The 55,675-nt window shown below is 43.7% G+C and overlaps 1 protein-coding gene and 1 pseudogene across 1 annotated transcript; both read left to right on the top strand.

Annotated features, from left to right (window-relative positions):
- The first annotated feature begins 13,526 nt into the window (after window positions 1–13,526).
- Elavl1 (ELAV like RNA binding protein 1) lies at window positions 13,527–55,310 on the top strand. The gene is made up of 6 exons (XM_027415837.2): window positions 13,527–13,688; window positions 28,812–28,999; window positions 38,493–38,596; window positions 43,309–43,462; window positions 48,515–48,740; window positions 53,757–55,310. The coding sequence occupies exons 2-6, from the start codon at window positions 28,828–28,830 to the stop codon at window positions 54,079–54,081; spliced, it is 981 nt and encodes a 326-aa protein (XP_027271638.1). The 5' UTR covers window positions 13,527–13,688; window positions 28,812–28,827; the 3' UTR covers window positions 54,082–55,310.
- LOC113835681 lies at window positions 19,579–19,721 on the top strand (annotated as a pseudogene).
- Window positions 55,311–55,675: the final 365 nt, after the last annotated feature.

Genomic DNA, 55,675 nt, shown 5'->3' with positions numbered 1-55,675 from the left:
ACCTTTACCTCCCCAGAGTCAGGGAGTATGGACTTACACCATCATTTCTGGCTTGACAAAGATTTTTCAGTCACTGTTCATGGACACTGAAACTTTCATTTCATGTAATTTTCACGTGTTAAAACAAATTACAGCCATGGAGGATTTCAATAGGTCTTTAGTATCTTACAACAATAATAAACAAACATCAGAAATCTCAAATGATGTATTATCAGACTGTTCATAGCAGTTTCCTCTCGGATTAACTTTCCACTTTGGAGGGCAATAAGACATTGGACTTGTTTCCCTATGGGGAGGGGAAACATTCCATCCAGCAGGTAAGCTCCTTATGCTCAGGAAGTAAACAACTCAAGGGCTTCAGGAAGTCCTTGAAACTGACAAGATTTACTAAATCCTACCTTCCCCAAGCACATACTGTAAGGACTGTTGAGAGACACTCCAGACCAACCCATGCTGCTTGGAAGAAGGAAAGCTAGCTAGCTGCTTAGAAGAGGTGCAGTCTCCAGTCTGTTGAACTGCCTGCAGGTTGTATAGTCTGCTCCAGGTTTTCAGCGTGCGTGCGTGGTGGGGTGGGGTGGGGTGCGTGTGTGTGTGTGTGTGTGTGTGTGTGGCTTTTTAAGTGTGCTGTGTGTGTGTGTGTGTGTGTGTGTGTGTGTGTGTGTTGTGTGTGTTGTCACCCACCGGCTTTTTAAGTGATCCACAGTGCGTGTGTGTGTGTGTGTGTGTGTGTGTGTGTGTGTGTGTGTGTGTGTGTGTGTGTGTGTGTGTGTGTTGTCACCCACCGGCTTTTTAAGTGATCCAGCCAAGTCATTCCTGCTTCTGTAAGTAACCACAATAAAACTTACTGGTTTACCACGTTAGACTTTGGTGATATCTTCATTCCAGTCTGTTGTTGGTTCTATATTTAGGATAAGTAGAAAGTTGTTAACGGCTGACCCCCCAGGACTAGTGTCATACAACAGGCTAAAAGTAAGGTGCTTCCAGGGTGGATCCCTTCTGCAGGCTCTAGACAGTATTGGTGTCTGCCTTTTCTGCTTCTAGAAGCTCTCACCCTTGGTCCAAAGACTCAATCCACCTCTTCAGGACTGGCAGCAGAGTTTCTCCCAGTCTTTCTGGCCCCTGCTGTGTAGCCTCCCTTTTAGCAGAATGCTGTGGGAACTGTCATAGATGGGGACATGCCTCCTCCACATTCTCTCAGATCCCAAAACTGTGGCAGCAAAGTTCTAGTGTCCCTGAAGAACTCAGCTAGGCATGGGTAGGACAAGCCACATTTTCAAAGTTTAAAGAAGCAGATGCAGAGTTAAGGTGCTTATCACCAAATCTAATAATTCTAGTTTGACCCCAAGGACACACGTTAGGAGAAAACTGACCCCCGAGTTGTCCTCTGACTTCAACACATGCACTGTGGCACACATACACATGAATAAATTTAAATTTTTAAAAAGCAGGAACAAAATAATCTCCCCTGAATGGAGGGAAGACCAAGTCAAGCAATAGCAACAGAAGGCACCTAGCATCTGACTGACAGGTCTGGGTTGAGCATTCCTCCTCCCCTGGCCCACCACTGGGGCAGTCTAATGTCTTTCAGAACAGAAAGAGGGTTTTTAGAAGCTGCACATATTCACAATTCAGTCTGCAACAACCAGATGCACAAATATGCTGAAGCTGTAACTACTCACAGCCGCTGAGCTCACTAGGAGAAAGAACAGAGAGGTAGGTGCCTGTGTGTGCTCCTAGGGGTGCTGTGTCTATGGAAAGCAGCTGGAACTCAGCAAGCAAGACCGGCTTGTCTTTTCTAGAGCTTCCCTTCCTCTTTATGGCTGGCCATGTTATACCCAGCTGCAAACTTGCTTATTCCCCGGTATTCCAGCACCATGTATATGTGCACATGTATGTGCAAGGGTCAACACTGGGCATCTTCCTCAACCATTCTCAACCTTGTTTTTTTGTTTGTTTGAGAGAGTCTCATGTGTATCCCTGGCTGGCCTGTAACTCCCTATGTATAGCAAATAACACTGACTGAACTTAAGAGATGTTTGCTTCTTCCTTCCAAGTGTTTGTGTTAAAAGCATGAGTCATTATGCTCAGCCACTTGGTTTTTTGGAGAAAGGGTTTTTCAGTTTGGCTAACCTGCTTGGACATGGAGCCACAGGAACCTTCCTTTCTTCCCAGTATTGACTACAGATGCACAAAGCTGGCTGCTGTTCCTGTTGGTTTTGTTTTATTCTTTTTACCCTTTGAATATAGGGTCTCACTATGAACCCATGAATGGCAAGAACTCATGTAGCCCAGACTAGTCCTGAACTTTGAGCAATACTCATGCCTCTCTCTACCTTGTAAATGCTACAGTCATGGGCATAGGCCAGCATGCCCAGCTTGCACCTGACTTTTTTACTGTTTATTTTTTTAATGGACACTGGGGATCCAACTCTAATCCTCATGTCTGCATACTGAACACTTTCCAACTAAGCCATCTCCACAATCCTTTATGGTGTGGATACTAAATGCCCCCACAAAGTTCTATCTTCAGAGTTTGTCTCTATGACTACAGAGTGTTCAGAGGTGGGACTTGGAGGAACAAAATGGACCAGTGTCTACTGAAGACCAGCTGAAACATTCAGCCTCATGGACTGAGCAACTTCTGGATTCTTGAACTTTCCATTCATGGCCTGCCATTGTTGGATTAGTTGAACCATAGCTTGTAAGTGATTCCAATATATCTTTTGGGAGGTGTTGAGAAAGGGTTTTTCTGTAGCTTTGGTGACTCACTCTGTAGACCAGGCTGGCCTCAAACTCACAAAGATCTGCCTGCTTCTGCCTCCAAGTGCTGGGATTAAAGGCTTATACCACCAATGCCCAGCTCCTAATAAATCATTCTATAGTTCTGCTACTCCAGGCAACCCTGGATAATAATTTAGCATGCTGAAGGCTCAAGCAAAACCAACCAAATATTGATGGATGTACCTTGATATATGTGGGCACTGGGGAGATGGCTCAGTCAGTAAAATGTTTATAGTGTAAGCATGAGGACCTGAGTTTGGATCCCTAACACCTACATAAAAAATCTCCAACACATACACATTGGGCACAGGTGCACATCTATAATCTTGGCACTGAGGAGAAAGAGACAGGAGAATCCCTGGGACTCATTGGCCAGCCAGTTTATCCAATCAGTCAGTTTCTTATTGAACTGGTTCAATAAGAAACTATCTCAAAAAAATAAAGTGGAGAATGATTGAGGAAGACAACAGACGTCAACTTTTGTCCTCTACATTCATACACACTCAATATGATGGGTGAAAAACAGTAATTAGCTGTTTTGATCTTTCTGTCAATAGCCCATTATCATAATCTTATGACTACTCCTACAGAGAAACATCTTGCTATTAGAACTCACCAGCCAGGTATATACCTATAATTCCAACACCCAAGAGTATCTTGAGGTCGAAGCCAACCTGGTTTATTCTAGATAACAAGACTGCTCAGAGCTACAGAGATGCTGTCCCAAAGGACAAACCAAAACAAAATACCTGACCTATGATTCTTAAAAGTGTCAAGGTCATCACAAACACAGAAAGTGTGGTTCTGCCACACCAAGAAGTGGCTAGACAAGATAATCTTTGTAGGGCCATGGAAGAGTAAAGGGACATTAGGGAAAAAAAAAAAACTGTAAATAACCAAAAACAAGGCATTAATATTGGTCTATTAATTGTTTTTGTATGTGTTTGGTATATGTATGTATTCATGTGGATGTGTATACCCATGTATGTATGCATGGAAAGGAAGAGTGGATGGCAGTTACTCTCCTGCTAATTTTTAAAAACATTTATAACACACACACACACACACACACACACACACACACACACACACACACGTACTCGCACACATACACAGATCAAAGGGCAACTTGAAGAAGTCAGTTCTCGCTTTTTACTACCTAAGTTTGAAGGATTGATCTCAGGTTGTTAGGCTTGGAGGCAAGAACCTTTATCTACTAAGCTGTCTGGGTTCTAATTTTTTGATACAGGGTCTTGGAGCTTAGAACTCATCAATTTGGCTAGGGTGGCTGGCCAATGAGCTCCAGGAATCAGTCTGTCTCCGTCCCAACAGTGCTGAGGTTAAAAGATGTGGATACAGCAGGCCCAGCTTTTATGTGAATGCTAGGGCATCCAAAATCAGGTCCTTAACCCTGTGCAACCGACACTTTACTGAGCTGTTTCTCACCCCACCCCTCTTTTTCAGTGCTTGGGACTGAATCTCAGGCCTTACATATCCTAGGGAACCTCTCTTTTGATATCCCTTTTTTAAAGAAAAAAACAAAAACAATGTCTTACTATGTAGCCCTTTCTATCCTAGAACCTGGTATGTAGCCAAGCTAGTCGTAACACTTGTGACAATCCTCCTCAGTCCCCCAAATGATACTGCAGATAATATACTATTTCTCTAAGCATCAAGAGAATCAGGGATTACAAATCTCTACCACCAGGTCTAGAAACAGCTATATTATTAAGATGGATGTGGTGGCAAAGATCTTTAATCCAGCACTTGGGAAGCAAAAGCAGGCAGAAGGCGAGCCTGGTCTACAGAGTGAGTTCCAGATCAGCCAAGGCCATAGAGCAAGACCATCTCAAAACAAGAAAAAAAAAAAGCAAGTATTTTTAAAAATTTAACTAATTGGGGACCCAGATATGGGGGAATAATGCTCTATCATCTTTCTGATATTCCTAAAAATTTAAATAGTCTATGGCTGCTGTGGAATAATCCTTCTGTACACTGTAACTATGTAGTACTCTCACTGGTTAATAAAGGAGCTGATCGGCCTATAGCAAGGCAAGATAAAGTTAGGCAGGACAATCAAACTGAGGATACTGGGATGAAGAAGGGCAGAGTGAGGGAGTCACTGACAGGGAGAACAAGATAGGCACACTGTACTGAGAAAAGGTACCAAGCCACATGGCAAAGAACAGATAAGAAATGTGGGCTAATTTAAGTGTAAGAGTTAGTTAGTAATGAGCCTGAGCTATCGGCCAAGCATTTGCAATTAACATTGAGTCTTTGTGTTGGTTACTTGGGAAGTGGCCCTGGCACAGGAAAACTCCACCTACATATGGCGTTCCAATGTGGTGCAACTACATCCACATAAAACCTAAGAGAGCTTGGGAAAGGATTCTAAACACACAAAAACGGAGTCAAACATGCCTTCTTTTCTCTTGTGGGTTCTGTTTGCTGGAGGCAAGCAGAGACACTGTGCCTTTAAGAGACCGTTTCCTGGTTCAATGCTAATGGCAAAAACCTGGTGGCTCTTTTGAGAAGCCCTGCTGCCAGACACCTAAATGGTGTTTATGAACAGCAGGTAACACACTTCTCGGATGGCAAACCTTCCATGAGTTGGGGTGGTAAACATGGCTCCCAGAGCTGGTGGTAAATGTACCTCTGCCATGAGACTAGGCTCTCAGGGAACTGAGGAGAAGGAGCCAGCTGCCAGCACAGCATGACCTCATTTACACAGCAGTTTAACTTTTGCTCATGCAAACAGAAAAGGATTACAGATAGACAGTAAAGACAGATTCAGATGAAAAAAAAAAAAACAACCTGTAAACAGGTTACAATATATTTAAAATGTAAAATGGCTTAGAAGAGAGAAGAGAAAAAGGATATACAGTCTAAGATTAAAAGTTATAGTTTTAAGATAAAGTCCTTAAAAAGATATACATATATATATATGATAAGGCACATAGAGATGGGAAATACACAGAGAGTCTGGATACTATATGTTATTGTGTTGTCTTTGAATCTTTTAACTGCTGAGGAAGGAGCAACAGCTGCTAAAAGACGTATGATTATAAATGCTGCTGGATTAATCCAACCTATATATTTTAAAAATGTCTTGACTTCAAAATTTAAGTCAAAAGGTATGTTACTTTAGGGGAGAGCTTATACTTTTATTTCCACGTGAAATGAGAGGCTATGGGTTCATTCTGGGTTAAAGAAAATCAGGTTTTCATCGAGGAAGACCCCCCTGAAATCCTGACTACAGTCACAAAGAAATACACCTAACTACAAGACACATGATGTGTATTTATTTTACCTGCTCAGACATACAACAACAACAAAAAAATCATCTTTGGCTGACTTATGCACAGTCTATAGTTGGATTAATACAAATATGTTACCTTTAAAAGTTTATATATTTTCATCCGGGCGTTGGTGGCACACACCTTTAATCCCAGCACTCGGGAGGCAGAGGCAAGCAGATCTCTGTGAGTTCGAGGCCAGCCTGGTCTCCAGAGCGAGTGCCAGGATAGGCTCCAAAGCTACACAGAAAAACCCTGTGTGGAAAAAAAAAAAAATTATATATTTTCAGAGCAAGGGACCAGACACCCCCCCCCCCCCGCCAAAAAAAAAGCAAACAAACAAACAGATGGCCCAGGTGATCCAGCATCCAGAACAGCGTCAAGGATGCTGACTGAGGTGGTCCAGCCTCACAGAATACTCCAGTCAGGACTTCACCATAACTCTGAATTTTCTCAAAGTCCCCCCAAAGATTACCAGTGGCCCCAGTCAACAGGAAGTAGCTTAGAGAACTACATCCACATTCCCAAAACATGGGTTATGGGTTATGAATGTTTATTATCATTTAAGGAGGGATGGTTACAAATTGTTATTGGTTACAGTCAGGAAAAAAGCTAAACAAAGGAGTTAAATTCAAAGATCTCTTATTTATTTATTTATTTATTTATTTATTTATTTTTTATTTGGTTTTTTGAGACAGGGTTTCTCTGTGGCTTCGGAGGCTGTCCTGGAACCAGCTCTTGTAGACCAGGCTGGTCTCGAACTCACAGAGATCTGCCTGCCTCTGCCTCCCAAGTGCTGGAGAACAATGACTAAGACAGAAGTTGGTACCAGGATCTAGGGTATTGTTGACCATGCTTTTATTTGGAAGAATATGGAACACTAGGGGACTCTGGACTAGAAAAGTGATTGGACACTTTAAGCAGGTCTTAAGGGGCCATAATACTGGGAGCATGGAAGGCAGTACTGAGGGTAATTTGAACTATGCAGGCTCAACTCAAGAAGTTTCAGAGAAGAAGAATATTAGTTAATGAGGCCTAGAGAGCATGCTTGTGATATGTTGGCGAAGAATGTAGCTCCTTTTTGCCCTTTTCTAAAAAGTCTGAGGCTAAACTGAAGAGTTTAAGAGTTTTGGATTAATGACATTGGCGGAGGAGATTTCAAAATAGCCTACTATTGAGTGTACCATGTGATTATTAGTGGCCAATCTTATGTGGATCTATAATGAAAAGGAGTAAGCTTGTTGTAAAATATTACTTTAAGGTATGTCACTTTGGGCTGGAAAGATAGCTCAGAGATTAAGAGCACTGATCGCTCTTCCAACAGTCCAGAGTTCAATTCCCAGCAACTACATGGTGGCTTATAACCATCTATAATGACATCTGGTGCTCTCTTCTGGCCTGCAGACATATAGGCCAGAATACTGCATACATAATAAATAAATAAAACTTTTTTTAAAAAGGTGTGTTACTTTTGTTTAATGCTCTGGAACATTTGTTTAATTATGCAAAGATGTGTTTGATTAAATAAAATTTACCTGCGGTCAGGAGGCTGGGTCAGCAACTAGCTGACAGGAAGTTGTAGGGAGGAGCCAGGTAAAGAAGGGTTTATAAGGAGGGGCAAGAACAAGCACCAGATAAACACCAGATAAACAAGGCCTCCCTGGGAAGTGGGACTCTACCTCAAACTTGAATCTTCATTTCTTTAGTGGGACAGAGATTTAAGTTAAGTTTTCTTAGTAGCTTTGAAAGAGTTGGTGCCTGAGGGAACAGAATTCCCTCAGGCTTCGGCTCTTGTGGCCTAGCCACTGCTGGGAGTAGTATGTGGCAGTTGCTGAATAGACAGTCATAGCTTAAAAGGCAACAACAATTTAAAAAGACAAACAACACAAGCTGAACAAGGAAAAATACATAAAGTATACTTTGAGGAGAAAGGGGGTACCAGGAAGTATAATGGAGCTAAAGCCTGTGTTCAAAGAAATAAAGACATTAAAGAAAAGCTTTATGCTAAATGGAATAAAGGTGGCCTCAGGGCAAGAGCCCTTTCAGCAGAGCTTCCAATTTGTGAAAAGGAATTAAGAAAAGCTTATGCAAGAAAGGAAACCATGGAAAACAAAGCTGGTCAAGATATAATTGAATGAGGGGGCCAAGTTCCAACTCCAGCAAGCAGTAGAACTTGGCAGCTTTGGCCACACAGTTCTGATTTTAGAAGCAAGGATACAAGAAAGGTGTTATGGAATCTCCCTCCAAAACTAAGGAAAGCCACTTCTGCCAGGCCTGTGTCAGGGGTGTCACTGCATGGAGGCCTGCAGTGGATGATGCTGTGAAGGTGAAGCCTGGATTGCCCTGAGCACCATCCAAGATGTTGGAGATGCCAGAATTGTGGGATACCTGCTGAGGAAAGCTGCTAACGGGGAGTGGAAGCAGGCCATGAGAGACAAGTGTGTTGTAGCCAACAAAAGTGAAAGGAGTTGGAGATCTGAAGAGAGCTATGACATCTTTAACAAAGATGCAGAGTTTGGAGTTTATCCAACTCGTTTTTTTGGTCTTGCTTTGGTCCCATATTTCCTCACTATGCTTCTTTTCCTCCCTTTTGGAACAGTAATGTATATGTCATTGTATGTAACCAAGGACACAGAGAGACCCTGTCTCAAAAATAAATAAAATAATATATTAATTAATTAAATATAAAGAATGATACCAGAGGGTTCTCTGTCCTCTAATGCATGTGACCGTACATGTGCTTGTGAATACACACAAGCCCATCTGCATACACACATAAACATAATTAAAAATTCAGATCTCCAATGAACTAACCACTGTCAAGTGCCCAACATCAAGTTTCAATAGAGAAGTGTTGACAGGAGACACATTAATTTTTGTGTGCACACATGTAGAGGCCAGAGGAGGGCAATGGATAGCTTGCTCTCTATCATTAGCTGCCTTATTTATTCCTTTGAACCGGAGTCTCCCCTGCACCTTTAGATATATTGGCAGCCAGCAAGCTCCATCAATCTTCCCGTCTCTGCCTCCTACAACCTTGTGGTTTTTATGTGTACCAGGTTCTGAACTCAGGTCCTCATGCTTGCACAGCAAACCTCTTACCTAGTAAGCTATCTCCCAGGCCCCATTCCCATAATTTCTGCATGGTCTATAGGGCAATACTAAACAATAAAGAATGTAATCTTTCTTAACTCCTCTGATTCTTCTTCATAGCCCACCTCCCTGTATCCTCTTTGAACTGCAATCCCTACCTTCCCGTACCCTTTACCCAGTTTACTTTTCTTCTTACCCCTTTAAAAACTATTTCAGATTGAACCTACTTGATTTTTCTTCTGTCTCTTCCTGCAGAACAGGCTGGCCTCGAACTTACAGAGATCTGCCTGTCTCTGCCTCCTGAGTGCTAGGATTAAAGGTGTTCGCCACCACTGCCCAGCAAAAGATCTCATAACTTTTTTTTTTTTTGAGACAGGATTTCTCTGTGTAGCCCAGGCAGTCCTGGAACTCACTTTGTAGACCAGATTGGCCTCAAACTCTCAAGAGATCCACTTGCCTCTGCCTCCCAAGTGCTGGGATTAAAGATGTGTCCAGCAGATCTCATAAATTTTTATTTTTATTATAGGTTGAAATATTTTGGATACAGTTGTTTAAATAAAATACCTGTTTTTTACAATAAAAAAGATACTATGTGCTTATGTGTGGATATGAAAGTCAGAGGACAACTTGCAGAAGTCAGTTCTCTCCTTCTACCGTGGATTCTGGAGACTGAACTCAGGTAGTGCCTCATCTTGTTGAGCCATTTTGCAGACCCCAATTTTTACCTTTTTAATACAACTAATAACTTACTTTTTCTGAAATTGGGTCACATGTACCTGAGTCTGATCTTGAACTTGCTATTAGTCAAAAATGAACTTTTTAAGGAAATACTTTGTTTTTATTTTTAAGTTATATATGTATGAATCTGTGTGCAGATTTTTGCACATGAGTGCAGTGCCCCTGGAGGACAGAGAAAGTGTTGTATCCCTTGACAATGGAATTGCAGGGAGTTGTGAGTCAACAGATGTGGTTGCTGAGAATTGAACCCTTGTCCTCTGCAAGAGTAGCAGCATTCTTAGCGGCTTTGCCACCTTTCCATCCTGCCCTATGACCTCTTGATCTTTTTCCTTTCTCACCTGAATTCATGGATTATGGGATGCAGTGTCAGGTACTGAACCCTATTTGCTACTGGAGATCAAACATAGGACTTTGTGTCTGCTGGGCAAACACTCAACCACAGAGCTACATCCATGTCCTTTTTCTTTTTAGCTTTTCTTTTGTGAACCTCCTTGGATGTGATAGGAAAAAAACTTTACCACTAAGTTACATGGCCCATAATTTAGTGAACCTGTTACTCATACATAATATTACAATTTTAAGTTGTCATATAGCTGACCATTTTGTGGCTTCCTTAAATTTTTACTGTGCAGCAAGGACACTTACTCAACTATGTTCATAACTGCATTATTTGTAATAACCAGAACTTAGAAACAACCTAAATGCCCCTCAACTGAAGAATGGATAAAGAAAATGTGGCACATTTACACAGGGAGTATTACTCAGCTGTAAGAAACAATGACATCATGAAATTTGCAGGCAAATGGATGAACTAGAAAAAACCATCCTGAGTGAGGTAACCCAGACTGAGAAAGACAAACATGGTATGTAATCACTCATAAGTGGATATTAGCGGGGCTGGAGAGTTGCTCAGAGGTTAAGGGCACTGGCTGCTCTTCCAGAGGTCCTGCGTTCAATTCCCAGCAATCACATGGTGGCTCACAACCATCTGTAATGGGATCTGGTGCCCTCTTCTGGCCTGCAGGGGTACATGCAGGCAAAACACTGCAAAATAAATAAGTAAATAATGAATAAAAGTTTTTTAAAAAGTGGATATTAGATGTAAAGCAAAAGATAACCAGACTACAATCCACAGCTCCAGAGAAGCTAGGTAACAAGAAGGACCTAAGAGGGACACATGGATCCCTCTGGGAAGGGAAACTAAATGAGATCTCCAGGTAAACTGGGGGAGTGGAGAGGGGATGAGAACGTTATGGGAATGGGATGGTTAGGGAATTAAGGAAAGAGTGGAAGAGCAATGAAAGAGATATCTTAATAAAAAGAACCACTATGGAGTTACGGAGAAACCTAGTGCTAGGGTAACTCCTAAGAACCCAGCTAAGACTCCTAGCAATAGGAGAGGATGCCCGAACTGGCCTACCCCTGTAGTCAAATTGGTGAAAACCCATATATCATCATAGAGCCTTCATCCAGTAACTGATGGACCCAGATGCAGAGATCCACAACCAAGCAACAGGCCAAGCTCCTGGAATCCAGTCAAAGAGAGGGAGGAGGAAATATATGAGCAAAGGGTCAAGACTATGATGGAGAAATCTACAGAGACAGCTGAGTCAAGGTCGTGGAAACTCATCAACTCTAGAACGACAGCTGTGGAGACTCCATGGGCCCAAACTAGGCCCTCTGTATATGGGAGACAGTAATGAAGCTTGGACTATCTGAGGGGGCCCTGGCAGTAGTACCAGGATCTATCCCTGGTACATGAGCTAGCTTGTTGGAGCCCATTCCTTATGGTGGGATGCCTTGCTCAGCCTTAGTGCTGGGGGGAGGAGGGGCATGACAACACTGGGTCCTGCCCCAACTTAATGTCCAAGGCTTTATCAACTCCTCAGGGAAGCCAGTACTGGTAAGGAGTGGATGGGGAGGGGGATTGGGGGGAGACAAGGGAGAGTGGGAGGAAGGGTGGGAGGGAGAACTGAGGTTGGAATGTAAAATGAAACTTAAAAAATAAATAAATAAAAATGTTTGCTGTGCAAAGAATGTCACAGGGTTATAGAGATGGCTCAGTTGATAGACACTGACTACTGAGTGTGACAACCTGAATTCAAACCCAGACCTCACATGATGGAAGGCGAGAACTGACTCCTGCAAGCTATCCTTTGATTTCTACATATATGTTCATACAAAGACATACATACAGAATATATTAAAATATAATACAGTTTTCAAATTTCATAAAACTATCTTTAAAAGGTTACATGGCCAGCTGTGGTGTTGCAGGCCTGTAATCCTAGAATTTGAGAGACGGAAGCAGAAGGACCATTTCACCAACATCCTTAGCTACATATCGAGTTGAAGACCAACCTGGGTCACATGAGACCCTGTCTCAAAAACATACACATCACCTCTAAATCCAGCACTCAGGAAGCAGAGGCAGGCAGATCTCTGCGAGGCAAAATCAGTCTGGTTCACAGTTCCAAGCCAGGGCTATTTAGGAAGACCCTGACTAAAAGAAAACACGCAAAAAAAAAAAAAAAAAAAAAAAAAAGACACGAGAGACAGAGAGAACTTTTTTTTGGAGGGGAGGTTGTTTTCGAGACAGGGTTTCTCTATGTAGCTTTGGAGCCTATCCTGGCACTCGCTCTGGAGACCAAGCTGGCCTCGAACTGAGAGATCCACCTGCCTCTGCCTCCTGAGTGCTGGGATAAAAGGCGTGCGCCACCAACGCCCGGCTCAAAGAGAACTTTTTTAATCATGCAATTTGCATATACTTTTCTGATAGCACTAGCGCACAACAGCAGCCCCCAAAGGGACAGGCAGTTGTTTTCTAATCACTGCCTGACTGGCTGACACATAGTATATACTTAAAATTTCAAAGAACGGGGACTGGCAAGATAGCTCAGTAATTAAGAGCACTGACTGCTCTTCCAGAGGACCCTAGTTCAGTTCCCAACGCCCACATAGCAGCTAACAACAGTCCAGAGGAACCGGCATTCTCTTTGACCTCCGTAAGCACTGCGCGCATGTGGTGCACAGACATACATGCAGGCAGAAACCCACCCATACACTTGAAAAACAAAAAACTTAAAACCAATAAATTTCAACGTTAGAGCCTTAGGGAATGCCATGCTGACCACATCCCTTAATTCACTAGTAAGAAAACTGAGGCCAGGCGAAGTGACGTCAACCGGTGCTCAACCTCAGGCGGAACCGAAACGTCGGTAGGAACCGGGATTCGAACCAGGGATTCTACCCTCCTAGTCTGGGCTCCCGATGACCACACTGCTTACTGTGGGCGTAGGCGGCTGCACAGCCCGTCAGATGAGGACCACACGGCATGCGTTCCTCAAGGAGAGCCATTCCTCGGCCTCCGCTCCAGTCGGCGTCTGCTGCGCGCCTGGCCCCAGCTAGCCCCTTCCACGGCCATCGCTGGCCACTCCGAGTCTCCACCGGCCGCTTTAGCCCTTCGCAGGCGGCGCCGACAGGAAGTCCTGCCTCCGCCGCACGCACCAGAGTACCTCGACAGCCATACTAGCCAATGAGCGCAGGCTCTTCGAAGACGCCGACCAATAGACGAGCGCGCTGAGAAGGGGCGTGTCTGGCCGCGGGGCCGGGGAGCGGGTCGTGCGCGCTGAGGAGGAGCCGCCGCCGTCGCCGCCGCTGCCGCCGCCGTCGCCGTCGCCGCTCTGCCGCCTCCACCACCGCTACCGAGGCCGTGCGGAGCCGTTATCGCCGCGCCGCCCGCCCCGGAGCAGAGCCCCGGGCCTTCCCGCCCGTGTTCAGGTGAGGCCGGGTGGCTTCGGCGACTTCCGAAAGAGTAGGCCGCGCTAGGGCCTGAGCTCGCCTAGCCCCGCGGGCGCCCGCCGGGCCTGCACCGGCCGAAGGCCCCAGGCCGCGCCAGGCCTGGGTACGGAGACGCGCGTGTGGGCCGTGGCTAGGCGAAGGGAAACCGACTCGGTTTGATCCAGGTCGGCGACAAGCCTCCCCCGGGCCAGATTCCTCTCTGGGCTCCCGCGAGAGAGGCGGGAGAAGGACACGGCGTGGGCACGCGCTTTGGGGGGCCGGGCTCCGAGGCTTTGGGGGGCCCTGCATAGTCAGTCTCGGAAGCCCGGTGATCCGGGGGCGGAAGAGAGGAGCGAGGGCCTTGGGCGCCCAGAGGTCACGGCCCACGGACTCGCTCCCTCGGGAAATCCCACAGATTTCTTTTGTGGCCGATTTTCAGGATACACCGCGACGGATCGTGAGGTCCTTTTAGAAGTGTGCAAACCTTTCTTCTGTATGTGTGGAAGTCCTAGAAAATAAAAGGAAACAAATTTTGATCGACATCTCTAACAAAGCTGTTCTCGGGACGTTTGCGTTTGTAAAATAATGTATAAATATTGAAAATATAATTGCACGCAGTTGAACAATGGGAAGTGAAGGAGGGTCTTTTCTCTTGTCTTTCTGCTGCTAAAGCATGTCAAAATGGGTTTTGACACCTACTGTGTGCAGGGCAGGCGGAGAACTTTTTTGCGCTGGACAGAGCTTTCATTATCGAAAGTGTATCCTGTGGGATACCGATGGCCAAGTGCTCTAAAAGGGGCAAGATCCGATGATAGAGAAAGCTCTTCTAACCTCCTTGCTACAGACAGTTAAGGTCAGATAATGGTTGGTTGTGGGGGCCTGGCTGCCCTGTGCATTGTAGGAAGTTGGATGGCATGACTGGCTTCTGCCTACTAAGTATTAGCATCTCTGCCTCCCACTTCTCCCAGTTGTGAAGACCAAAAATAAATTCAAGCGTTGCTAGGGGTCTTTCTTGCTCTCCCCACCACCAAACAGATACACACACAGAGGTGAGAAATCCTTAAATAATCCTTCTAGAAAAGTTCTTCCAGCCCTATCTCTGATGTTCTGTGGGATGCTCCTAAGATTTTCGAGTAGGCTATATTGAACTGCTTGTAAAATAGCAGGATGAAAGTACTGGGCAACCGTAAAGATGTGAGGAAAATCCCAGGATTGTGCATGCCACACATGGAATACATGATATTACAAATAATCAATCACCATGTTTTAAAACTTCAATATCCACTTAAGAGAAGAAAGTAAAGTTTAGCTTAGGATAATCTTGTACGCTCAAGTGGCCAGTGCAGGATTTGAACGCAGGTCCGAGATTCCCCAATGTATTGACACTGAACGTGTGTGTACAAAACTGCTGAGGTCTGGTTTTTAAAATGTTGCGGGGCTGGAGAGATGGCAGACAAGAGCACTTGTTGCTCTTGCAGAGGACCTGTGTGTTCAGTTCCTGGCACCTGAATGATGGCTCACAACCATCAATAACTCCAGTTCTAAGGGATCCCATGCCTTCTTCTGACCTTGCAGGCACCAAGCACAAATACACTTCCCATACATTTGTATAGACAAAACACTCACATATAAATCTAAAGTTATTTTTTAGTGTTGTGACTTGGAGGTCTGTGAAGAAGCTGAGAGAAATAAGAAACATTTCTGTTAGCACTGGTTTGAGGGAAACAAATTTGGATGTGTTCAGGAATAGGTCACAGGGCAACATTAGAAAGGGAGAGATTGAAAAACATACTTTTTCCTGTGCTTGCTCAGTTGCTTCCCACACTTACTGCTTCTCTTCTCTCTGCCTTTGTACACCTGCAGAAGTTGACTTTTGAAGATACAGATCATGCTTCTCCTCATTAGAAGTCTTGGGGTGGGGTGGGGAGTTGTGTTGGGCTGTTCAAATGGCTCTAAAGATTTAAATGAGAAGCCCTTAGTTTGGGGTGACCCTCTACACCCTCTGACCCTGTCTTATCTTGGAAGAAGATCTCTTTCTCATGCTGTGTGGCCCCGTCTCAGAGCACAAATACCACTTGAAGCTGCCTCCAACTGCCAAGGCTCCTCCACCTTCTCCAGAATCAACTGTTCTTGGTTTGTGTTCCCATCCCATTCAGTGTGTTCAACCTAGTTACATGCTGAATGATGAAGTGAGATGTAGTTCTGCCCTTTGCCCCTAGGTGGCAGTAGTTCAACAGTGGTCCTGGTTCTAAGAGAAGACCTAAGGAAATTGGCCAAGAGGGAAGTGAGTCTTTGTGTCCTCCTCCCCCAAGCTGTTTTCTAGCTCAGAGGCTACCTTCTGCAGAGGCCATAGTGTATGTGACCTGTGTGTAGATGATTTCAGCCTAGCTGGTGAACAATAGTAATGTACCAACCAAGGTTGAAGCACAGGTAAAGGAACTCCTACTGAAGCCCAAGAGACCTCAGAATGTTCCCTGGAGTTGTTGAGGCAGGAAGACTGGTAGGAAATAGCTAGGTAAAAGGCCAATGGGAAAGGCTCTTGAAGAAATTGATGAGGGGTGGGGGTGGGGAGCTTCCATTTGTTTGGGAAACCATGCAGGGTATGGAACTTTTGGGAAAGTAGAATGAAGCGAGTAGCAGATCTCTTGGGAAGAGAGCTCAGATATTATGAGGGCCCTCTCCAGATCCATGCTAATTGACAGAGAGGGTCACATTTGCACAGGAGGAGTTAACTGGCAGTCAGAAAACCAATTAGGTCTCTACAGGGAGCTCCCTGTAGAGACAGGGAGCATTGAGACAGACATAATTAGAGAAATCCCATGACTTTGAATTTGGACATGAGAAAGAGCAATGGTAGCCAACCCTATCCAACACTTGAGTCACAAAAAATGAGTGGCCACAGAGAACTTGAGAAGGAAAAGAAAACAGTGTCATGAATAACTGAAAATAAGAGCAAGCACGTGGCTGACCTGAGTTCAGCAAATAGGATGGTGACAGAATATCCATGTCCACACGTGTCCAGTGCTCAGTGGGTTATCCCCACCTTTCTGTCCTCAAGAAAGTTGATGTGAATTGCCAGGGGGAAATGTGCTCTTCAGGGTTGAGGGTGTAGGTCAGTTAGTAGAGTGCTTGCCTTGCATGCATGAAACCCAGTTTTAATACCCAGCACCACATAAACCAGGAATAGTGTCTCATGCCTATAATTCTAGTGCTCAGGAGTTGGGGGCAGATATTAGCTACCTATGGGGGTTGAGACTAGCCTGGGCTACATTGAAACTCTCAAAGTCAACCTGATTTAAGAAGAGGGCCTCAATGTATGAGACATAATATAAAAAAGAAGGTTAGTCTTTACATACAGCATATTGAATGAAATTATTATTGGTTACTGAGAGTTTGTTTTTGTTCAAGCAGATTGTAATAAAAGAGGAGCAGGGAGGGCTATCCAGGATCGGCAGATGACCAACAACAAAAGAAAAGGAAGGCACCAAGAAGCTGCCAGGCCTGAGTGTACCAGTTAAACCAGACCAAGAGGGTCAGTCAGGAGGGTAAACATGGAGACGAAACTTTATGCTGAGGTCAAGTGGTACCGGGTTTCTGGTCCTTGTCAAAGGGATGCAAGAAGATTGCTTGACTGGGAAAAGAACATCCTGATCTGTTGAGGTTGGGATTGCCCCTGTTTTGTGTTCCCTATGCCTGACACATGGTTGGCATTCCACCCATGCCTGGGGAAGAAAGAGTTAGTGAAGATCTTGGAAGTGACTGGATCTAGTCACCCATCAAAGAAACCTTTATGTCAGAGGAAGGATTGACAGGAGAGAATAGTGTGCAGCAACTCAATGGCATGGCTGATGTCACCATGGACAGAGGCCTGGAGACATTGGAAGAGAAGTCTTTTAGAGGGAAAGGTTAAATTGGGTTTAGAGACACACGTTTAAGAGTTGGGCTAGACAAAAGGGAACAGGGAACAAATTGAGAAAGAAGACAGAGAGGAAGTAGTTAGAGATGTTGTCAGGTGTTACTGGGATAGTTACATTTGATAGAGGGACTAGAAGGAGGTGACTTGGAGGTGTTCTAGGTCTACTGTAGGAAGTGAGTCATGGTAGGGGAAAGGACTGACATAGGAGACAGGTGGGGAACTACACACCTTGGTTTTAGGAGTAAGGGTACCCACATTTAGCTGGCGGGTGTTATGTAGCAGTTGGTGACATCCACAGTGAGAAAATGAAGTGACTAACCCCCAGTGTCTTTTGGTTGTTGCTGACAGTGTGATTCATTTTGGAAGAGGGGTAGAGCCATGGGCTTTCATTCCTTACTGTGTTGCTGTGCATGTCTCTGTAAGAGCTTCACCAGCTCCAAGTCTCTGGCACTTGTAGCAGAACTCTGGAACTGGCCAAGTCCCTAGGGCCTGTAGAGCACTTGAACTGGGCAGCCTGCTCTACGCCTGACCTACTGTGAACTTACTTGGCTTGAGCTGCCCCAGCCAAGTGGCCTTATCCTTCTTGACTATGGACAGGGACCATTAAGAATCTGTATGTACCCTATCTACTGAGCCCTGGATGGTTAACAGTCATAATTGGGTCAAGTGGCACCTTCAGTTTTTGTCTGGCACCAGAGCATTTCCTGGGTGATTTGTTCACCCACCCACCCCCACCTCCCATCTTGAAGACTCAAGAATTTTGTATCTAGAAAGAACCTCAGGAATAATTGAGGGTCTAGTGAGATGGCTCAGCAGTTAAGAACACTTGCCACTCTTGGAAAGGACTTGGGTTCTGTTCCCAGCACCTACATGGTGACTCACAAACAACTGCAACTCTAGCTCCAGGGAATCTGACACCTTCTTAAGACCTCCATGGGCACCAATGCACAGACATATGCAGGCAAAACATTCATATACATAAAGTAAAATTTTTACAAAAGAAGTATTTGAGTCTAAGCCTCTTAAGAGGAAGTGGATAGTAATGCTGGTCAGGCCTGATAAAGAGTTTGACTGTTTGGCTTCAATCTAGCACTCATACTTAACAAAGGTAAAGTTTGGCTCTCATGTATGCCTCGTGGATACTAGTCTCACTGATAACACTGCCCATGTATGTTTTTTATGTCATATATAAAGACATCTACATTGCTCTCCTACACATGTACTGCCAATGGGAATACCAGGATGAATAGTTTGAAATGTGCAATAGGATCAAAAAACCCCAAGATCTCCTAAACAAGACTTCTCCTTGGTATATCCAGTTACTGGAAATGGTTCTGAATAACAGGAGAATCATTTTGTCACGCTTGAAGTTTCCAGTTTTTGCTCCTTGCAGTTGACCCTTGTCCTTTGGGGTGGTGCTTATTACTTATGATCTTGGGAAAGTAAGATACTGTGCTCTGTGTGGCTGAGTAATAGAATTGTTGCTTAGCATGTTCAAGACCCCAGGTTCTGTCCTTAACACCTCAGAGAAGAGGAAGGGAACATAGGAAAATGTCATAGTATTCCACATCAGACAACTTACAACCTCCAGTAACTCTAGTTTCAAGGGACAATACCTCTGGCCTCCTCAGGCATCTATACTCTCACATGTACATAACTACATGCAGACATATAAATTAATTAAAAATAAATCTTAAATTTTAAAAAGAAGAAACTGAATGGATTCAAAAAATGTCGGGACATCCGAGTGGTGGTGGCGCATGCCTTTAACCCTAGCACTCAGGAGGCAGAGGCAGACAGATCTCTGTGAGTTGGAGGCCAGCCTGGTCTACAGTGCTACACAGGGAAACCTGTCTCAAAGTCAGGACAATTTGTGACTGCTGTTATTTAACTTTAAAGAAATATTCCAGACATGGAGTATTCCGGGTGGAGTCTGGAACCTTGAATTTGAGGGCCCTTAGATAACAATGGTCTATCCTTACCTGATAGGGGAAATGCCATGATCACAGGCCATTTTCCCAGGATGTGTTAACTTTTATGAATTTCCCCAAATGTTAGAAACTTGACTGCATAATTTGTGGTAGTTGAGACTTTGGCCATGTATGTAAAGTTCTTGCTGTGTTTGTGTTATTTATTTTGGTATGGGGCACATGTGGAGTTCAGAGCACAACTTTGTGGAGTTTGTTCTTTCTACTTTTACATGCATTTGGGGCATCAAACTCAGATTATTCAGACTCCCACAGTAACCTCTTCACCCATTGAGCCATCTTCCCAGTCAATATCTCACTCGTGATACTGGTAGAAAGTAATTTTAAGTCAGCAATTGAGGAAGTAATAATGGCTTATGCCAGCAGTGGAAAGGATTTGAAAAATGAAGCAACCTGTTATACTGCATAGGCCAAAGCCAGGCCAGGGACACGGGCTAGAAAACTGAGTGGGTCGCCATCACAAAGGCATTAGAATTCATGCTGGAGCACCACTATGTAATGACAACTCAAGGCCAAACTCTGTCACTTATTAACAGCCTGACTGACCATGAGCAAAATAGGGTGACCTTAAGCTTTAGTAGATGATGACGGGGAAAACCTGGAAGTGAAGGGAGTTGACTTGAGGAAGCAGGAGGTGACAGTGGCTTGATAGTGGTTGTTGATAATTAGATAGTCACAAGACCTGTTATGGTTAGAGCTTGTGGGCACAGGACTAGTTGGACCCAGTTTGGGCCAGAAAGGATCAAGGACAGCATATTGAAAGATTGAGTAGAGTAGTCTCTGAAGTACCATGAGACTGTCTCCATTGTTGCTAGTCTGTGGCTACAGACTTGACCTGCAAGGAGTGTTCAGCCCTGACTGCCCATGACCATGCTGTGGAGCAGTGTGACAAGTTCTCTGTTTAAATCTTAATTTTAGTTTTTCATTTGCATTATAGAAAATTTTACTAGTCTTTGTGTGGGATTGTTCGAAGGGTTTTTTGTTTTGTTCTGAGAAAGGGTCTGAGTAGCCCAGGTTGGCTTTCATACTTGCTGTATATCTGAAGATGACTTTGGATTTCTGAACTTCTGCCTCCACCTCCCAAGTACTAGGATACAGTTGTCCACCACCACTCCCATGTGTTGCTGGGCGTGGGACCCCAGGCCTCATGAATGCTAGGCAATAATTGTACCAACTGAGCCCCATTATTTGAGGCTTGTTTTGGTTTAGTTTAAACTGTCACTGTGTAACCCTGGCTGGACTAGAACTATGGACCAGGCTGGTCTCAAGCTCACAAAGCTCTGCCCTCCTGTGCCTCTTTAGTGCTGGGGTTAAAGGCATGTGCTACCACATCCCTCAATGTGGCCATCAAGAGGACAACTTTGAAGAGTTGGCCCTTCCCTGCCCACTTTTATGTGGAGTTGAGAGGTCAAACTCAGGTCTCCAGGCTTACGTTAGTAAGCACCTTCTTTCATTGAGCCATCTTGCAGGCCCTGAACTTTATCATCTCCTTCATGGTAACAGGAATTTCTGTCGTCCAAAACCAAAAATATTCCCTCTTGTTGCCTTTAGGCAGTCACTTTCTGTACTTTGTCTGGCAACCACAGATCTGTTTGAGGAATATTCTTAGACTTGGAATAGGGTTACATTGTAATATGCTAACCTAAAGAACCCTGTAGCCCATTCGTAATTTACTGTAGAGTGTCAATGGCTTGCTACCTCATGTTTTCAGGGTGCCTGGGAGCTTTGTTGTTTAATATCCTAAGACTATCATACCACATTACTAGAAAAAGATCTAAATTTTGAAGCACAATTTCAATAGAATGGCATTGCTTCTGGATTCAACTTGGTGACATACACCTATAATCTTAGTAATGAGAGTTAGAAGCATGGGGCTGGAGAGAAAGATGGCCCAGTGCTTTAAGCTCTTACAGAGAAACTGAGATTTGATTCCCAGACCCACATGGTTACTCATAATCATCCTAACTTCAGTTCCAGGGTATCCTCTGACTTCTGAGGGCACCAGGCACACACATTGCACAAGCATGCATGCAAAATAATCATATGTAAATTTAAGTAAATCCTTTTAAAAATTGTTTAAGTTACAAGTTAGAGGGTCAGCCTGGGCTACACACTGGTCTTGTTGCGAACACCATGGGGAAATGCTTTAATATGAATCATCCATAGTTGGATTGAGGTTGTCTATAGTTTGAACGTTTCCAGAATGTCCTAAAATGGAATCACCCAAGAGGTGGCTTTTTTTAGCCCACCCCCAAATAAAATGTATTTGAAAGTCGTGTATTGTAGTATGAATTAGTAGTGCCTTTTCATTGTTGAGTAGTATTCCATTGTGTAACATACCGTAATTTCCCCATGAATGACTTATTTCAGTTGTTCAGACTTAAAGTGATTGTGAGTAAAGTATGCTATATGCATTTGTATATAGGTTTTTATGTGAACATTGTTCATTTCTCTTACATTGATGTGGCTTACACCTATAATCTCAGCATTTCAGAGACTGAGGAGGGGGTTGCCATAAATTTGAGGTTAGTTTGGGCTAGATGGTGAATTTCAGGGTTAGACTAACAGGTTCCTCTCAGAAAGAAAGGAGGGAATGAGAGAAAAGAAAACAGTAGTAGGAATGGCATTGCCAGATCACATACTAAGTGTGTGTGTGTTCAACTTAGAGACTGCCAGTTTGTTTATCAAAGTAACTATTAACATTTTTGTATTACTACCAATGATGCATGTAGAAAGCCACCTAACTTCTCCCCCATCCTCCCCAGCATTTGACATTGTCTTGTTATATTTTATTTTAGCCATTCTAGTAGGTAGACAAAGTCTTTTGGGTTTGTTTTGTTTTGTTTTTAAGTTTTGGGGGTCAGTGTATTTTATTTATTTATTTTGGGGGGTTGGTTATTTTAAAATTCAGTTATTATTTGTATTTTTGTGTTTGAATGGTCAAGCATGCAGCTGTACATGTGTGATGTCAAAGGCAATCCATGAAAATGAGAATGGATTGATCCTTGGCCTCCATGTCTAGGGGTCTTTCCACTCCTAAGACCTCTTTTGTTTTGCTACACAGTGGGGCATGACATCTAGCTTCATACTTGGGTTTTGGGGACCAAACTCAAGTTGTCAAGGTTGCATGAACAAATAGTTTTTCCCGCTGAGCCATCTCCCCAGTTCCTGTTTGTTTTTGAGACAATGTCATTTTGTTGAGGATGACTTTGAATTCCTGATCTACATGCCTCTACCTCTCAAATACTTGAATATCAGAAGTATACCACCATACCCAGATTTGCTTATTTATGTGTATATGTCTGTCCAAGTGCACATAACTTATGTTTTAAGTCAGTTGTGCTCTGTCACTTTCTGCCTTATTCTTTGAGAAAGGGTCTCACCAGACCTGAAGCTAATTTGGAAAACAGAAAGCCCCATCAATCTTCCTGTCTCCTTTACAGTACTGGGATTATACAGGCAACCCCAGCCATGTCCGTCTTTTTATGTATTTGCTTGGGATTTGAACTTAGGTTCTCATTAAGCCATTACTCCAGCCTCATGCCCCCTCCCCATTTTTTCTTTTAAGTGAAGATGTGTCTATATGTGTTTGTAATTGTACACATCAAACTGTAAACATATACTTACCAAAAATAAATGTATGCCACCAGTACATTTTCCATTAGTTAATTAGGAACATTGTTGTGGGAGCAGGGAGCTATGATGATAGACTGGCGTAGAAGAAGAACCTTTTATTTGATACACTGAAAGAGGAGCAGGCAAGTAAGTAATAGAACAGCTTTTTCTAGTCTTGAGAGCTTTTAAAAAAAGAATGTGTCTTTGGGGCTGGAGAGATGGCTTGGTGTGGTTAAGAGCACTGGCTGCTCTCCAAAGGACCTGGGTTTGATTCCCAGCGCCCACATGGAAGTTGTCTATAGCTCAAATTCCAAGGGATTTGACTCCCTCTTCTGGCTTCCACAGGCACCAGGTACACTACATGATGCACAGATATCCATGTAGGCAAAATACCCATAGACTTTTTTTTTTTAAGAATAATGAAAATATTTTTAAGTGTTTTCAGTTCTTTGTAAATACTTTCCTTAGTCTTTGGGTATTAATTTTTTCCAGCATTGTCTTGCAAAGCAGCAGTTTTACATTTTGGTGATATCTATTCATCTTTTAATGAAAATAGCTTTTGGTAGTATATCTAAGAAATTTTTGCTTAGTCCAATATTAGAAAATGTTTCTGTTCGTAAAAAGACTGGCATGGTAGCACGTGCCATAATCCTAGCACTTGGGAAGTTGGGACAGAAGGATCTCAGGTTTGAGTCCAGCCTGGGTTACATGGAGTTTGACTACTGCCCTTTGGAGACTTCGGAATTGATAGAGGGAGGGAGGGAGGAAGGAAATAATGGTAGCAGTTTTTTTCTGTAAAAAGCCAGATGGTTGAATCTTTTGGGCTCTCTGGGCCATGTGTTGTTACTCATTTGTTACTACTCAACTCTGTCATTGTAATTAAAAAAAAAAAAAAAAAACTTAGGCAGTAGATAGCATAAAGAAAATGATTTTATTCTAGTAAAGTTTTATAAAAGGTGATGGGCTAGGTTTGTAAGAGGGTAATCACTATCAGTTCATTAGCTATAAAAGAATGAATAGAGGAGAAGAGTAGGTGCACAGGTCTTAGAGAAGGGGGCGAAGAGAAGAAAGGCTCAGAATGTAACTCATTGGTAGAGCACTGGCCTAGTATATGCAAGACAGTAGATTCAATCCCCAGCACCATGAAAGGAAGGAGGGGTAGGGGAAGGAAGAGAAAGAAAAAAAGGCAAAAGGAAATAAAAGGGGAAGGAAAAGGAGATGTTTTCAGTCTCATCTTCAGCAAACTTGAGCATGCATGTTAATTTGTGTTTTGTTTTTCAAGATAGGGTATCTCTGTATAGCCCTGCCTGTCCTGGAACTAGCTCTGTAGACCAGGTTGGCCTCGAACTCAGAGATCCACCTGCCTCTGCCTCCCTGGGATTAAAGGCATGCGTCACCACTGGCCCAACACATACTAATTTTTAACGTTAACCTCTGTGCTCTCATCTTCAGAAGATGCTTATTGGGGGGGGTGGGGCTCACCTTTAAATTCAGTACTCTGGAGGCAGAAGCAGGTGGATCTCTGTGACTTCAAGGCCAGCCTGGTCTACAGAGCAAGTTCCAGGGCAGATTCCAAAGCTACAGAGAAACCCTGTCTCAGGGGTTAATGACCACAGACAATTTAACATATTGGCCACAGTTTTTCGTGATTAAATGCTAATACTTCCTACTTAAAATTGTTATTGAGCCATCTTCTATTAATACATATAAATGTCCACGTTTTGTACTTTTTACAAGCTGAGGGATAGTGTGTTTCTTCAGATTACTAACCCCCATCTGTGTGGTCGTTGTCATAGACAGATACCTATGGCCCAAGTCTTGGGGTTGGTAGAGGTTCCAAACTCCTCCAAAAAAGGTGTCTCTTTATGTCAGTTTCTTCTCCCTACATACAGAATTTTATCCGTCCTATATGACCAGTAAAAATAGCCTATCATATCATTTCCTCCTGCTTTGGGCGGGGGGGGGGGGTGTCCACTGAACAAAATGATACAGAACAGATGTTTTCTCCCAGTATCTTGCTGCTTGTCTTTGTTTCTGGTACTTTTTGCCATAAAGCTTTTTAATTTTATGATAGCTGGTTTGCTAGGATTCTCTCTTTTGATGTTGACATACTTTATAGAGAGGAAGGAACCTGCACAGCTTTAAATAAGTAACAGACACTGGGAAATTTTTACTGTTTACATGTTTGAGAGTTAGCAGAGTAGGAGCCTGAACACTTCTAGGAACCAGGCCTAATACTAAGAGTAAGAAAAAAATGTCAGTGTGAGAGCCTTGTTCAGTTTTATGTAGTCTCTGGCAAAGCCCCCCTGCTCCTCTTTAAGGTGCTAGACTTAGAACCTAGTGTCTCCTTCATACCTGGCAAGTGCTATGCTACTTAGCTCTCAAAAGCTTTTCTTTGTTTTTGGTTTTTTGTTTTGTTTTGTTTTTGTTTTGTTTTTTGAGACAGGGTTTCTCTGTGTAGCTTTGGAGCCTATCCTGGCACTCGCTCTGGAGACCAGGCTGACCTCGAACTCACAGAGATCCACCTGCTTCTGCCTCCCAAGCGCTGGGATTAAAGGCATGGGCCACCAACGCCCGGCCTGTTTTTGTTGTCTTTTGAAATAGAGTTAAATATAGCCCATTCTGGCCTTGAACTTGCTACATAGCTAAGAGTAGCCTTAAACTCCTGATCCTCCTACCTCCGCTGCTTGAGTACTGGAATTACAGGTGTGTGCCCACACTAAACCTCTGCAAAGCTGTTTTTAAAGATAATCAACGGCTTATTATACCTTCTAGGCTTTGGGTTTTCAAATTAATTTAGAGCTGCACATCTGGAGGAAGGGGTGGACTGCCCACCACTGAGACCTCCAGACAGGTAAGTACATGTAAAGTGATGGCTATGTACTTAGAAGCAGGGTTGAAGGGCCTCCTAGATTAGGATACTGCACCACAGTGTCTTTGAGCAAACCAGGTCTGGGCTGTGTTTTCAAAGGAGTGATCTTGGTGCTCTCAGCTGCATCTATACAGATGTTGCTCTCAAGCTGTCCTGGGCTGGTTATCTCTGAAAATAGATTTTCCAGACATTGCAACTGTGAACACATACACACACACATTCTCCCTCTCTGTCTCCCCTTCCCCCATCCCCACCCCCTCTCTCTCAGAAATCCTAATCTCTTTCTGGCTCCGTTGCTGTGTTGTTCGAGATAAAGGGGACATTTGTAACAGGCAGCTGTCAAAGTTGCATGTGGACTTACATGTCATAGGCTCCTTAGTATCCAGCTGTAGTCCACAATGGGAACAGAAAAAAGCAGTTAGGAGTGGAAAACTCTTGAGACACATGAACTTTTTTCTCTTGGGAGCTTGAGCTGTTGTACTGGGATGAGATGGGGGGTGGGGATGGGCGCAGACAGGGTTTCTCTGTGTGACAGCTCTAACTGTCCTGGAACTCCCTCTGTAGACCAGGCTAGCCTTGAACCCACAGAGATCCTCTTGGTAATATTTGGGTTTCTTTATAGGGTTCTTTAAAGCCATGTTTGTGGATAGGCATGGTCACCCACTGGGGATAGAACCCAAGGTTTTGTGCATATGCTGTTAATGAGCTGCATCCCCAGGCCTCCTCAAAGGTCCTCTTACTGAGCCAGACCAGGTGCTGTAATCATAGCACTTAGGAAAGAGGAGGGAAGATCAGAAGTTCAGTCTCCACTACATGAGTTGCAGGCCATCTTCAGCTATGTGAGACACCCCCCCCCCCAGTCCTTTTATTCAAATGTGACAGTTCACATCTGTAATCCAAGTACTTGGGAAGCTAAAGCAGGAGGATCATCATGTTTGAGGCCACCCTGAACTGCATAGTTCATTCATTCCAGGCCAGCCTGGCTTAAAAATGAGACTGCATTTAAAAAGAAAAGAAAAGGCACTGGTGGTGAACATGGTTGAACTTGGAATTGTTGTTTTGTGTTAATGGAATTATTTTATAGAGTAGTTTTGGTTTTACAAAAAGATTATAAAGCTAGTGAGGAGCTGGTTAAGATGGCACAGTGGGTAAAGGTGATTGTTGCTAAGTCTGATTAATGACTTGAGTTCAAAAGAAGGGGAAAACTGACTTCTACTGGTTGTCTTCTGACTTCCATGTTCTTGTACACATATGCATACATGCACACACAAAGTAAATGTAATTTTAAAAGAAGTGGGTGGCTAGAGAGATGGCTCAGCAGAACCAAGTTTTGGTTCCCAGCACCTGTGTGGTAGTTTACAACCATCAATAACTCCAGTTTCAGCTCTTCTGGCTTCCACAGACACCAGGAGCACCAAGTGCACTTTTATATAAGCAGGCAAAATACATGCATAATATAAAGGTACATTTTCAAAAAATAATTGGTGTATTCTTTTATATCCTTCCTCAGCAACCTTTTCCCTGTCATCCACATCTTGCAGTTGGATACATTTGTGGCAGTTAGTGTGTGTGTGTGTGTGTGTGTGAGAGAGAGAGAGAGAGAGAGAGAGAGAGAGAGAGAGAGAGAGAGAGAGAGAGAGAGAAAGAGAGAGAGAGTCTTCCTTCATGGAGGTACTTAGACGTATAGGGTTACAAATTTATGTGGGGGCTAGAGGTCAGTATTGAGTGACTCTTCTATCACATTGTATTAAAATGCCATGACCAGAGACAGCTTACAGAAGGAAATTTATTTGAGCTTACAGTTCCAGAGGGAGAGTCTGTACTGGTGAAGGAGATGAGAGAGCAGGCAGCTAGGGTAAGTAAGGTGTGAAATTATATCTCCAGCCACACTAAGGAAGCACAGAAAGCAGACTGGATGTGGGGCAAGACTAAACTCAAAGCCAACCTCCAGTGGCTTCCTCCAGCAAAGCTTCACCTCCTGAAGGTTCCACAACCTCCCCAAACAGTGCCATCATCAGGGAGTCACCATCTGGGAAACAGATATTCAAAATACTTGAGCCTATGAAAAACATTTCCTGTTCTCATTCTCTGAGACCTGGGCACTACTGAGTAGAGCTACTCTGTAAATGGCAATGCTATGAGTAAGACACAGAACAAGATCAGTGTGGGATATACTGGCTGTGGTGAGATGTATGGTGGTGTCCACCACATACTCTCCACCTTATCTTTTGAGACAGGGTCTTTCACTGAACCTGAAGCTCGTTGATTTTAGCTAGACTGGCCAGAGAGTTCCACAGATCCTCTGTCATGTCCCTAGCTCCCTGAAATAGGACTACAGGTGTGTGCCAATTCATCCAACTTTTTGTTTGTTTTGGTTTTGATTTTCAAGACAGGGTTTCTCTGTATTACTTTGGAGCCTGTCCTGGTTATTCGCTCTGTAGAACAGACTGGCCTCGAATTCAGAGATCCACCTGCCTCTGCCTTCCGAGTGCTGGGATTAAAGGCATGAGCCACCAATGCCCGGCCTCATCCAACTTTTATGTGGGTGCCGGGGATAGGAACTCAAGTCTCCATTTTTGTGCCAGTGGACTCTTTACAAACTGATCATCTCACCAGTAGTTGATCTTTTCATGTAGAAAAGAAAATCTCGTAAGTGCAAGTGTCATCTTTTATCTTTGCCTTCACATACTCAGATACACATTTAGAATTTACCTGTTTTTTTTTTTTTTCAGATTTTTAAATAATACAATGTCTAATGGTTATGAAGACCACATGGCCGAAGACTGCAGGGATGACATTGGGAGAACGAATTTAATTGTCAACTACCTCCCTCAGAATATGACCCAGGAGGAACTACGAAGTCTGTTCAGCAGCATCGGCGAGGTTGAATCTGCAAAACTTATTCGGGATAAAGTAGCAGGTAAAGAACCTGTGAGGTTTCTGGAAGGGGTCATGATTGCTGTCCTGTCCTCTTAAGCACTGACTGCCCTGCTGGTGGCTTCCTTAGTACAGAATAGCTGCAGGCTAGAAACCATAGCTGTTCATTTTTATTCAAACTGCTTTTCTACAGCCCCAGTGTAGGATTGGACAGGAGTGGAAAGGAGTGGGGGTATCCTAGAGAGATGGTTCAGCAGTTAAGAGCACTTGCCATTCTTGCAGAGAATCAGAGTCTGGTTCCCGCACCCCCATCAGGCGGTTGACTGTATAAGTAACTCACTCCAGCTCTAAGGGAGTTGATGCTCTCTGCTGACCTCCACAGGCACATACTCAAGTGCATATACTACCACCACCACTCACACACACAAATTCCATAATTTAAAATACATCAGTGCTGGAGAGATGGCTCAGCAATTAAGAGCACTGACTTTTCTTCCAGAGTTCCTGAGTTCAATTCCCAGCAACCACATGGTGGTTCACAACCACCTTGAATGAGATCTGGTGCCTTCTGCTGGCCTGCAGGCAGAAAACTGTATACATAATAAATAAAAATCTTTAAAAAACAAAAGACATGAAAGGAGAAAAATGTGGGAACATCAGAAATGGAGTGCTCTGAAAACTATATGGAGCCAAATAATTGTGCACAGGTTGATGAAGTTCCCTAATGAAGAAGGGACCCTGCTAGGCACAGCACTGACAAGTCTCTCTCTGTGGATGCAGACCTTCATGCACAAGTGAACTCTGGAGTCAGGAGCAAGATGCCTGAAAGCCTTGTGCTCTTTCACTATGTGACTCATGGCCTTTGGGTATCCATCTGGATACCTTTAAGTCCTCACTCTACCTACCTCATAGGTGTTTGTAAAAGACTGGGTTCCTGTTAAGGCCTCCTTAGGTTTGGCCTCTTAAGTTCTGAGAATGTGGCTTTAGGAGCTCAGTGCTGCAAAGCCCTGCTTCATTTCTTTCCCTTTTGGGTGCAGTGTTGTTCTCAGGAGTCACTGCTCTCTTCTTGCCCTCCCCTTCTCTATTTTGCCTGACTAGGAAACAAACACTACTTTGAGGCATTCCAGCTATCATCTAGTTTCTGGGTATCTGGGTTCATCCTGGAAACACTTTAAAAGTTTGTTTGTTTGTTTGTTTGTTTTTCACAGTCTTTTCGTATTATAGAAAACTTCAAGTATGTGTGAACAAAAAATATGTATTCAGTCTGGCACTTTCATTGTCTTTATCAACCTTCATCATTTTTCCAGTAACCCAAATACATTGATCCCTGTATAACCCTGTACAGCCTGTCTGATCGCTTTCCAGAGAAAGCATTTATCAGATGAGGTCCTTAAACTGAAAGACCTTTTCCCCAAGTCTATTTTAATGCCTTCTAAAGAGGAACTTTATGTAATACACAAATTGAATAATTTTAGATTATTCAGGACATTGTCCTGCATAGGAATCCTGCCCAAAGGGCTTTTGGACACCTTTCTCTGTTTATGTTTTGGTGGAAGGGTTTCTCAGCAGCATTTTCAGTCCTGAGCTTTGGAGTCTACTTCTTGGTTCTTATTCCCTGACTTCTTTCTGTGGGCTTCAGAGAAATATGAGCTGTATTTAGTAGGCACACCTAAAATAGGCAGGGTAGTCATGAAATAATTAGTCTGGGGGAATTGGAAACATTGAAGGCAGCAGAAGTGGGCTTAGAAAGTGAGTTGAGCTCTCACATATAAGGCTTCTCTCTGGCCTGTAGGCAGTGCTAGGAGTTGTAGAGAAGGTACCTATTCAGCTTATCAACTTCTTGCTAACAGTCTTTCATTCCAATTGAATTGGTGGCTTATTGGAGACACTCATTTCACCCTTACTTTACTCCTGCTGTCAAAACATTTTTGCTTACTGATTCTAGGGCTGTGGCCTTAAATTTCACGGTTCATCTGTTGTTCAGTGGCATCAGTCTGCTTAGTCCCATGTCTCCTTTTCCCCTAGCTGGAGCTCAGCCTGCCCACCCCAGCAAGAGAGTTCTTTATATCTCTCTAGCTAAGGGTCAGTTCAGACCTGCTCACTGGCATGATGGATAGTCCCATTCTTCATAGCCTTTATGTGTGCTTTCTCTCCTCTAGCTCTCAACTGGCCCTCACTTGGAGCTGATAACCACCTACTATTTTACAGTAGAACTAACAGCTGTCTCCTCTCTGCCCTGGATTCCTTCCTGGCTACTCATGACCCATGAGCTATCCAAGCACGCACTTTTCCTTGGGTCTCTTGCAGATCATCCATCCAGGTCTCCAAAGTCCTTCCTGGATTCCCTGAAGTCCTCTAGCACTCTGAAATTTAGAGCTAGATGCTACAGCCTGAAGCCTGGCTACACACTGAGGGTTATTGAGCATCATTCTTGGCCTCTCCCACTTGACACTGGTAGCACCTTCTGAGTTGTGAACAATATATGTCTCCAGACATTGTTCTGAGTTTTGTAGAAAGCAGAAAAGCTCTGGAGTGAGAATGTGAAAGTTCTATGAGTTATCCTCCCATGTACAGGCTATCGATGTCAGTACTTCCTTCTAGAAACATCCTCTTCCCCTGGTTGGCTGTCTGCCCTCAAGGCACATTCTTTGTCTTTTGCAGCTGCTCCTTTTTCCAATCTTGCACTACAGGTTATTCCGTGGCCCTCTTCCTTTTCCAGAGCTGATAATCAGAGTGAGTTTAGTTTGTTACCTCTCCTGACCAGGCAGTTCTCCTGAGCTCCAGGCCCTTCTACACCACAACTGATGTATCCTACACTGATAACTGTTCTGTCTTTGTCTTCACTGATTGTTTCACTGTCTACACAGTAGGACCACTCAGAAGTATCAGGTCTCAGAATTCATTCTCCTCAGTGTTTCTGTAGACTTTCCCTGTTCTGCCTCTCCCCCAAGAGTCATCCTAGCCCAAGACAACATTACCTGCTTTATTTCTGTGGCCTCTTAACTGGCTGCCCAAGCCTTTCCTCCTTCAACAGTACAGCAAAGGGACTTCTTTGGTTCCTATGTGGCCCAGTCAATCCCTTCCTCTAAAACCCTCCAGGTTCTAGGCTTTGTTGGCTTGAGAATGCCTCCCCTGGCTCTAGCTAGTCACCATGAGATGCTGGCTTGTGGGTTTCCATAGCAACCCATATTGCACTGAGGTGGGCACTTTCAAATCTGATACATTCATTTTGCAAATTTTTACTATGGGTCAAGTGGGTACTAGTGACAGCAGAAAAGGGGACAGGGTGACTAGGATGAAGAGAATGTTCACTTTGTTGACTGGGAAGTTTCCAGTGTTTCTGGCCAGCCAGGTGCAAGTACCCTTCTTGAAGACTTTTGTGTTTGCTGTTGGCACTTCCATCTATAAACACTAGGTACAGGGTGTCAGCACAGCATCTATCTGATATCATAGTTTACTGTGCAATCTGTAGCTGTCTTGTATGACCCTTGAAGGATTGAAGTCAGCCCTCAACCTTCATGGTTCCCTATTTTCTCTGTCATCTCGTTGCCATGTACCTCTGGTCAGAATCGAATTCATACCTTTTCTCATCATCTGCTTGTGCTCCACACCCACCCTCAGTCTGGACTGTTGCTTATTTCCACAGCATGCCGACTCTGGCTCTCAGGACTACTGAACAATGTTCCTTCTACACGAGTGCTTTTCCACACTTTGCATCTTAACTACTTTAAAAAACAACAACAAACAAACAAAAAACTGACTGGATATGAGGGCACATACCTTTAATCTCAGCACTTTAGAGGCAGAATCGGGCTACATAGTAAGATCCTGTCTCAACAAATAAATAGCAACAACAAAAAACAGCAGAAACAGTAAACATTACAAGCAGGAAATAAAGCCTAAATTACCCATAACTTGTCATTGAATACATTTCCTTTCAGACCCCATTTGTTGTATATCCACTAAATAATCATGGTACTATGATTCTATAGTACTAAGAAACTGTTCTTCCCATCTGAACATGTTCCCTCCCTACAGGACATCATATTCCATCATCACAGTGGTTGTATAATACTCTGTATCCCATATTTATAAGCTCCACACTCTGCTCACTCGATATTTCCATAGAATCTTCCTGGGAGTGGTAAATCAACAGACAAGAGTGCTCCTTCTAAGAACCCCTATGGTTCCAGTTGCCAACTGGCCCTCCCTTCCACCAAGGCTTGTCATCAATGCCCTGGGCCCTGCAGGGTTCCTCCTCTGCCAGCTGATACAGCCAGTGATGTTGGGTTGTGTGCTGGCCTGCATTTCTAGTGAAGCCTATCATCTCCATTTGCTTCCTGGCCACTTTTTTATTTTCTGTAAAACACCCTTCTTGTCCTGTGCCTCTTACCTTTCCTTTGGTTCCTTTACTATTTCTTACTGCCAGATTTCTTCCCTCCCACCCCCGCCCTGTGTCTCTCAGTGAAGTCTTCTCTGGAGTTCCTATGCACCTTTGGAGAAAGAGTACACAGTTCCCACCTTGTCACACTGCACAGAGTCCTCACCTCTCTGTGCATACCTTCAGCTCCCAGTTTCTAGAAGCACAAAGAACAAGGCATGACAGAAAGCTGAGACATCATCTTTTCAGCCATAACTCTTACTGAACAGGGAAATACGTTTGCAAATGCAAGATACTGGCCCAAGTGTACTGGGGAACACTTAACAAGGTGACATACATGGTGCTCCATGTGGAGGTTCCTCTGATGAAGCAGAACCCCAAGGTCTGTCCTTGGATACCAGTAGCATCTGGGAACTTGGAGAAATGCAAACCACCCAGATATACCAGATCACCTACTCTGAGAGTTGGACCATCTGTATTTTAACTTTTTGGAGAGTGATACTGATGCTGGTTCAGCCAGAAAACAAATGGCAGAATTGTGTTCCTGCGGTTAATGTGGGGAGGGGGAGTATAGCCAGCCTCTGGGGCATTCTCAGACCTTGGAGCCATGGTTTGTTTAGTTTTATTCTCCCTATCTATTAGCCCCTTCCTATTCTCTTCCCCTCTTGCCTATACTATTATTCCATCTGCAGAGCCTTGGCCACCTGACCTTGACTCTAGGCCAGTCCTCCTACCCAAGTTCCCAACAGCCTTTCCCCACTACTGTTCCCCAGCTCTCAGGCTGATCTCTCCTCTCTCCAAAGAAAGACAGAACCCTATAAGGCTCTTTGACCCTAGTCAACAGAAGCAGCAGGTATGAGACTTCCAGTATCTTGAGTCTGGGGCTGAAGAAAGATCTGAGAGTCTAGGATGTCCCACTGCTGTCTACACCAACAGTCATTTGGGGACCACTTCCTCACTCCATCTGGAAGCCTCCTATCAGCTGTCTACTCAGTGTTGTCCATACTAAGGTAGCTCTGCAATCTTACTACCCCTGTGCCACAGATACTATATCAGAAGAGATGATGATAGGTCCAACCTCATGAATAGAGAAGAAAGACAAGAAAGCCCAAAAGCAGTGGTGCCTACAAGAGAAAAATAAGTGTTTCATTCCTGGGGTCCAGATAATTCAGATGGGCTGTGTTGCTTGAGCACAGTGGGGAATTGGCAGAGAAGCATTAAACAGCAAGTGCATATAGGTACAATAGCCTAGCCACTCTGTAGAGATAGGTAGAGATGTGTAGGCCAGATATATTGCAGTTGGGACCTTTTATGGAAACACTCATATCCCCAACTTAGTCCTCTTGGTATTATTCTGCAGTGTGACTACTGGATTGTTCTAGCCCCACAGCCCTGCTGCTGTGGCTCCTCACTTTGTCAGGAGCTATAATGCCAAGTCTCTAGGAGTTCTTTATTAGAAAATAAATAGGAAAAGGGGGGGTAGGAATGGCTGTTTCAAAGTTCCTACTATGAAGGCTTAAGGACCTGAGTTGGGTTAAAGAAGTCAGAATCTCCACATTAAAAAGTCCCTGTAATTGAGCTGGAAAGATAGCTCAGAGGTTAAAAGTACTTGCTGCTCTTCCAAAGGTCCTGAGTTCAATTCCCAGCAATCACATGGTGGCTCACAACCATCTATAACGAGATCTGGTGCCCTTTTCTGGTGTGCAGGCAAAATACTACATACAGAATGAATGAATAAATGAATGAATGAATGATGAATCTTTGTTTGGGGGGGTTTTGTTTGTTTGGTTGGTTTATTATTTTATTTTATTTTATTGGTCTTAGTTTTCGAGATAGGGTTTCTCTATTGCTTTGGAGACTGTCATGGAACTCTCTCTGTAGACCAGGCTGGCTTCAATCTCAAGAGATCGGCCTGCCTCTGCCTCCTGAGTGCTGGGATTAAGGGTGAGCTCTACTAATGCCCGGCTGAATGAATGAATCTTTTTTGAAGTCCCTGTAATCTTGGTGCTGGAGTATGGGGTGGGAGGGTAGACTGGTAGATCCCCGAAGCTCATTGGCTATCCAGTCTGCCTATCTAAATCAGTAAACTCCAGGAATAGTGCAAGATCCTGTCTCAAGACTTCAGTCTCTTTATTCTGTTCATGTCATTCAGTTGTGGTTCTTTGCATTGATCATTGTCTACTGCAAAAAAAAAAAAAAAAAGAGCTGCTCTGATGAGGGTAGAGAGACACACTGATGTATGGGTATAAAGATAAGAACTTAGGAAACAGAGTTTGGGGAAATTGTTTAGTCTTTTTGTTTGTTTCTTTTTTTAATTTTGATGATACTTTTTCCCCTCCTCCAGCTCCTCTCAGATCCTACTCACCCACCCAACTCCATACCATTTCTTTTTCTCTCTCTTCCTTTTAAAAAACAAAGGGGGGAAAACAAACACAAAAGGCCCACAAAAAATGGAAACCCAGTATGACAAAAATGACCCAGCAAAGCAAAGAGGCAAAAAGTCTGCTAAAACACCATAGAGTTCATTTTGTGTTGACCAACTAATCCTGGGCATGGGACCTACCCATACCCAGTGAGACTCCATTAGAAAGACTAATTTTTCCTTTGCAAGCAAGTATCAGTTGCAAATAGCCTGTTGGTTAGGGATGGGATCCCATGTACACTTTGCACTCTCAGTGCTGAGACCCCCTACTCCCCATCTGGCTTGAATCTACACAGATCCTCCCCTGTTGGTTCTTAATTTTTCACCTCCTCTTCTGCACAGCTTCCTAAGATTCAAGGGGAAGAGTTTGATGGAGGTATCCCATCTAGGATCGAGTGCTCCAGAGTCTCTTACTCTATGCATTGTCTATTTGTTGGTTCCTGTGTTAATTCTTCATTGCTTTAGGAGGATGCTTCACTGTTGATGTCTGAGTGAAGCAGAATATCATTAGAAGTCATTGTATTTCTATGTTCCTTTAGCAGAATAATAGTATTTGGTTTTTCCCAGGCCCATATCCTGTCCAGTCTTAGGTTCTTGGCCACTCAAGCAATATCAAGTATGGGTTTTATATCATGGAGTAGTTCTTAAATCCAGTCAAAAAGCTGTTGATTACTCCCACATTTGGGCCACTATTGTACAGCATATCTTGCAGCAGGTCATCATTGTAGGTCACTGGGTTTACAGCTAGATTGATGATTACCTTCTCCTGTGGTACGAGTACCCTCCGGTAACATTAATGCTAAGTCAGTAAGGGTGAAGGTTCCAAGTAGGCACTAGTTCAACTTCTTCATGTTTGATGAGATATGTAAGGGTTGTCTTAAGCAATAGGGAACCTTTTTTTTGTTTTTTAGATCTCCTCTAAGGCCTAGGACATAGCCACAGGTTAATATTAGCAGGCATGAGTTCATAAGGATGTGTAAATCCAAACAGAAAGTGGTCTATTACTCATACTATGTTTGTGCTGCTGTAGTACAGTTAACTCAAAATGGCTGTGGCTGAGTGTAAGACATGTACAAGTTCAAAGCAGTCTGGATCCCAGCTTAGCTGGAGGGGCTCATGAAGTACTACTCCTAGCTAAGAAGTTAGTAGTGGTTGATTATTGCTGGGGGAAGGAGAGTAAATTTCCTTTGGGGATGCAACTCCTGATGAGGGGCTACCCTGTTCCAACAGATGGACCTTCACTCGTGTAACATAAAGTGAACTTAGCGGTTTTGTTTGTTTTAATTGAGCATATATAGATAGTAGGGGAAAGGGGTGCGGAGGAATTGGAGGGGTGGAGATGGAGATTTGTCAAAACACATTTATGTTTTTTTAAATATTTATTTATTATGTATACAGTATTTTGCCTGCATATATGTCTGCATGCTAGAAGAGGGCACCAGATCTCATTGTAGATGGTTGTGAGCCACCATGTGGTTGCTGGGAATTGAACTCAGGACCTCTGAAAAAGCAGTCAGTGCTCTTAACCTCTGAGCTATCCCTCCAGCCCCACATTTATGTTTATTTTGTATGCATTAGTGGTTTGGGTTTTTGTTTGTTTTTGTTTTGTTTGGGTTTGTTTGTTTGGGTTTTTTGTTATTGTTGTGTTTGTTTGTTTGTTTGTTTGTTGCCTACATCTATGTCTGTGTGAAGGTGTTAGATTCCCCTGGAACTGGAGTTACAGACTGTTGTGAGTTTCCATGTGGGTGCTGGGAATTGAACCCAGGTCTTCTAGATAACCAACCAGTGAGTCAAGTTCCAGTCTCCCTCAATAAGAGATCATGGCTAGACATCCGATTCTAAGCTCTTTCCTGACTAGCACTCCAGTTGCTTCATCTTCCTGGGCTTCTCCCTATATGCCATGTCCCTCCCTGGTAGACAGGTAGATAATCCTTCCTGACCTACATATTTCACAAAGAGGACATTAGGATCCTTTGCTGTTACTTTAGCTTTTATGCTTTTCACCTCTCATCTCTGAATTTGTGTTGATGGCATTGTTGTAGTGGATTCTTCTACCAGGTAAAGCTGGAGGAGTTTGGCCAGGGCTGTGAACCTGTGGCCAGGGCCCTTTGGCAGGCTTGGGATTCTCTCAGTTTAGTTTCTCCTAACTGAGTCCAGTTTCCCCAGACTCAGGAAAGAAAGAGAACCAGTATAGATGGTGCCCGAGCCTTATAGGCCTTCCAACTCGGGCAATTCAGGTTTCAGAGAATCAATAGGCTCTGGTCACTGGCCATCACCTGCTCATCTGTCAGGCCCCATAATGCAGCCAGTGTCTTTGGGTCTCCTGGCCAGCATTTCACAAGATACAGTCGGTAACCTTTTTTTTTTTTTTTTTTTTTTGGAGAAACAGTTTATCTGTTTTGTGTATATGATCATGTACTATAGTTCACATTTGGAGGTCAGAGAATATTTTAATTCAGTTCTTCTACCATGTAAGTTTCAGGGATTGAACCCAGGTCATCAGGCTTGGCAGCAAGCCCTTTACTAACTGAGCCTTCTCACTGGCCAGTTTTTTAAAGAAACTTTTAATTACAGGTTACCTTTGTTAGTTGCAAAGATGAAAAGGTTTGCCATCATCTCAAGTACCTACCTTGGAATTTTGCTGTGTTACATTGTCTTCTCTTTTTCTGCCCTTGTACCTCCCCTTCCCTGCTTATTGGCATCTAGCATACCAATGTCATGTTTTCTCTACAGGACACAGCTTGGGTTATGGCTTTGTGAACTATGTGACTGCAAAGGATGCAGAGAGAGCAATCAGCACACTGAATGGCTTGAGACTCCAATCCAAAACCATTAAGGTAAAGAGATGTGATCCCACCTCATCAATTCCTGTGCTAAACAGGAGTCATTCTGAAGTCTGGTGCTTCTAGAGCATCTTGGGGAGTTCATGTACACTTTAGTAACTATCCCAGAGTGGCTTGTAACCTTTTCAGCCTCACTATAAAAAGCTGTAGGAAGGGAGTGTATACGGAGGCAGTCCTCACCCCCAGCCCATGGGCATCCCTTGGTTCCCCTTGTGGACAGACATGACAGCCCTCAGCCTGTATTTCTCCTTTGTCACCCTTGAGACTGTACTGTCATATTCCTTCAGAGGATACTGCTTCACCAACAAACCTTTCCTGAACCCCCAGTCAGGACTAGCTGCCAGGGACCAAGATCTGGGTGACTTCTATTGCCTGCCCTGCTGCCTTTGTGAGTTCAGGATGATATGTCCATGCAGTATGATAAAAGTCATTACAGTTGTGTAATTACACACAGAATGATACCAACTGATGTCTCACAATTCTGTCTGACAACAGCCATCCAGGATTAGCATACCCACCTACACAAATTTAAGAGCACTGTTCACAATTAGGCTGTCCTTCCTTCATGCCAGAAGCAATTCTGTTTCCAGCCACATCTGCAGTACTAACCCAGCTGGCTGAAATTTTAGAGCCCCCTTGTCCCCTTCAGATCATTAGCCACTAAAATGGTCCCCAGAATTTATGGTTCCTGTTATGTCAGGACCCACTGAGCAGAAAAGCACAGTACATAGAGCACTCATGTCCCCACCCTAGAGTCAAGGTGCATTCTTTTTCTCACAGCAATGTGCTGACCATGAAAGCTATTCCATTGTTCATCAATGTCTTGAGTTCCTATGGAAGTCTTATTCTCTGTGTGGCTGGCTTAGTTATTGTCATATAACATTATAAGCATCATTTATTCCCCTCCACCTATCCCAGCACACAAGGGTGGTTCGATACTGTATGACTCAAAGTCCCAACTTAGTAGCCACTAACATGATTTTTCTGATGACTTGGCCTTCATCCTGATCCATCTTTTAGCATAAATCCAGATGTAAGCCATAGGCTTCTGAAAAACCATTTAAATGGTTTTAGAGGTTTCCCATGAGGAACCCAGGATAAAGACCAGACAAAATTATTATACAAGTATAGTTGTGCCAGTGCTTGGGCTTCTGTGGCCTGTCCCAAATGCTATGATGTATTCTAACATCAACCTAAGATCCCATATGACAGCCCATGTTGGCCTGAGGGAGCCTATGTTAGCAGGCTCCTACCTGCCACTCAGGCTGTGCCATAAGAGGTCCTCCAGGATGTCCAGTGTTGATCTGGAGGAAAAACCTTAACCAGGCCAGAATAGGGTACAAAGGTATTGAAGACTCGGGACCTACAGGTGCGAGGTGTGTCATTCATGAATGGGGCACCGAGCAAGAGCAGATGTACTGAAAGAGACTCAGGCATATTCTGTCCCTAAAGCTAAAACCTTGCTTCTGCCCCTTCAGGCAGGTCTTTTTTGAAGGCTTTACATGCATGCACATTTGACTAGCCTCGGATCATAGCTCTTCATGACTAAATTGTCCCTTGTGTCTTCATTGGTCCTGATGTTATACTCTGGTTGCAGAGGTCAGAGTGAATGGTTCTGCTCCTCTATTCCTGACCATATTCTCTGTGACAGCCTGGCAACAGCCATTTCCTATAGTGAGGAAATGAATTGATTAGACTCAGGTGCAGCTCCACAACCTGCCAGGGCTTTGTGATTCACGAAACTCACACTTAACAGGGTCGAAGACCAGATCCTTCCACATGGCATCTCAGGGTCCTCACCACAGCCCCATTAGAGTATGACACTCAGTTTAGAAAGAAAAGCTGACTTTTTCTTTTTCTCACGGCCACCTCTACCCCCACCCCCACCCCCACCCCTGTAAGTGAAATGGTTTTCCTAGGGTGTGGCAAAGGGAGAGAAGGAGGAGCAGAGGCCAGGGCTTGAAACTGGATGCCCTGGCACCTGGCAGTTAGCACCAGTTTAGTAGCTTTCCAGCACACGGTAGAAGGTAAGTCCCTGGAATGTAAGTTACAGCACAGATCTCTGAGGAAATGGAACATTTATTTTGGTCACCTATTGTGGATCTTTTGAGGCAGGATTTCACTATATAGCCCATAGTGAACCTGTTATCCCCTGCCCCCATCTCTGGAGCACTGGGATTCATTATGCGTGTTCTTATCACCAGTGACTGTGGTTGAGTTATTTAGCAGGTGTTTACTGAATGTCACTTTCCCCTACTGTTGTAGGTGCTGAAGAAAACCGTAATCATCCAAGTTTTACTCTCAGGGAGTTAATTGAATAAAAAATATAGTTTGTGAGACTGTGGTAATATAGTACATGTAGTACAGGGACAAAAAAAACTATGTATTAAGTAGGCAACAGAGGTCTGTGCCAACCACTTGCTCAGGGAGTTTGTTTGTCTAGTACCCTAGACCAGATGTCCTAAATAGCAGAAACCATTTTACTGCTCTGAAGTCGTAGAACAAGGAGGTTAGCAATGTTGGTTTCTTCCCGAGGACCTGGAAGAGGATTCCTCACAAGCTTCTCTAAAGTCTAACAGTTGCTGGCAATACATGGCATTCCTTGGGTTATAGAAGCATCACCTTGTTCTCTACCTCCATCTCTACATAACATTGTGCCTGGGTCCAGATTTCCCTTTCAGTAAGCACACAATTATATCAAACTAGGGTCCCAGCCTCCCATGTGTGACCTTGTCTTAACTAAGTCTGTATAGAAACCAGATCACATTCTATGATCCTGAGAGTTTCTGCTTAACGGTGAGATGCTGAATTGGGCAAAGGGAAATACATAGTATGTATGTATAATTTCAGCCATTCACAGATTTCGCAAGATGAGGACAGGAAAGCACTGGATTGACACTAAAGGAAAGGTGTTGCTGAGAACTTAGAGGGTCCTTGTGGTGTGCTCAAGGATATTCAAAGGGTCCATGCACACGCAGCAGTACCAGATGCCCTAGTTCAGCTCCATGGGACTCAGTGTTGACTTTGAACTTGGCAGAGCCTAAAGAGAAAGGGCAAATAGAGTTCCTGTGATCCTGTCCAACATTAGCATTGAAGTTTTCCTTAGCTACAGACCATGCTAACCCTGAGCTCTGCCCTACTGGTGCCACTCAGTCACAATTTAGGAATGCCTGTATCTCTAAGAAAATGATCCTGTATATAGCTTAAGCAAGGTATGCAAGTTCTGGATGGCAGCTCCTTGCTGATACAGCCTAATCTTCCTAATTCTGGGAAAGCCTAGAAGACCTGGCAGCCCTGGTAGTGGGGAGGCTATCTTCTTTTTTAAACTGTCCTGCCCAAAATTTAGTGTTTTTCACTAAGGCCTTTTGTGATGTTGGAGGCCCTTAGTTGTGGGTACTTACCTTAGGCATGAGTGAATGGGTATTCTTCAGAGTGTTGATGTTAGACATGAACACTGTGGGCCTCTGTGGATAGAGAAGCTGGGGAGGCTGTGAACCAAGGCAGAACAGTCACATGTATGTGTTAACCCCTGATTTAGATTATGGAGTGGCCATGTATCCACAGAGCTCTTGCTCTACATGTTGTACCTTGGTACCCAAGGCCCGAGAACAGATAGGGGAGCATCTACTGTATACAGCTTCATTTCCTCAGACTATGCTTCCCAGCTTCCTAGTAGTTCTGGTGTTAGCCATGAGGTGGGTAGCTTCTTGCCATGTTTAAGCAGTTTTGTACCTTCAATACACAGATCTGAGTTCTTCTCCCACCCACCACACACCCCATTTCTGGAGCACTTGGTTCATGCACACACACCCAACTTTGTACTCAGCTTCCTGACTCAGCTTTCGGTCCCATCTTGCCAGGCCACCTCTCTACCAGCAGAAATGCCTCCTACTAACCATACTGTGTCATCAGTATGCCTTGGCTGCCCCTGGTCTTTGAGGTCTCTACTACCTCTAGTGCCTCTACAAGGGAAAGCACCTGAAACCTTTCCTTGCTGTTGCCTTTGGGGCTTCCCTTTCTTTCTTTCTCCTAGCACAGGCGTTAACACCAAGCATTTGAGTGCTGATCACGGGCCCCTCTGTGCAGCATTCTTTTTTTTTTTTTTTGTAATGGAGTTTTCTGAGGAACTTTTTTTTTTTTTTTTTTACTTCTATTTTATGTGCATTGGTATCGGATGCCGTGGAACTAGAGTTACAGACAATTTGAGCTTCCTTGTGTGTACTGGGAATTGAACCCGGGTTCTCCGCAAGAGCAGCCAGTGCTCTTAACCACTGAGCCATCTCTCCAGCCCCCTGTGCAACATTCTTATCTAGGCTTTTATAGTGGCTTACATACTGGCAAGGGTTGTTGGTCTCAGCTTTTGTCTGTCATACCACAAGTTCCTTGCAGGTAGGGACCTAGCTCCTATTTTCAGCAGGCAGCATGAACTTGAATCCCAACTGTTGTGGGCCTGTGGTCTCTTTGTCTTCGTGTAATAGGAATAATGTTCTGCTTGTTAGAGATGCTGAGGACCAACTGAGAAAAGGCTACAAGGAGTCTGAGCACCATGCTGGCCTGTAGTGAAGTTCCAGAACAATGCCATTGCAAGAGATTGTCTTATGTGCAATTACTTGCCACAACATTGGCTTTATAACACCAAATTTTGGTTCCTTACTGTGGTGTTTTGGCCCCATATCAGCCCTAATTCTGACTTGTTTTATTTTAAGGTGTCATATGCTCGCCCAAGCTCAGAGGTCATCAAAGATGCCAACTTGTACATCAGTGGGCTCCCGAGGACCATGACTCAGAAGGACGTGGAGGACATGTTCTCTCGGTTTGGGCGAATCATCAATTCCAGGGTCCTTGTGGATCAGACCACAGGTACAGACAGGAGCTAGGATAGGAAGCAAAGGCTTCTCTCTGAGCCCAGGACCAGGTGTTCTAGGGAAGATAGAGAAATATTGATAATTAGCCTCCTAAAGGGGACAGATTGGGCATGAGAAGACCTTAATTTTCATTTGATTGGGCTAGGGGAGTGAGGTGGCATTAAAGAATCCTGGGGGGCGGGGTAATGGTGCACACCTTTAATCCAACAGTGAATCAGAGTTTGTCATCTGCCTGGTTTATATAGCAAATGCCAGACCAGCCAGGGTAACATAGTGAGCCCCTCTCTCAAAAAAAAAAAAAAAAAAGCCACCCAGCATTAATTAGGTGGGCATTTTGTAGGAAAAACATCAAAATTCTGGTAACTTCTCTGTACACCTAAGTAGCTTTCACTGGCCTGGGAATAGTTGGCAAAGTTGCTGTTCACCTGTCATTTGTAGTTCTTACTCCAGGTATGTGGTGTCAATGTGTCTCCTCTTAAGAGTTCCAATTCCCCACCTTGTTGACCAGAAGCCACACCATTGGCTGTTTCAGATGGACTTCCTCAGTCTTCATGATTGGGATGCTCCTCTCCAGAGAAAACAGTTAATTCCTGTCCCTTCCATCCTGACCACTTGGCAGGTCCCTCTCAGGCCATCTCAATATAGACTTGGACCCCAAGCTATGTATTAACACCTACTCTGAGCAGTCTGTTCCCGAAAGGCCCAGGTTCCCTCACCCCATTGTGTACCTTATGGATGGGCAGCAGACTGGGATATAGTGTTTACATAGCAGGAACTTCCACCCCCAGTTTGCCCTGAAAGTTATCAGTATTCCCTGAAGTACCTGTTGAGAGAGGCAGTGAGCTACTGGCCAGTAGGTGACCAAGCTAACACAGGTGCTTCTACCTGAGGCTCCTCCTAGATCACATGTGGCTCCTTTGTCAGTTGTGGCCCAGCAGTGCTGGGTGTGGGAAACTGAAGCAGAACTCCATCCCCAAGAACATACCATTTTTCCTATAGGCTCCCCTCTGCTTCTCTGGCATAGTTAGGCCCATTGTGCAGAAAGTGTCGCTTCTAAAGGCAGCTCCCTCATCTGTTTGTAGAGACTTTGTCTCTTTCCCCTGTCCAAGAGACACCCCACACTGTCACCCTCTCTCCCCAGTTAGCTCTGAACTCAGGATGATTTCACTGTTTTCCCTTGGCCTTCACTGCTGTTCTCAGCTACTTTAGCAAAGGATGCTACACTCTAAGCAAAAGGACGTGGCGGGATCCCCCCTCCCTTCCCTAGCCCCTCCTTCCACAGATGAAGCCATCAAGAGATACTCACTTGCTCTCCCAGGACTTCTGCTGGAGAGAAACAATACTCTTGCTAAGACTTTATGAAGCTCAACATTCCAAAGAGAGAAGGGTATTGAAAGGGAAGACTTGTGTTAAGTTCTGTAGAAGAAAAGCATTTGAAGTTCAGAACCAAGGATGGGAACATGGTCCTGTGGGTGGTAGAGTCTGCATACCATGAGTAAGGTCCTAGGTCTTGTTCCCAGTAGTGGGGACAAAAAAGGAAGTACTTAACGGAGTAGCATATGGGGTTAGCGTGGTGGCTGTGTATGTAAAGGTAATTGCTCCCAACTCTGATAAACAAATCCAATTCATGGGCTCTAATATGCTGGAAGAAGAGAACCCTTATGTTATCTCTGACTTCTACACCTTCATTGCGGCAGACACATATACACAAACACATGGTAAATAAGTGAATATTTCTTGTTTTTATTCACCATTGTCTTAGTTACCTTTCTATTGCTGTGATAAAACACTGAGCGAGGCGAATTATAAAAGAAAGTACTTAATTTGGCTTATGATTTCAAAAGATTAGAGCTCATGATGGCAGAGGGAAGGAACAGTAGAAGGCATACATTATGATCACAACCACAAGGCTATGAGTGCCTTCTACCAGTGAAACCCTTCCTCCAGCAAGGTCATACTTCTAATCCTTCCCAACTGGGGACTAAGTGTTCAAATATATGTAACTGTGGAGCCATTCTCATTCAAACCATCACAATTGTTTTTAAATACATTTTTATTTTATGTGTTATGAGTGTTTTACCTCTATGTATGGTATGCATACAGTGTGCATACAGTGCCTAAATAAATGTTTAAGACAACAACAAAAACAGGCAGATATGGTGGCACAGTCCTTTAATCCCAGCACTCTGTAGGCAGAGGCACATAGATCTCAATGAGTTTGGAGCCATCCAGGTGAGACCCTACCTTTAAAAAGAAGGAAAACCAGGATCTTCTTTTAAGAATCTTTATATAGCCTGTGGTGGTAGCTCACACCTTTAGTCTCAGAGGCAGGTGGATCTCTGTGAGTTTGAGGCTAGCCTGTTCCACAGAGTGAGTTCCAGGGTAGCCAGAAAAACTGTCTTGAAAAACTAAAGTCTTCCGTGGGGCTAGAGAGATGGCTTAGTTGTTAAGAGTACTTGCTACTCACCCAAAGGACCCAGTTCAGTTCCCAGCACCCACATGTCAGCTTATAGCCATGTGCAACTCCAGTTCCAGACTGCTGGATGCATTCTTTTGACCTGCACAGGCACAAACTGGTACACATACATACACACAGGCAAAGCACTCACACATATAGAATAAAAATTAATATTTTAAATGTTTTTCTAATTGTTCACATCCATAGTCAGTAGAACTAATTTTTATTTTTTATTATTTTTGTTTCCTTATTCAAAATTGTAAATTCGATTAGTTCACACATCTGGAAATTGTGCCAATTCTTAAGTCTCTGTTGTTAGTCCTGAAAACACTAGCAAAAATAAAGCCTAATTCAGAAAACTTTCTGAAGAAGAGTCACAGTAAGGGCCAGTGGGGATGGAAGACACCAAGGAAACACTGCCTTCCTGTAACTGGAGTTTCTTGTCCCACACCCTTCAGCCCCAAATAGATACACAGGTGCTCTATTAATTATTAAACTGTTGGCTGATGGCTAGGGCTTCTTATTGGCTAGCTCTGTCTTAATTATTAACCCATTTCTATTAATTTATGTATTTCCATGTGGTCTTGGCTTGCCAGAGAATGCCTGGACCTGTTACTCCTTTGGCAGCTACATGGCCTCTCCTGTCCCTCTCTCTCCTTTTCCTTCCTCTTGTAGCCCCACTGTACTTCCTGTCTGGCCAATCAGTATTTTATTCATCAACCAATAAAAGAAACATATACAGAAGGACATCCCCCATCACCTGGATACAGCAGGACTGAGACACATATGAACTCATAGAGATAGTAGCAGCATACACCAGGCCTGCACAGGTCCAAGCTGATGATGTTTGGGCACTGGAAGTGGACATTATCTCCCATCCCTAAACAAGAAGTCATCTCACAAAGGAAAAACTTGTTTTCTTTTCTAATGGAGTCTCACTGGGTATACAGATCACACTTAACCGCAGGCTCCATTCCTCGAAGTAGACAGCCAACTGAAAACTAACTCAATGGTATTTTTGGAGCTTTTTTGTCTCATAACACTTTTGTTCTTTCCCAGTTTGTTTGTTTTTATTTCCCTGTTTTCTAAAATGAGAGAAAGAAGGCATGGAGTTGTGGATGGGAATGAGGGAAGGATCTAGAAGGAGAACAGGGAGTGGAAATGATGATAAAACTATTGTATGAAAAAAATACTTTCAATTAAAAATAAAATACAAATCACAGAGTTATCTTCAGAAGTATGAATTCATCAGACACTTATGGATTTTTTTTTTACCTCCTCCATGAGCTATCATCTCCTTTTTCTTTCAGGTATTTTTTATTTGAAAGCAGTTGCATAAAACAAAACAAAACAAAAAAAAACAACAACACTTAGACATGGGCTTTTCCTCAACTTGGACACAGGTCTAAGAAGTAGAATGACAGTCACTCTAAAGGTGACCTTGTGCCAACCAACAACAACTTTGAATCATACTGGCCTAAAGTTAGGTCAGTGTTCAGCTTTCCAGTATCAGCCAAACTGTCAATTTTGCTGTGTAAGAGTAAATACAGACAGCATCTGCCAACGGTTGGTCTTCAGGTGTTCTTAAAGGCTTAAAATTTATAAATGAGCTCAAGTGCCAGAATCTTCCCAGCACATGGCATCTTGCTAGGTCTGGAATCACAAAATCAGTGCATACTATGCATTTTAAGTAGGGGTAACTTTTGTTGGGTTTTGCAGTGCTGCCATTGAACCCAGAAGAAAGTATCCATAGCATCCCTGGCTTCTGTGCTCATACATGAATCATATGGCATTTGGGGATCTTCTAAGATATGATTGGGGAAAGTACTGAGATGGGGAGGAGACTTGAGAATATTTGACAGCATGCTCACTTAACAGGTCACCCAAGGCTCTAGGCCATCATTGTTACTCTTTAACTGTACTCTATGGGCCTTTGCCTAAACCGGGGATAAAGCACCATTAGTAGAGTGCTTGCCTGGCATGCAGAAGGACTTGAGTTCAGTCCCCAGCACACATAAACTAGGTATAGTGACACATACCTGGGATTGAAGCACTTGACAGGTAGAAGCAAGATTAGTAGGAGTTCAAGGTCATAGGCAACATAGTTTGAAGCCAGCCCTGTGTCAAACCAAAAAATGTTTGTCTAGAGAAGGATCACCCCCATCCAGGTTAGCCTTTGCTGGTCTTGTGAATGAGAATGTTTAGTCAAGTTGGGGTGGCCATTCTTCCATACCACATCCAGAATCCAGTTCAGAGATGTCACTCAGAAAGGACCCTTAACACCTTCCTAACTGACTCTTCAGTGTTTGCAGCCCTCACCCATTTCTAAATGTTCTTGAAAGCACAGTTTACTACTTTCCTCCTCCCAGGGAGTCATTGTTTCAGCTCAAAAGAGAGTCTGAAATTTTAATCTTCCACTAGTAATTGTTTTATTTATTTGTTGCATATTTGGGTTTGATTTCAATTTATTTCATTATGTAGGTGCACAGTTTGAACCACAGCCTATAGACTTGACTTTTGTCTGTTTTGTTTTGTTTTTCTGTCCTTACATTTTCCCCCTAACTCCATTTTTGTTGGTTTGTTAAAAAGGTTTGTCCAGAGGGGTTGCGTTTATCCGGTTTGACAAACGGTCGGAAGCAGAAGAGGCAATTACCAGTTTCAATGGTCATAAACCCCCAGGTTCCTCTGAGCCCATCACAGTGAAGTTTGCAGCCAATCCCAACCAGAACAAAAACATGGCTCTCCTCTCGCAGCTGTACCACTCTCCTGCTAGGCGGTTTGGAGGCCCTGTGCACCACCAGGCGCAGAGATTCAGGTGGGTCCGTAGATTGACATTCTAGTGGGCTATTTGTAGCCTGCTACACTCCTTCAAGCTATACATAGCCCTGTGTTGAGGGGACTGCTCCGAGAAGAAAATACTGGGGACACTAGGCTGATCCTAGCAGAGTCATATCTTCCCTGGCTTTGTCCTCACCTCTCTACTAGAAGTGTGTCTGTGCACTGGGCGTGTTGGCTCACACATGCAGTTTCCATCACTGGAGAGACATAGGCAGAAGGATCAAGAATTAAAGGCTACCTGGGATACAAAACAAAACTTTCTCAGGGGAAAGCAAAATATATTGCAATGGACCCTCAATATCAGTGGTAAGAGAGTGGGTTCCAGGTCCTCTGTAGGCACCAAATGCAGGGTTGCTCAGCTCTCCTATAAGATCTTTGTACATCACCTACACATATCCTCCCATAGTCTGAATGACTCTTAACACCTAATGCTGTCTACATGCTGTGAAAGTAGTTGCTGTAATGTGTTATATGTGGGATAATGGCAAGTCTGTACAACAGACAATATGGGTTCTTTTTTCCAGGGTATATCCAGACTGTAGTGGGTCATGTCCACAGATAGCCCATGGCTGCAGGGGGCCAACCATACATCCACTGAGGCATTATCAGTCTTTGGAGTCAAAAAGGTGGCACAAACCCTACGGGCTGCTGATAGTCTTCAGTGCTTGGTTCCAGTAATATAAAGTCATATTCAGCAGTAATTGCAGTTCTTCAATCCTTAGTGTGCCTGGGTTTTTGTTTTTAAAATCATGGCCCTAAAGAAATGGCTCAACAGGTAGGAGCACTGCCTCTCTTCCAGAGGATGTAGGTTCAGTTCCCAGGACTCATGTGTTGCATTATAACTGTCTATAACTTCACTTCCAGGAAATCCAATCCCCTCTTTTGGTCCATGGGGGCACCAGGCACACACATTGTGAAGATATACATGCAGGCAAAGCACTCATGCACATAAAAATAGATAAATACATGTATTTTAGAACTATGTGCTAGCAGTGGTGGTACATGCCTTTAGTCCCAGTACTTGGGAGGCAGAAGCAGGCAGATCTCTGAGTTTGAGGCCAGCCTGGTCTACAGAGCAAGTTACATGACAGCTAGGGCTGTTACATAGAGAAATCCTATCTCAAAAAAAAAAAAGGAAGGAAAAAATATATATATTTAAAAAAAAATCTTTTGTATCTGTGAGAAAAGATGGCAGTCAACATGTGCTTAAGCAAGGCCTGTTTGTAAGTAAGCTTTGCATTTGATCAGTGGCTTTTAAGGCAAGCTTTTATCATACCACTTCCTTGTCTATTTCTTCTTTCTCTTTTAGTCTAATACAGACAAGATGACCTAGAACTCACTATGTAGCTAATGGGTAAGATGGCCTAGAGCTAGGCAGTGGTGGTACCTGCCTTTAATCCTAGCACACCAGAGGCAGGTGAATCTCTGTGAATTCCAGGGTAACCTAGTCTACAGAGTGAATTCTAGGACAGCTAGGGCTGTTACACCTCTGTATAACCCTATCTTGAAAAACCAAAAAAAAAAAAAAAAAAAAAAAAAAAAAAAAAATGTGTCCTAGAGCCAAGTCTGGCAGTGCATATCTTAAATCCCAGGCAAGTCTCTGAGTTCAAGGCCAGCCTGATCTACAGAGTCAGTTCAAGGACTGCCAGGGCTGTACAGAGAAACTTGGGGAAAAAAAAAGAAAGAAAGAAACAATGGCCTTCCAAATGCTGACAAACCGGTCTGCCACTCCTACACACAGTTCATGCTGTGCTGGGGGTAGAGCTTCGGGTTTGAGTACTCTGCCATATTGTAACAAAGATGCTTGGTCATATTTATAACTGAATGTTAGATGTCTGCTGCTCAATGGCCCTGACCCAAAGAAGGTCTGCTTTCCTCAATCCTTTTGTCTTCATACCGAAAATGGTGTCAGTTGCAGACTCCGTTAGAACAAAATGAGCTAGGGTCACTACAGAGATAATAGAATCAGGGTGTTACTGCCTTAGGAGCAATGAAAATTCGAGTTTAGGTGCCATTTTTTCTGTTTTTGTCAAGGTGGCAAGGGCTTGCCTTAGGTGGATAAAGACTTTTTCTGCTTTACTCTATAGATTTCCCATCTTTGCTTTAAGCAATGGGTCTTAGTAGATCCAGCTCTTTCTACAGTCTGTCTTGAAGAAGGTTATTTTCACAGTATAGCCATATAGAATCCTCCTCTGGCTCTAGTTCCAAAGCTGGCCTGCCTCTAACTCCTGGCTTAAAGACAGGCTGGGGAGGCATGAGGAAAGAATCAGGCCATTTTAGGAGTCTAAAGATGCTAGAGGTCAGAAGGAAATGGTGCAGTGGGGGAAGGGGGGGGTTAGGAGGCAAGGAATTGGTAATGTGGCAGAGATAAGGAAAGGAAGAGAGGCCCAAGTTGACAGAGAGCAGGCAAGCAGGACAGGGTTCTTTCTCCATCAGAGATGATGAGGGCAATCTCCTTAAGAAACGAGAATTGGGGAGATAGATATTTGTGGTTATCTGTATCCAAAAAGTCAGCTCTCGGCTTTAAAAAGTCCAGCCAACAAGAACAGTTTCTAAAAATGAGATTCTTGCTGGACTAGAGATGCATGTCTGAAACCCCAGCACTGGGAAGACTGAAGCAGAAGAATCTTTAAGATAGTAAAATAGTACCCTAGATGTTTGCAGTATTTAGTCATTCTTTGGTGTTCGTTAGAGGATTGGTTCTAGGACACCCCTTCACACCCCTATCTCACATTCCAGAATCTTCAGTGCTGAAGTCCACCATACAATAGAGTGGCGTTTGCATTGATCCCATACATATCCTCTCTTCACTCATCCCCGGGTCTGCATGTGATTTATACCTGATACTCTGTGATTATCACGGAAACAGATAGTGTGCTGTTCAAAAAGTCTGTACAAAGTTAAAACAGGTAGAAATTGGGCGGGGGTGGCAGGGAAGGATCTTTTTTCCCCCAGAATATCCTCCTTGATCCAAAATTGGTTGAATTGCAGATGTGGTTGCTGAAGACATCATTTGGTTGGAAGAGTGCTTACCTAGTATGTATGAAGCCCTGGGTTCCATTCCTAGCACCACATAAGTTAGGTGTGTTAGTACAAACCTGTCACTCTAGCACTTGGAAGGTGGAGGCAAGAGAAATTCAGGGCTATCCTTAGTTATATAGAGAGTCAGAGTCCAGCTTGAACTATGTCAGACCCTGCTTTTAAAAACAAAACAAAACATGGGTGTGTTAGCACACACTTAATCCCAACACTTAGAAGACAGAACAGGTGGATCTCTAGTTTGAAGCAGGCCTGATCTACATAGTGAGACCAGGCCATCTAAATCTACATATAGTGAGACCCTATCTCAAAAACTAACAACAAAACAAAATACAGATGGAGAACCCGTAAATGTAGTAGGCCTACTGTAGTTGCCCCATGAAAATCTAGGTGACTTGGAACTATGGTCAGAACCTCTTTCTACTGGTCATTGAAAACTAGCACAGCTTAGTATCTAACCTGGGTACCATCCTATCACTCACATCAACAGTACCATAATCTTTCTGCCCAAGATTGCCTCTGACCACAGAAGGCCATCAACTACTACATCATACTGCTGGCTATTGAAACCAATTATACAGTTTTTAAAACCAAGCAAATACTGTATCTTGGTTCTTTCTCACCACATTGAAACTAGCCCTAAAGCCTTCTTTTACCATATTGCAAGTAAAGTAGCATGCGATACCATAGCCAGATCTGGTATCATTTTGGAGCAAGTAATGTTTCTTTGGTTGTGCTATGCAACTCCACAGATGTACATATGTCCTCAAACAGTCTTTCATATTCCCTCAGGCCATTATTCTTTTCTCAGTGCTGCTTCTTCTATTATTATCCTTAAACCTTACTACTACATCCACATTTTTTAATCCACATGTTTAACAGTTCACTGTGGCCAAGCATGGTATACATATCTGTTGTCCTAGCACTCAGGCTAATCCTGAGCCAGCATGAGCTATAGAATAAGAAATAGAAAAACAGGACATGGTGGAGAGACAAGGGAGGAAAGGGTGGTGAGTGGATGTGAGGGTAGAGCGGGGTGGTAGTGATTGTGTCACTGTGGGGAAAATTCCCTGTGGTTGTCAAGTTGCTGATATTCCTCTAGCCTTGTTCCTATCTACTGAGTTTATAGACCTTAGTAGCTTGACCTGGCCCTCGTGAGGTGGTTTGAGCCAGCTCAGAGCTAAGGGGAAGGAATTACTGTAACCTGTATTAGCTGTGTGCAGCTTTGTACTCTTTCCAGAAAATCCTGGGCTTTGACTCCTCAGTCAGAAATATCACAATAAAGAAGGACTAAAACCAGAGGTAATCCCAGCACTCTGGAGGCGGAGGCAGATCTCTGAGTTCAAGGCCAGCCTAGTCTACATAGTGAGTTCCAGGACAACCAGGGCTACACAGAGATACCCTGTCTTGGGGGGGACGGGGTAGAAAACCAGAAGACAAGAAAACAGTGAGAAGGGACTAAACTTGGAGGGAAAGACTTCCTCCTTCACCTGCATGGATTAATCTATACATACTCACACACAGAATGTGAAGTTTCCCTCAAAGAAAGTGACAATGAAAGATCTCTGAAAGAGTACTGCCACCTGCACTGGGGCATGTGAAAGAAACTCACAGAGCTTCAAATAAGGGGTATGGGGCTGGGCTTGTGGCTCAGTGCCCACCTTCAGTTCTTTCCTCAGCATAATTAAGGTGAAAAAAATGTCACAGTGAACACTGTTACCTTATACGGCTAATATATGCTTTTTTTTTTCTTTTAAGTCATTTAACTCACATAGTACCCCAGCCTTAAGCATCCATAGCTTAGAGGAGCTGGCTGTGTAGAGAAGTAAGAGGCCCAGTATCCTTAAACCAATGTACTGTCATCCTGGCCCTGTCCATCCTTCCTCTTACCCCTCCTGTGCAGGTACACTACCAGCCTTAACCTTGACCTGAACGTGTGCTCTCTGTTTGCTAGGTTCTCCCCTATGGGTGTAGATCACATGAGTGGGATTTCTGGTGTCAATGTCCCCGGCAATGCTTCCTCGGGCTGGTGCATCTTCATCTACAACCTTGGGCAAGACGCTGATGAGGGGATCCTCTGGCAGATGTTTGGCCCCTTTGGTGCAGTCACCAATGTGAAAGTGATTCGTGATTTCAACACCAACAAGTGCAAAGGGTTTGGTTTTGTGACCATGACAAACTATGAAGAAGCTGCAATGGCCATAGCAAGTCTGAACGGCTACCGCCTGGGGGACAAAATTTTACAGGTTTCCTTCAAAACCAACAAGTCCCACAAATAACTCGCTCATGCTTTTCTTTTTTTCTTTTCTTTTTTCTTTTTTTTGTACGGAATAGATAATTAAGAGTGAAGAAGTTGAAACTTTTTTGTTAGTGTACAACTCATTTTGCGCCAATTTTCACAAGTGTTTGTCTTAGTCTAAATGAGAAGTGCAAAAGGTTTTTATACTCTGGGATGCAACCAACATGTTCAAATGCTTGAAATCCCACAAATGTTAGACCAATTTTAAGTTTATTAAGTTATTTCCTTTAAAGTATATATTAAACCGAAACCTAAGTAGACTGCATTGACTAACCAGTCCCTCTGGATGGTGGTGGAACGGAAGCATGCTTTAACTTCTAAGACTGTCTAACACCTATTTCATTTGATGTCTCCACAGACCAGATTTAAAACAAAACAAAGACCTTTTTTTCTTCTTAGTTCTAGTTTTTAACCTAAAGATGTTAGACAGATGGAGAATGTGTTTTCTCAACTGTTTCACCATTTTAAGCAATTTCTGCTTTAGTTGACGGGAAATCTGCCCTCTTCAGCAGGTCCCACTGCTGCCTCCTACACACTCAGTCCTGGCTCTGTGGTGTTGGGAGCAGCAGCAGGGCCCATTCTCTGTGGGCCTTTACCAGGGAAGGGTGGGTTCCACATGTTGGGCTGGGCCAGGCCCTCCAGAGGACACAAAGGTGTTTTATAAGCCCAGGCACCAATGAGAACGGACCAAAGAGTTTCAGGGCAGCTCCAGTATATTCCAGAGTCAGACCTGAGCTCCGGGCATGCCTGAAGATGTCCAACTCCTCTGACATCCTGAGTGTCTGTCCACACATTGCATGCATGGTGCCACACATCGGATACTGTTGTTCATGCAACCTCTCGAGTTTCCAAGACCATTTAACCCAGCTTGAATGCACAGTGATAGCTGTTTTTAATGACACAGAAACATTTGAGCATTGTATTTCTCGCATCCCTCCTTGTGAGCACTAGACTTTTTCCAATCTTAGTCAGATTTTTGTTTTGAAACTTTGCTTTTGTATGAACACTCAGCAGAAAAGTACTTCTTGCCAGTTATCTATTAACAAAAACCTTTGATTTGTAGTTTTAAGGATTAACCCTCAAAGTTCTCTTCATAACTGCCTTGACGTTTGGGGTTCTGTTCTGTTAATTTTCTTTTGCTTTTTTGTGTTTTTTGTTTGTTTTTACTTTTGCATTTAAGACCATTAAATTTGATTTTGTTTTGCTCGAGTTTTGTTTTGTTTTTTGTTTTACCTTTTCTTTCTTTTTTGGCTAGGGAAGGCACAGACAGCCCAGCATGCAGGGAGGAGTCTGTCAAACCTTAAACACTTGCCTCAAAGTTTAAAAAGCATTTCTGGATCTATGGTCTAGACACACAGCTGAGGATCAATGGTTCTTAACGGGGGAGCTGGTAGAGAAGGTCAGAGGGAAGACCTTGGGAACAGGTGAGGCCTGGCCCCTGCAGCCTCAGGACCTTGCTGTGATTTGTATTAGCATGTGGTAAGAATGAGAACAGGCTAGCTCAGTTACTGGCAGCTCTTCACTTTGATGTGAGCCTGGAGTGTGTAACAGCAGGCTAGCACTTAGTTCTTGAT

This window comes from Cricetulus griseus, chromosome 4 (assembly GCF_003668045.3).
Source record: "Cricetulus griseus strain 17A/GY chromosome 4, alternate assembly CriGri-PICRH-1.0, whole genome shotgun sequence".
Taxonomy (NCBI): Eukaryota; Metazoa; Chordata; class Mammalia; order Rodentia; family Cricetidae; genus Cricetulus; species Cricetulus griseus.
The sequence above is the reverse complement of the archived record's forward strand: the minus strand, read 5'-3'. Positions and strand labels throughout refer to the sequence as shown.

Coding starts and splice junctions, on each gene's coding strand:
- Elavl1 (XM_027415837.2), top strand. CDS start 28,828: ATGTCTAATGGTTATGAAGACCACATGGCCGAAGACTGCAGGGATGAC. Junction 43,463..48,514: donor CCTTGTGGATCAGACCACAG/GTACAGACAGGA, acceptor TTTGTTAAAAAG/GTTTGTCCAGAGGGGTTGCG. Junction 48,741..53,756: donor CACCAGGCGCAGAGATTCAG/GTGGGTCCGTAG, acceptor TCTGTTTGCTAG/GTTCTCCCCTATGGGTGTAG.